Source organism: Carassius gibelio, chromosome B14 (assembly GCF_023724105.1).
Source record: "Carassius gibelio isolate Cgi1373 ecotype wild population from Czech Republic chromosome B14, carGib1.2-hapl.c, whole genome shotgun sequence".
Taxonomy (NCBI): Eukaryota; Metazoa; Chordata; class Actinopteri; order Cypriniformes; family Cyprinidae; genus Carassius; species Carassius gibelio.
The window spans coordinates 6,100,420-6,161,367 of NC_068409.1; the positions used below are offsets into that span (position 1 = coordinate 6,100,420).

Consider the following 60,948-nt stretch of genomic DNA (forward strand, 5'->3'; position numbering starts at 1 on the left):
TATACAGGCTGTTGAGTAAAAGATCTACGGCTGTTCTCTGTTATCTGTTCACTGAAGAGAGATCAGGTCATGTCATCCGTCTCTTTATCATGTCAGGGTCACAATCAGAGCAAGAAAGAGTGAGATCGAGTCATGGGGAAAAAACAATCTGCACATTCAATGACAGCTTGGAAAAAATACTTTAAGCTGTCAAAACTGAAAAAACAAGATGCGTAGAATTATGTTAATTACAACAAGCTCTTTATTCCAGTAACACAGTACCACTGTCGACAGCGAGATTAGATCAGATGTTCAAAACACAGTTTTGAGGCCAAGGACACATTACAGTGAGTACTGTATGAGTACATTTTTCCACTTCAAGAATATTTGTTGTGTTACAACCCGCTACAGAAGCATCATGCCTATTCAAACGGTGCATGAGTTTCCTCAGATTTGTGAGCCTAGTAGATTTTGAATGCAAATTCATGAGAAAAAAGGAATGGCAAGCTAAATGAACTATGAAAACCAGTCAAATCTTCACCCCGATACCAACCACTGCTGCATCTATCTGACTTTATCTGACATCTATCTGATTTTGTTGTTGTTGTAATAGTTATGTCTAGGATTTTGGTTGGATTTGGGTTCTAGATTAGGGTCATTGATATGTGTCATGTTTACTATCCTGAATGTATCTGTCCTTGTTTGTGTTATAATGGTTGAGATGATGGCTCTTCTCCACAAAATACTCAACTCAAGTCATGATTTGGAAAACGGTCTCCAATGTGACATGGTTGCTGTCGCTCTTCCACAGGCCTTATCATTACATCACTGTGACTGGATCATCAGGATCAAATGAGGCCTGTTACACTCAGCCACAGACATTCCTTCAGGACGTCAGTGAGCAACAGTCTCTGTGTTTGTTCCTCTCTGTGAAATCTATTAAATTTACTGTTATAGAAACGAAAACTGAGAAAAATAAACTAGATTTATTCATTGAAAATCTAGAAAATTTAATAATTACTAATGTTACTACTGTTAAGATGGTTGCCAGTGCATTGTTATCAGAGTCAGAAAGAATCTTTTTCAGTAAGGTTCAATATTTGTCCGCTTGGAATTTATTTCTTTTTAACCTTAGTAAGGTCTGTTTTTATGAAGACCTTATTAATTATTAAATACTTAAATTTAACCCATTACTTTTTAAATCCTGGTCTTAGGGACCCAAAATCAGGCACGTTTTGTATGTCTCTCTTATAGAGTCTCTCCTAACGAGCTGATGATCTGATTTACATGTGTTAAATACGGAAGACAACGCAAAATGGTTATAACAGAAGGTCCCCAGGGCCAGGACTGAAAACCACGGCTTTAGTCAATAAGGATCCTATTGACTGTTAGCTATAAAATGTAAAATAAACGTTAATAAAAGCCATATTTATACACTGCAAAGGTGGAACAGAAGTTGCACCTGACACTGCATTTATTTTTAATGATACTGAAAGGAGGCATACATGTATTTACAAAACAAATGTGTGGTTTAAAAAGCCTATAAATTATAGAAAATAAAAAAGGAGCTTATTACTGGCTAGGCCTGCAACATTGCCATTTTGTCAATTATTGCTCGTGATATTTTAATAATGATTTTTAATGTTGATAAATAGAATACATAAAAAGGTTTTTGTGTTTGGGGAAACTGAATGAATAATGGTTATTCAAACTGAGGGTGGATTATATACCCAACAGAAAGTGAGCAAAGAGTATCTCCCATTACTGAAGTGGACAATATCTTCAGTCTACCGCAATTTCTGCACTCCTCCTCTAGAATCACTGAATCTGTATATACTGCAAAGTCACTTGCTTACATTATTCTGCACTGAATTCAGAGTTCAGTGAGTCAGCGTGTGCATGGAACAAAACTGGCATATGCAGTGGTGGTGACTAATGTAAACTAAGGTAAGCTCATGAGAAGTGTGTGACTGCTTATAGTGTTCAATGCTGCAAACATTTGTAAAAAATGGCCCACTCAGATTGACAGATGGTCCAGATGTAAAGAATAGGCAATAAGATCCTGATGGATGGATGCTGATCTTCCATTTGTTTTTGTTCTATGGAGAATAAATGCAGAAACTGTCAATCTGAGTGATCAATCTAATCCAAGTGCGCTTGTAAAACAGTTCCTGATTGGTCTTATCGTCCCTACCTACTAACCCCACCCACTCTACGTCTTCAGATGTTTCTAAAAACATTGCATTATTATCTGGATTTCATTTAGCTTTAGCAAAGCAGCATGTAATGCCACTCTGAGGATTATCTCAAGATCTGCACATTATGTTATGTTGTGTTTGGGCTTGTTGGAATAAGGAACACATGCTCTGAATAAATATATGTACTTTACATATACGTACTTTAAAAATAAATTTGTATCATCTTAATTCAAGTGATGAAGGATTTTGATTGTCTTACTGCAATCAGTGTTGAGTCCTACTGTAAGGTTAACCCTGCCTGCCCTAAATGTGTGTCACAATCTCCTGCAATCTCCTGCCCATGAACTCTTCTAGAGGGCACTCCATCCTGGCCACTGTTTCACGGATTCCATTACCCATAAGACACCATTCCTTGGAACTGGTTGCATACACCCTTGTTTCCTGTCTGGAGGACTATTTAAGTGGCACACAAACACACTCTCAAGTCTTGTTCCACTGTTAGGTGAAAATTCTGAGCGATTATCCTTATTTTCATTGCCTTGCCTTGTTTTTGAGCTTGGGCTGTTTCCTTGTTTTGTGATTGTTTGCTGCATTTTCTGACCATTGCATGTGTTTTGGATTACTATTTTGCTGGTGTTGGATCATGCCTCTTTGACCACAAACTGTTTTAATAAAAGCTTGCATTATCTCCATTGTCAAACCTGAATGTAACAGTGTGAAAATGATTAACAGCTGAAAACATTGGCAAGTAATCAAGTCAAGGCAAGTCACCTTTTTTTATATAGCACTTTAAACAAAATACATTGCGTCAAAGCAACTGAACAACATTCATTTGGAAAACAGTGTGTCAATAATGCAAAATGATAGTTAAATGCAGTTCATCATTGAATTCAGTGATTTCATCTCTGTTCAGTTAAATAGTGTCTGTGCATTTATTTGCAATCAAGTCAACGATATCGCTGTAGATGAAGTGACCCCAACTAAGCAAGCCAGAGGCGACAGCGGCAAGGAACCGAAACTCCATCGGTGACGGAATGGAGAAAAAAACCTTGGGAGAAACCAGGCTCAGTTTGGGGGCCAGTTCTCCTCTGACCAGATGAAACCAGCAGTTCGATTCCAGGCTGCAGCAAAGTCAGATTGTGCAGAAGAATCATCTGTTTCATGTGGTCTTGTCCTGGTGGTCCTCTGAGACAAGGTCTTTACAGGGGATCTGTATCTGGGGCTCTAGTTGTCCTGGTCTCCGCTGTCTTTCAGGGCAGTAGAGGTCCTTTCTAGGTGCTGATCCACCATCTGGTCTGGATACGTACTCGATCCGGGTGACTGCAGTGACCCTCTGATCTGGATACAGACTGGATCTGGTGGCTATGGTGAGCTCGGAATAAGAGAGAAACAGAAAAATATTAGCGTAGATGCCATTCTTCTAATGATGTAGCAAGTACATAGGGTGTTATGGGAAGTGTTCCTAAAAATCCTTTAACGGATTTGGATATTAAAAGTATATCAGTATGTTATGTGTAAGCCAGGTTAAAAAGATGGGTCTTTAATCTAGATTTAAACTGCAAGAGTGTGTCTGCCTCCCGAACAATGTTAGGTAGGTTATTCGAGAGTTTAGGCGCTAAATAGGAAAAGGATCTGCCGCCCGCAGTTGATTTTGATATTCTAGGTATTATCAAATTGCCTGAGTTTTGAGAACGTAGCAGACGTGGAAGATTATAATGTAAAAGGAGCTCATTCAAATACTGAGGTGCTAAACCATTCAGGGCTTTATAAGTAATAAGCAATATTTTAAAATCTATACGATGTTTGATAGTGAGCCAGTGCAGTGTTGACAGGACCAGGCTAATATGGTCATACTTTCTGGTTCTAGTAAGAACTCTTGCTGCTGCATTTTGGACTAGATATAGTTTGTTTACTAAGCGTGCAGAACAACCACCCAATAAAGCATTACAATAAAATCTAACCTTGTGGTCATAAATGCATGGATTAACATTTCTGCATTTAACATTGAGAGCATAGGCCGTAATTTAGATATATTTTTGAGATGGAAAAATGCAGTTTTACAAATGCTAGAAATGTGGCTTTCTAAGGAAAGATTGCGATCAAGTAGCACACCTAGGTTCCTAACTGATGACGAAGAATTGACAGAGCAGCCATCAAGTCTTAGACAGTGTTCTATGTTAATACATGCAGAGTTTTTAGGTCCTATAATTAACACCTATGTTTTTTTCAGAATTTAGCAGTAAGAAATTTCTCGTCATCCAGTTTTTTATATCGACTATGAATTCCATTAGTTTATAAAATTGGTGTGTTTCACCGGGCCGCTAAGAAATATAGAGCTGAGTATCATCAGCATAACAGTGAAAGCTAACACCATGTTTCCTGATGATATCTTCCAAGGGTAACATATAAAGCGTGAAGAGTAGCGGCCCTAGTACTGAGCCTTGAGGTACTCTATACTGCACTTGTGATCGATATGATACATCTTCATTCACTGCTACGAACTGATGGCAGTCATATAAGTATGATTTAAACCATGCTAATGCACTTCCACTGATGCCAACAAAGTGTTCAAGTCTATGCAAAAGAATGTTGTGGTCAATTGTGTCAAACGCAGCACTAAGATCCAATAAAACTAATAGAGAGATACACCCACGATCAGATGATAAGAGCAGATCATTTGTAACTCTAAGGAGAGCAGTCTCAGTACTATGATACGGTCTAAATCCTGACTGGAAATCCTCACATATACCATTTTTCTCTAAGAAGGAATATAATTGTAAGGATACCACCTTTTCTAGTATCTTGGACAGAAAATGGAGATTCGAGATCGGTCTATAATTAACTAGTTCTTTGGGGTCAAGTTGTGTTTTTGTGATGAGAGGCTTAATAACAGCCAGTTTGAAGGTTTTGGGGACATATCCTAATGACAATGAGGAATTAATAATAGTCAGAAGAGGACCTATGACTTCTGGAAGCACCTCTTTTAGGAGCTTAGATGATATACGGTCTAACATATATGTTGTTGGTTTAGATGATTTAACAAGTTTATACAATTATTCCTCTCCTATAGTAATCAAAAAGTAATCAAACATAATCAGTTACTTCAATAAAGTAATTGAAATAGTTACACTACTTTTTACATTTGAAATAGTATAACTTGTAATCTGTAATCTCTTACATTTCCAAAGTAACCTTCCCAACACTATATGTTTGATGAAGCTAAAACCAAAATGCAGCACAAAAGCTGCATCTGTATTTTACATGTACTTGGTATTATTTGGTCTCCTAATAGAATTGTGCTTGTTGTAATCTGCTAGTTGAGATCTTTTAATGATATACAGTATGTCAAAAGATACTGTTATGTATGATCATTCAAAGATCACAGTTTCATCATATTTCTTATTTTCAATTGAGGTTTTATTTATTTATTTATTTATTTATGTATGTATGTATGTATGTATGTCTATTTCTCTTTCAGCCAAAAACCAACAATAAAAATTTTGGTCCCACTTTATATCAGGTGGCCTTAACTACTATGTACTTACATAAAAATAAGTACAATGTACTTATTGTGTTCATATTGTATTGTAAAACACTTTTGCTGCTATTGAGGTGGGATGGGGTAAGGTTAGGGAGGGGGTTGGAGGTATGGGTAAGTTTAAGGGTGGGTTAAGGTGTAAAGTATGGGTCAACAGTGTAATTATAAATGTAATTGCATAAATTAAATACAGATGTAATTACATGTAGTTTTTTTTAAATATAAGTACAATGTAAAAACGTACGTACACAATAAGTACATTGTACTAAATTATTAATTAAAATGTAAGTACATAGTAGTTAAGGCCACTTAATATAAAGTGGGTCCCAATTTTTAACTGTTGAGATTGGCTTCCATATTTTTATCACTCATTTTGTTTAATGGTGCACTTTATTTTGAGAGAACTGTATTTTAACGAGGTCGACTGATGTATCACTATTATTGTAAATGTAATGACGCAATGTAAAATTTACCTAATTTTAATTTTATTTTAAATGTAACAGACAGGTTTTTTTTTTCAGAGATTTTTGTTCATTTTGGTGGCATTTTTTGCACCAGCTCATGTAAGTTTCTGACCTCGATGCAAAGCAGTTGCTATGTTGCTCTGGAAGGTTCCTTAATGATAAGTACAACCACTTAATGATAATATTAAAATAATTATAATGATTATATTTATAACAAGCTGCATTTATGTTTGTTAAACATCCACTTTTGATTCCTCTTCTTTTATTCCTGCATTGCTTCTTAATAAATGACTATTCTTTCAGCAACTTCATTGATTCAGTCTGTTTAAGGTGACAAGAGGGTCAATGGCCTTTTGCTATTTTGTCTTTACCTTTTTTACATGTGCACAATAATGCAAAGTGACTAATTCAGTTGCAGCAGATGACTTTAGGAAAACATGCACTTGTAAAGTTCAACATTTGCATATTCCTTCAGGAATGATGTTGAATATGAAGGGCGGTGTTATTTCCTCAACTGTCCTAATCTTTGTTATATTCTCATTCACATCATCCTTGTCAAGGTCCATCTGAGTGCATGACTGTCATGACTGTACACTAGCTAAGGTCATCCCATGACGTCAGTGATGTGGAAATGCAGCCGAGCGCAGGCGAGTCACGCTGACGAGTCACAGCGCTGACAGACAACAAAAAGGAAAGAGTCTGTACACCTACAGTATAATAGCGTTTCCATCCGCCACACCCCTCGTCTCCAATCCAGCGCCTCACCTACTCATTACATGATGAATACTTCCTCATCCTTCAGCAGAGCTGCGTGTATTAGCCATTCCGCTGGTATTTATGGAAACGTGATCAAGGGTGATGAAACCATGATAAATAAGCAGATTGCTCTTTTGTCTGCTCACACACAGGAGATTATATTTAGTACTTATTTTCCAATTGGCCTTTCCATTTCCAAAGAAACGGTTAAATTTAGACCTGAAGACGCAACTGCTGTTTGAACAGGCTTTGGAAAACAAAAATAGCATCGGGAAATGCATTTTGATCTACATGTTGATGGCTCCATTATTGTAAAGTTTGCACACATGTACAGTGAAGTCTGAGACTACGGAAGAAAACGCCATCATTTTTCCACTCTTTTCAAATTCAATACAAACATGTTTATTACAAATTAATTGAACTGTCAAAAATCTTGATCAAATTACTCACACATATTAATATTTGCTGAGACTTGGGTGGCAGTATGTTGTTATATGTATCTCCATGTCACTGAACATAAACCAATCCCATTGTGCAATGGACTGTCAATCTGTGAGAGGCTGCACTGAGAAAATGTCAAATGGCCTTGGTGTTTATTTAAAGTGCATAATCAAAAATTATGGTTTCCAGTTTTTGTTCAGTTTGCCTAAAAGCAAGTAAAACTCTGGCCAAATAAAATATTTAAAAAATCAAATTTTGTTCCAATAGAATTTTCACTTAACACCTGATAGTTGATGTCACTTTTTTTTTTCCTTTGGTACATAACTGAAAATGATGCGCAATGCATCACAATTAACATTCAGGTTATAGACATAAAAACAGGGGTCATAATAGACATGCAACACAACATCAGCAATAACTTTTGGGGTTATTTTTCACCGTAAATCAGTGTACAGACAACTTGGATTGCAAGCTTTTGGTGAGCTACTGTTTTTGACAGCAATAAATCCATTCTCCCGTGAAAAGAATCCATTCTCTTGTGTGATCTCACATTATTTCCTATATCAATTCTTGTGTGTTTGGCTGTGAAACATAGTTTGTAGACCAGACGGAGTTGGTGGTGCGTCTTCCTCTTAAACCGTTGTGTCCGATCTGTCGAGCAGCGATCGATGACTTTGAACACCGTGCTGTGTGAAGCCAGCTTTACTCACTCGGATCTCTCTGTAAGCCTGGTTTGGTGTGTGTTTGCCCTGATGACTACTGAAGGCTAGTGTCATGCTTTCCCTTTTCTGTGTGTGTTACATAGAGAATAGTTTGTTGTGTTTTGCAAAAACTGTTTCATGAAACTGAAATCAGAGTCAAAGGCTGAGAATTAGCGTATGGTTTTGCAGATTTGGTCTGGGCTTCTGCTGTTTAAATGTGCCTGCTTTCAGAAATTTTGTGGCAAGTAAAGATTTAGTGTGAAAGCAGTTGAAAATAACTGTAATAGCCCGGCCATCAATCAAATTGAAACTGAATATTTGGTTTCCCATGAGGAGACGACATGATCGTTGTCACACAATCGCTTACATTTTAAATTTACATTACAATTTTAAATCATGTTTCTTTATTTCAAAAAAGTTAAACTTTGCTTTCATGCTTAAATGACTATAACCTTTTTCTAATCATGTTACAGACCCCATGTACTAACAGCTGGAAGCTCAGAGTGTCTTGGTAGGACTACTTTGAAGTAATGCACACAACCTGAACGAAAAAAAAAAGCATAAACAGCGGTTAGTTAAACAAAAATAAAGAAGAGGCCGACTGACAGAAGTTATAAATAATGATCTTCCGAGCAGGTTGCTTTTCGGCTTTTTCACTTGAGAGCGTTCTGTTTGCCCATGTATGGTCACAGGCCAACGAGAGAATTCACGTAATTCACGGCGTGCATGAACCCTCTGCCTCACGCAGCAATAATTTACTGCTTTTATTGTTGCACATATCACCTTCCTAGTGGCACAACCATTTGAAATTTCCATGATTGTTGAAGACACACTCCACCCTGGAGCAGATTTATTTCACACATCTGGATGAGGTGTCTGTAGTTTCTCCTCGCCCTGCCGTTATTTGATTTGCTGCTAAGAGTGAATATGAACAGAGACCAGGGAGAAGAAAAGTCATTCCTTACAGCGCTCCTGTCCGCCTTTGTCCCCGCTCGCACACGGTGGGAAAAGAAACAGCTTTTGGACAATGTTTGGGTGGTTTGATTAGAGAACGTGGTCACTTCGAGATCTGTCAGCCTGGCATGTGTCTGAGCCCCTGGGAAAAGGCTGAATTTAATGACAGCTTTAACAGTTATGAAGAATACTTTCCAGGCCCATTAACACATCTCATGCCTTATAATTAACCCTGCCAGGTCATTTTTAAAATAACAATAGCCCATTCAGAGGAAAATCACAGATGTGTGACGTGAGATTATGGATTATAAAATCATGTTGTGTGTGGCTCTGATTCGTGTTGATGGAAATGGTATGGTGTGTGTGTGTTTCCACAAGTTTCAAGCATTGCTGTTCCACAAGTAATTCATGAATTCATAAACTATATTGCAATATGAGTAATAAACATTGAGCTGGATTAAAACTTCCTTGTGTTTTGCTAACACTTTTTTGTTAGATAACTTTGATCAAAAATCTGGATGTCTTGAGCTCTACAGAAAGGGTGTATTCAAGCTGGATTTTAGATACAAAAACAAAAACAAAAACGTATCTTTGTCGTCTTGCATTATATATATCTAAACGTTCTTAAAGCAAGATACATTAATGATTTACTTGATAGGTAAAATTACAATGGATATTAAGTAGGTCTATTTTTTTTAGAAAAAAACTATTGAAATGTTGTTAAAACAAGAAAAAAATTATTGCCAGTGGGGTAAGAAAAATTATCTGTTGGTAAGTTATTTTTCATACTCCAATGACACATTTTTTTTTCTTGTTACAAGCAAAAAAAAAAAAAAAAAAAAAATATATATATATATATATATATATATATATATATATATATATATATATATATATATATATATAGATAGATAGATAGATAGATAGATAGATAGATATATATATATATATATATATATATATATATATATATATATATATATATATATATATATATATTAGGGGTGTAACGATACGCGTATTCGTATTGAACCGTTCGGTACGACGCTTTCGGTTCGGTACGCGGTACGCACTATGTACCGAACGGTTCATTGGACTAATTAATTATATTTGGAAAAAAGAATTGTGAAATATAATGATATGCATTCAACAAGGTAGCCCAATAACCCAAACGACGTAACAGGCAACGCCCCTGACACCCCCGAAGAAGAAAAAAGCACCAACTTATATGTTTATGTTATGCTGCTCAGTCAGGCGCTTGCTCACTCAGTACGCGCTGAAGGCTCGTTTAAAAAATGGCCAATGCGTTTAAAAGACCAGAAATAGAAAATCCTCCAATAACCAACAGGTCTCGTGTTTGGGTGCACTTTACCAATCGATCGGGGCATCCAAACAAGCACGGAAATCAAAATGGACTAGTACTATACTGTGTCGGAATTTCCTGAGCAGTACGATACAATTAACAGGCCTGCACGTTATTAGATAGAAGAACTGTTATAAATAGAACGTATGCAAGGGCAGTTTTGAAAACTCCACCTACTTTGCTCTTGGTATGGTGCAGCGCAAATCGCGTTGTATCTGAAGGGCAACGCTGAGCCCAGGGTCCAGCACCGCGCATACCGCGTCCTGTGTAAAAGACCCTTTGGCCATTTTCCAACGAGCCTTCAGCGCGTACTGAGTGAGCGAGCGCCTTACTCTGTAGTGGAAAACGCAGGTTTTAAGAACATGCTTAATGTAATTGAGCCCCGTTACAATATTCCTTCACGAGCCTATTTCAGCCAGAGAGTAATTCCTGCTTTGTTCCAAAAAACATAAGCCCTATAGAGAACCAATTGAGTAAAAACACACTCAATATAAAGAGTTATAGAGTTCCATATAAAAGGTTACATCTTTCTATGTGTTCATAACTACTACAACAATATGACATTTTCATTTTTTTTATTTTTTATAAGGAGCTGTTTTTGTTTATACAATATGCTGCTAAGAAAACACCATAGAATATGGGTAAAGAATAGCTCCATCATTGTTCAATGTAAAAAAAAAAAAAAAAAAAAAACATACTTTGTTAGTTTTAATAAATAAAACATTTTTTAAAAATCAAGGAAATTTATCTGCCAATTTTTCTTTTTGCTGTATCTAAAACGTACCGAACCGTACCGAACCGAACCGTGACACCAGTGAATCGTATCGAACCGAACCGTGAATTTTGTGAACCGTTACACCCCTAATATATATATATATATATATTTTTTTTTTCAGATAAAAACAACATCGCTTATTGCATGTACATTTGTCTGGGATCAGATGATATGTTGTCCTGTTTAGAGCTCTAGTAATCTGGGGATCTAGAGTTGGTGATTAGGGTTATCCAATCCAGTGTTGCTTTGAAAAACCCACACAAAGGTAAGATGATCCTGGACAGCGATTGTGTGGCAGTCCATTAATGTGATTAAACAGAGCCTTGTGTCAGGTGGAGCCTCATATCACTCGCTGAGGAGGTAACGTTGATATAATCACAGTGTGCACAGATCATATGTTACTGTTTTTTTCCATCGTGCATTTCTTTAGATCCATGGAGCTGTTTTCTTTCATCACTGTGAAGTTATGCTTTTGTTTTCATGCACCAGTCAGTTTTGTAATTACCTTTTTTTTATGTGCGACTCCATTTAACAGACTTAAGAGGCTCAACTGGAAGGAAAATAGACGTGAAATTCTTTGTCTGCCTGCACAGATCAGTGACTTTGGGCCTGTGATGAATGCAGAGTTTCCAAACTGTATTCCATCCAGACTTCAAAAAGTAGCATAGATGATGAATTTACAGTCCAGACACTTAAGCATGCAGGGAATGAAACGGGAATGCTATCAAACTCTATACTGCACTTCAGCGTGATTCAAAAAACACCAGTCGAGGACCTGAAACTTTACCGTGGAACCAAAATGAGAGAACCACTTAAGAAGACGGACCTGGGAAGTCTGGGAATGCAGTTAACGCCAGACGCAGACGGACGCAATGCACCCGCTCACCTGCTCATTCTCAGACCCTGATCATTACATTTCACAAGGAATCGTACATCTGTCGGTCATATTTCTCTCTAACCTCCAGTACACACATAAAAAAACACCCTTCTCACCTGAGAAATTAATGATTAAAAGTGAAGAACTTTAAAAAAAACCTGACAACGTACAAGTAAATGTATTTTTATTTAAGAATGTTTCAATATTTATAATCTAAAACAACAAAAACCTAAAATCAAAAGAATTGAAATTTATATAAATGAAACTGATGCATAATGTTGATTTAATAAATAAATAAATAATAAAGTAAGTATCATGATTTTCATGAAATTACAATTAAACTATAGAGTTTTTATTAATTCATTTATTATTATTATTATTTAATTTTAGAGAATGGATGAAATAAGGAACAATTTGTATTTATTTATGTATTTATTTGTTTGCTTGATAGTTGTGTAATACACTGGTTTCACATCAGAAAGCCAGGGGGTCGTGAGACGGTAATAAAGTGAGACCTCCAGCTGATGAACTGTTGTGGGGTGCAGCTCAAACCACGAGCTGTCCGTCTTCGGCCCTGTGGTATGAACAGAACCACAAACACCTTTCATTCTGAGCGCCAGAGATTTGCCCAGACCTGCAGACACAAAGTGTTTGTGTTTCACTTTCCTGTGTAAATGTTTTGATTGAGAACTGGTTACTATTATGATAGTCATGAGCTCTTTGTAGTGGTGCGGCTGCCGATGTGCTGACGGATGTAACAGAGAGAGCAGCGGCCTGAGAAAGAGAAGCTGTCATCAGCACTGACACTACAGCCCAGACGACAGGCTACTGCAGGAAACACAGACACACACACACACACACACAGAGCCACGCACACACACACACACACACACACACACACAGAGCCACGCACACACACACACACAGATCCACGCACACACACACACAGAGCCACGCACACACACACAGAGCCACGCACACACACACACACACGCACACACACACACACACTCACTCACTCACTCACTCACTCACACACACACACACACACACACACACACACACTCTATAAATAGGCAACAGGTGAATTTTACCTGTCTTCAACAAAAATGGAAGGCAACGTAAGAGAAAGAGGAAGAGGAGTGAGGATGAGAGGAGGAGCTCGTGGAGGATGAAGGGTAGAGAGAGGAAGAGGTAGATCTGGAGGAGGACATCAGCTGTGATTCGAGTAACCCCTTCATGTTGTAAAGCATGGGCTGACACTCACTGAGAGAGAGAGAGAGAGAGAGTTGAGCTCAACCTCAGCAGATATACTCTTGCCACAGTGATTCAGACACTTCAGCTAGAGCACAGGTTTCTTCTTGTATAGCTTACAACATGACCTCATCAGTATTTGCTAACATTCACTGTATTCTGTGTTTGAAGCGATGTCTTGTGTGCTGTCCTCTGAGATGTGCATAAACAATGTTTTTGACTGATCTACACAGGACTGAGGGTCGAGAACAAGGAGGAAGGGCCCCATATTCACAGAAGAACAAGAGAGAGCTATCATAAACATGACCAATAATAAATTCAGACAAACTTTCTGATTGACCACAAAGCTTTTAATAAAGTCCATCAGGTCTCTCTGTCTGCAGCTGAAACAGAATATGTGGAGGCGACTCATGTACACTTCAGTATAGTGCTTTGACAAAATGAGCCTTGCTTTTAATGCCTAGGCAATCGTAAAACACTAATACAATGTTCAAAAGTCTTGTAGTGACACCTACAGGACAAAGAAAAATATGTACAGTATAGCAAGAATTAAAAACCACTGCATTTTTATCTTCACAAATAAGTAAAAATATTCATATAACAACTCTGCACATTTGTGAGGGCAGTGAATATATTATAGTCTTATCAAATCAATAGTTCACATTAGCACAACAGATTAAAGTATATAGTAAAAAAAACTAAAGGTTTATAGATGGATAATATTTTCATCACCTAAATGACATGATCAGTTGTGAAAAACTGTAAATATCATTTTGCTTACATCATTTGTTCAGAACTTCCTGACACAAATCAGGAATTTTTTCTCACTTGGTCTTATTTCTGTCATGTCAGTTCAGCATATCTTACATTTTATAAGATGTAACATCCATGTAGGCTAATGTTTTTGTTTTTTTTGGGGATTGCTTAATCACGATTTTCAAAACAGGGCCCATGTTTTCAAAACACTACACACAATTAGCACAAGCACACACCAAATTAGCAAAAAACTACAGATCCTTGGCATAATGGATCTGACTGAGGAATCCATCCTTGTATTGCTGCTACCTCCATCTGGTCACAGGCCTCCTCCATGGCTTGGATGAGGGGTACCTCAGCCTGGAGACGGAGATCATATACCTTCCACCGCCTGTGACGGCTGGTGAAAGACAGTCCGGAAACAAATGCGAGTTCCAGCCGGAAGTGGAGTGTAGGTGAGGTGTTCGGGTCTTGACGGCGTGAGGCAGCAGGAGAGAGTGGCACAGGAACTGCGGGGAATAGAGCCGAAGGTAAGTGTCTGTGGCTGAGTGATCGTGCGGAGAGTGGATGAGGTTCTAGGGAAAACACAGACATCCAAATGCAAACTAACACTAAAGCCAGACGGGGGTAACACAACGACATGAAACAACGATCTCACAAACACAAGACGTGAGACAAGCCATTATAAAGGAGATGAGTAATGAGTGGCAGCTGTTGCTGATACAATTAACGGAGACGCCCACAACTAATCAGTGCAGACGCAGAACACACAGAATTCACCACAAAGTGTAAACAACCCGAGATCACGGTTTACCAACCGTGACACCGCCATGCCGAAAAAAACACTTCCAGAGGGTTGAGGAATGGAGTGTGGTGGAAGATATAGGACGGTGAAATGTGGATGTTGCTGAAACCAGTTCTGAACCAGAGCAGAGCGGTGGAAACACACATTGTCCCAGACAACAATGTATTGCATAGGATCGATTTGATTTGCTGCGGTTACGTTGTGCAATTGGTCCAAGAATGTAAGTATGAGTGCGGTGTTGTAAGAGCCCATATGGGCATGGCAGTGGAGGACCTCATTCTGTGTAATGGCTGCACAGAGTGTTAAATTGCCCCCACGTTGCCCTGGGACGTTGACTATAGCCCTGTGGCCAATGAGGTTTCTTCCCCTCCATTGTGTTCTCATCAGGTGGAACCCAGCCTCATCTACGTAAATGAACTCAAGCTGGATCTCCTCCACTGTTAAACTCTCTGAAGAACAGTGTCAGGCAAAAATTGTGTAGTTCAGTGTAGATCTAGTATACATATTACAGTACTGTAAAAGATATGAGACAGTATGCAAGATCACACTGCTAAAGTGAATACATACCTCTGCATAGTCATGACGCAGTCATTTCACCCTTTCGGAATTGCGCTCGAAAGGCACTCGATAAATTTGCTTCATTTGAATATGGTTGTTTTTTTAGGATGCGTGCCAGTGTTGATGTTGAGACCTGATGGATATCGTTGAAACTGACGTGGTTCTTGACATTGTTAGCTTGGAGCTGATTGAGTGTTATAGCACTGTTGGCCAAAACCATGTTTACTATCTCCCTCTCTTACTGTTTTGTGAACGTAGGAGGCCTTCTCCCTGTCATTCCTGACCCTCAATCCTATGTAGAAAAAAATAATAATAATAAAAAAATGTACAAAAAGGTATACAATAGTACAGTAACTTCACAGGAAAAGGTAACAAGTGCATAGAATACAGTACTGTAAACAGTTACTGAAACCGTGCAGATGTTTTTGAAATGATGACATTTTTACAATACCTATTTTCCAGTCGAAATGTTCTTATCACACTTGCCACTGTGTATCGGTTTAGATTTGGCTGTACTCGCAGTCCAGCCTCCCTCAGCGTCAGGCCGTGATAGACAACGTGGTCAACCAGTGTTGCGCGGATCTCATTCGTCAGATTCGGTCCTCTTTGAACACCGTCTCCGTCTCCCTCTCCCTCTTCCTCTACCTCTCCCTCTCCCTCTTCCTCTACCTCTCCCTCTCCCTCTCCCTCTACCTCTCCCTCTCCCTCTCCCTCTACCTCTTCCTCTTCCTCTCCCTCTCCCTCAACCTCTACCTCTCCCTCTCCCTCTACCTCTCCCTCTCCATCTCCATCTCCATCTCCATCTCCCTCTCCCTCTACCTCTCCCTCTCCCTCTCCCTCTCCCTCTCCCTCTCCCTCAACCTCTACCTCTCACTCTCCCTCTACCTCTCCCTCTACCTCTCCATCTCCCTCTCCCTCACCCTCTCCCTCTCCCTCTCCCTCTCCCTCTCCCTCTCCCTCTCCCTCAACCTCTACCTCTACCTCTCCCTCTACCTCTCCCTCTCCCTCTCCATCTCCCTCTCCCTCTCCCTCTCCCTCAACCTCTACCTCTCACTCTCCCTCTTCCTCTCCCTCTCCCTCAACCTCTACCTCTCACTCTCCCTCTACCTCTCCCTCTACCTCTCCCTCTCCCTCTCCCTCACCCTCTCCCTCTCCCTCTACCTCTCCCTCTTCATCTCCCTCTCCCTCTCCCTCAACCTCTACCTCTCCCTCTCCCTCTCCCTCTACCTCTACCTCTCCCTCTACCTCTCCCTCTCCCTCTCCCTCTCCCTCTCCCTCTCCCTCTCCCTCTACCTCTACCTCTCCCTCTTCATCTCCCTCTCCCTCTCCCTCAACCTCTCACTCTCCCTCTACCTCTCCCTCTCCCTCTCCCTCTCCCTCTCCCTCTCCCTCTCCCTCTCCCTCTACCTCTCCCTCTTCATCTCCCTCTCCCTCTCCCTCAACCTCTACCTCTCCCTCTCCCTCACCCTCTCCCTCTCCCTCTACCTCTACCTCTCCCTCTCCCTCTCCCTCTACCTCTACCTCCCCCTCTCCCTCTACCTCTCCCTCTCCCTCTCCCTCTCCCTCTACCTCTACCTCTACCTCTCCCTCATCTTACTCTTTCCATTGTGCTTGAAGACCGATGAACTCACCTGCTGCTTTTTATAGTGCTTATACACCTGATTGGTGAGTCTACATTTAAGCAAACAAGTGTTTCCACACCTGATGACTGTGTTGAACCAATTGGTTGGACAGTGCGGTAATTTGACAGTCAGTGCTTTGGTATTGCAAGAAAGTGACTTCATGATAGATTTTTGTGTGTAATGTATGTTAATTGTGTTTAGTGTTTAGTGCGTAGAGTTTTGCAACAAGTGTGAGTTTGACAATGTGCTTATAGTTGTGCACACACACACAAAAATCTAACAGGAATTAATAATTTGGCAAAGCTGTTTGCAAATGTTTGCTTTTGAGATGTGTTTGTGATATTTTGCGAGAGATGTACAGCATTTTGCATTTTGTGTATGCAATTCGTGGGATTTGCGTGTAAAGTAAAACAAAAGGCAAAGTTTTGATAATGTATGCAGTTGAAAAAAACTAACTGCATAATATTCATAATAACAAAACCTTTCTAAATGATGGTGGCATTAGTGATACTGCTCTTTAGTACTGTATTTCTACAGTTAACTGAGGCTGAAGAAAAACTAATTAACCTAATTAAGGTCAATCTCATACTTAATCAGTCTCATTTTTGGATTCAACTTGGACTAATCTACTCTTTTATGTAACTGAAAAAAATAATAATAATAATAAGATGATGACTAAATTGTAAGACTAGTCTAAAGTAATGCTTTCAAATGATTAATCACATCCAAAATAGTTTTTTGTTTATGTAATATATGTGTGTTCACTGTGTATATTTATTATGTATATATATAAACACACATACAATGTATATTTTGAAAATATTAATTTATATTATAACATATATATATATATATATATAATATGCAAATATAACATATTTTTCTTAAATATATACATGCATGTGTGTGTCTTTATTCATACATAATAAATATGCACAGTAAACACTTTATTTATTTATTTAATATGGACATAGCAATAACATTGGACAAACCAGATGCATTGTTTAAAGTGTTATAGCACATGTGCTAATTTTCAACACTTGTCCATAGGGGATTTTATTTTTATTTTAACACACATATATTACAATAAAAAAAATAAAAAATAAAAATAAAAAAACTATTGCAATTACAATGCAATTTATCATTTGACAGCACAAGTCTAAATCTGTTTTGTGACCAGTCCCTTATTTTGATGAGAATCAGCTTTGAAAATAATAAGAATTACAAAAATTTAAATAATACACAAAATAGTCATAATAAAAAAATGAGAATTTCTTGGTTGTCACTAAAATGTCACAAGGCAAACAAATGTTAATGGTTTTCTAATCGGCTTTAATTTCCTTTAAATCTAGTTCCATTGATCATACAGTGATAAAGAGAGGTATGAGATGGAAGAAAGGCCAGATGCTCAGAAGCAGATTCTGGCAGAAATCGCCAAGAAACTTCCCATCTGCACGTGCGATCAGTCAGGAGGTATCAGACACCTAGCAGTGTTTGCCAGTCAGACATGTGACCGGATGTAAACACGGCCAGCTGATCTTCTTTATTCCTGTCTTCCTCCATGATCTACTGCGTCTTCATTGCATCAACAGTGTTTCAGTACTTCCTCAAGTTCTGGGTGGTGCGTTTGACTTCTGATGGAGCTCATACTGTATTAACTATAAGAATGCACAAAATGCAGTGTTTCTGACCAATATCAGTAGTCCTGTAATATAATGTCAGAGCCGCACTTAAAACACACAAGTTCACCACAGTAACATTTGGGAGTTTAAATTAAAACACATACATACTAGGGATGTAATGATATCAAAATCTTACGATGCGATAGTATCACGATATGAAGTCCACGATACAATATTTATTGCTATATAAAAAAAAAAAAAAGACAAATGAATCGGGAATTAAAAAATAAAAAAATTACAAATTTAAATTTTAAAGTTAAATTATTCTAATGTACTTTGAGAGTTCAAAATTAAGAGCTCGGACCGGTGTTCTTAACTAAGAGAACTTCAGAAAAACTTGAGTCAGTGAATTGACTTGTATATGAACCTTAAAGGGGACTCAAACCTCTTTTTATTTGTGATATGCTGTCTCAGTCTAAATTACATTCACACTGGTGTTTCAGGAAGCCAAACAAATTAGAATACAATGTTAACAAAAACAATGACAGTAATAGCCACAAATTGTAATACATAAATATTTCATAGGTATATTATTTTTGCTTTGTGGGTTTACAGTGAATTTACACTGTAATAGCATAGAAGCATTGCTAGGCATGTTAAATTGTTATGAATGCACTGTAAACCACGGCTTATTGCTTTATTAATAAACCTGCTGCTGTCAAAGAAACATTGGTGCGCACTGCTCCTGGCTGAATAACTTTTGTAACATTAGTAATAATTAATTGATATTTAATTTACACTGTGAAGACTATGCAGTGTTATTTTACATTTATTTATTACATTTTGCACCTGAAAATGTCTTTTACATCTTCCTGGAAAACCTAAAAGCACTGTTTACTGAATTTGTTTCTTTGTTCTATTGCATTTATGTTTTTTGGTTCTGTAGAATCAGGCACACAGACTTTAAAGGGATAGTTCAGCTGAAATGATAATTCGGTTATAAATAATGACTATCCTTCAATGGCATGTACTCTGATAATTGCTTTTTTAACTATAGCCACAGTTTTGTGCAATAAATGTATTTATGAAAAAAATATAAATAATTAGGCTGCTGTGAAATCTCATGTTTCATAGCTGTTTGGCTATCACTGCTGGTTGGTGGCTAAAAACAGATCCATGCTAGGTAAGAAAGCCTTTCTTCTCATGCTGAATTGCTGGATTCTCCTTTTACCTTTTCATTGTTTTTCTTCAAGAAGCAGAAACTTCATGAAACTTTCTACTGCTACATTTTGAGCTTGACCTTTGGCTAGCAGAAGTGATTTAATATGACTCATATTTCTGGTGTGGACCGTTTCACCTCAAAGATACTCCTGTTTTCAGAGGCGTTTTCTGCACCAATGTTTCAGAACGGGCCTGACGGGAACGGCTTTAACGTTGGGCTCAACAGAAACCTCCAGCAGGTGTTTGGAGAGGATAAAAAGCTCTGGTTTATTCCAGTGTTCACAAGGTGAGCTCATGTCAGAACTGCTCACAGTCTGAAAGGATGAGAGAATGCATTAAACTGATCAAAATTTACACTCAAGACATAATGTTACAAAGGATTTATATTTCAAATAAATGCTGTTGTAAATGCATTTGTACTGTTTCCACTCTATTTCTTCATCGAATAATGCTGAAGAAATTTCTGGATCCACAAAAAAATATAAAGCAGCATAACATTTAACTGTATTTATTACGGTATTTTAGACTATTTTATTTATGATCAAATAAATGCAAGATTGATAAGCAGAAGAGACTTCTTTTAAAAAACGTTACAAATCAAACTTTTGTCTGCTAGTGTGAATATTTCCCATGTGTTGTGTTTGTCATAGTCAGGGTGATGGGCATTATTTCCCGCTGAGGACCCTGCGTGAATCTGAGAATCCTTTATTGGCCAACGAGGGGGAACGGATGGAGAACGGTGGGTCAGATGAAGAAAGCACAGGTGAGAACACATTCAAGTTGAAATGCATCTACTAAAGCTTAATATTAAGTGTGGCCGTCTTGTGTTTCCAGTTTATATTGTACAAATAAAATGGCTCTTAGACAGATTTTTAAACAAGTGTTAACTCCCTCCAATCCAATGTTATTTTCAGATGAAAATGGACCTTTAGTCATTATTAGGACGGAATCATAACCACCGGAAGGGGAGGAATACTCGGTGAGTATAGACTTTAGTGGTGAAGGCTATTACTATTAGTGTTAATAGTATTAGTTGATGACTATTACCTCATATGTAGGGCAAGTAATTTAGGCATTTTCATTCCTCAAAATGATCTGGTCCTTCACACTAGTGATCCTGGCAACACTACTCAATATACAAATCAAGATCTAGTATTTAGTCTATTCCCATTTGTTTCTTATTTATTTGACCAGTGGGATCCTGGCTCAGCGGTTTAAGAAAGCACCTTGAATGAGACGACTGCATTCCAGATTCTGGATCATTCCAGAAAAGCCTTTTTATAGAGAGCCAGATATATCAGGAACAGTGAGGATTTTCTTGTAATGCTGATTACTTTGAGCTCTTACTGAATGTTATCAAGTGTATCGCTCATCTTTTATGAAAAGGAGAGCCACATCAGGACAATCACTGATATTTCCAGATATCATAGACCTATATGACTGTTTATTATCATGCTTCGATGAGAAGAGATGGACAGCGCTATGATATAACAATATTTTAGTTGAAGGTATTTCTAGGATTATTTTTTTTTTTTTTTTTTTTACGTATTGGGATAAACTTTTGAAAACTTGTACATTTTCAGATCATACTTCACTCCAAAAATAAAGTGAGATTAAATTAAGCCTGTTCATTACCATATTAGTTTTTATATTTATATATGAAAACCTGCAAAAATGCAACACTAAAGTTTGTGTAAATTGTGAAGTATTTATACTTTTTAGTAGTATTTGCTATCCTACGGTGACTTTAATCTCTAATTAAAAGGAGAATTGTAAATATATGAATCAAATAATACAAAATCTGTATAGCACTAATTAAGCAAAACTACAAATTAAAATATCTGGATGCATTGTAGTGATGAGAACTGGGGAAATGTGATTAATTATGACACCACAAAATAAAACATGCTTCTTGTTTATCATGCACAATATATTTCCTATATGAATATAAATTCCCTTTTGATTTTGGGTTGAAATATGACATGGACAGGTTCAAACTGAGAGCTCATTCTTGTCTTGTTTGTTTGTGTGTGTTGTCACCATTAATTTAAGTCTCCATACTGAGTTGGTAAGAAGTCAATCCTATGCATTTCTCCTCTGTATATCACTGTCTTTGGCTGATATTTTTGAGCTCGTTTTAATCTTCGATGACTGGGAGTGTTTTCCTGTGGCCAATAACAAGCAGTTTGGATTTGCCTGCTTTCTTTTGCATTGTGATGCAATATAAAGACATTTTGATTCCTCTCTCCCTGTAAATATCTAGGAAGAGGCTGTTGAGGTCAGAATTGTTTAGGACTCGTAAAACCTAATACGAGATGTGTTTATTGTATTACTGTAAAACCCATTGACACATGAGGCTGTTTTCAGATGATGGAAATGATTGCCTTGTTTTCCTCAAGTAGATATGACATCACAGTATCGTATCATATCGTATCATAAGTGGGCGAATAATCCTTTTGAAATTGAAGTTAGTCAATTTGAAAGGTAAGTTTATGTGGCCCTCTTCACATACTGTAATTGTCTGCATAAATAATTGAAATGCCTTATCATATGGTTCTCACTTATGAGGATCATTATTAGCCAATGCTTATTTATTGATTTGCACTGCCCCTAATCTCAGGGTGATCATTACTTCCTTTGACTGTGTATGCGCTCAAACACATTCCTTAAACTCCATATCCACTACATTTTTCCAATGGTGCAAAGCATGTTTTCTTTGAAAGTTCTGATGAATAAATGTCAAAAATATTTCAATACTTTAGATTAAAAACGCCAAGCATTCATAGATCTATCTATCTATCTATCTATCTATCAATCCCCGCCTCCACCCCCTTCTCTTAAAAGGGCTTTATCTATCTACCTATCTATCTATCTATCTATCTATCTATCTATCTATCTATCTATCTATCTATCTATCCCCGCCTCCACCCCCTTCTCTTGGAAGGGCTCTATCTATCTATCTATCTATCTATCTATCTATCTATCTATCTATCTATCTATCTATCTATCTATCTATCTATCTATCTATCTATCTATCTATCTATCCCCGCCTCCACCCCCTTCTCTTAAAAGGGCTCTATCTATCTATCTATCTATCTATCTATCTATCTATCTATCTATCTATCTATCTATCTATCTATCTATCTATCCCCGCCTCCACCCCTTCTCTTGGAAGGGCTTTATCTATCTATCCCCGCCTCCACCCCTTCTCTTGGAAGGGCTTTATCTATCTATCTATCTATCTATCTATCTATCTATCTATCTATCTATCTATCTATCTATCTATCTATCTAACTATCTATCCCCGCCTCCACCCCATTCTCTTGCAATGGCTCTATCTATCTATCTATCTATCTATCTATCTATCTATCTATCTATCTATCTATCTATCTATCTATCTATCTATCTATCTATCTATCTATCCCCGCCTCCACCCCTTCTCTTGGAAGGGCTTTATCTATCTATCCCCGCCTCCACCCCTTCCCTTGGAAGGGCTTTATCTATCTATCTATCTATCTATCTATCTATCTATCTATCTATCTATCTATCTATCTATCTATCTATCTATCTATCTATCTATCTCCGCCTCCACCCCCTTCTCTTGGAAGAGCTTTATCTATCTATCTATCTATCTATCTATCTATCTATCTATCTATCTATCTATCTATCTATCTATCTATCTATCTATCCCCGCCTCCACCCCCTTCTCTTGGAAGGGCTCTATCTATCTATCTATCTATCTATCTATCTATCTATCTATCTATCTATCTATCTATCTATCTATCTATCTATCTATCTATCTATCTATCTATCCCCGCCTCCGCCCCCTTCTCTTGGAAGGGCTCTCTCTCTCTATCTATCTATCTATCTATCTATCTATCTATCTATCTATCTATCTATCTATCTATCTATCTATCTATCTATCTATCTATCTATCCCTGCCTCCACCCCCTTCTTTTGGAAGGGCTCTATCTATCTATCTATCTATCTATCTATCTATCTATCTATCTATCTATCTATCTATCTATCTATCTATCTATCTATCTATCTATCTATCTATCCCTGCCTCCACCCCCTTCTTTTGGAAGGGCTCTATCTATCTATCTATCTATCTATCTATCTATCTATCTATCTATCTATCTATCTATCTATCTATCTATCTATCTATCTATCTATCTATCTATCTATCCCCGCCTCCACCCCCTTCTCTTGGAAGGGCTTTATCTATCTATCTATCTATCTATCTATCTATCTATCTATCTATCTATCCCCGCCTCCACCCCTTCTCTTGGAAGGGCTTTATCTATCTATCCCCGCCTCCACCCCTTCTCTTGGAAGGGCTTTATCTATCTATCTATCTATCTATCTATCTATCTATCTATCTATCTAACTATCCCCGCCTCCACCCCATTCTCTTGCAATGGCTCTATCTATCTATCTATCTATCTATCTATCTATCTATCTATCTATCTATCTATCTATCTATCTATCTATCTATCTATCTATCTATCTATCTATCTATCTATCTATCTATCTATCTATCCCCGCCTCCACCCCTTCTCTTGGAAGGGCTTTATCTATCTATCCCCGCCTCCACCCCTTCCCTTGGAAGGGCTTTATCTATCTATCTATCTATCTATCTATCTATCTATCTATCTATCTATCTATCTATCTATCTATCTATCTATCTATCTATCTATCTATCTATCCCCGCCTCCACCCCCTTCTCTTGGAAGGGCTCTATCTATCTATCTATCTATCTATCTATCTATCTATCTATCTATCTATCTATCTATCTATCCCCGCCTCCACCCCCTTCTCTTGGAAGGGCTCTATCTATCTATCTATCTATCTATCTATCTATCTATCTATCTATCTATCTATCTATCTATCTATCTATCTATCTATCTATCCCCGCCTCCACCCCCTTCTCTTGGAAGGGATCTATCTATCTATCTATCTATCTATCTATCTATCTATCTATCTATCTATCCCCGCCTCCACCCCCTTCACTTGGAAGGGCTGTATCTATCTATCCCCGCCTCCACCCCCTTCTCTTGGAAGGGCTTTATCTATCTATCTATCTATCTATCTATCTATCTATCTATCTATCTATCTATCTATCTATGTATCTATCTATCTATCTATCTATCTATCTATCTATCTATCTATCTATCTATCTATCTATCTATCTATCTATCCCCGCCTCCACCCCCTTCTCTTGGAAGGGCTTTATCTATCTATCTATCCCCGCCTCCACCCCCTTCTCTTGGAAGGGCTCTATCTATCTATCTATCTATCTATCTATCTATCTATCTATCTATCTATCTATCTATCTATCTATCTATCTATCTATCTATCTATCTATCTATCCCCGCCTCCACCCCCTTCTCTTGGAAGGGATCTATCTATCTATCTATCTATCTATCTATCTATCTATCTATCTATCTATCTATCTATCTATCTATCTATCCCCGCCTCCACCCCCTTCTCTTGGAAGGGCTCTATCTATCTATCTATCTATCTATCTATCTATCTATCTATCTATCTATCTATCTATCTATCTATCTATCCCCGCCTCCACCCCCTTCTTTTGGAAGGCCTATTTCTTTCTATCTATCTATCTATCTATCTATCTATCTATCTATCTATCTATCTATCTATCTATCTATCTATCTATCTATCTATCTATCTATCTATCTATCTATCCCCACCTCCACCCCCTTCTCTTGGAAGGGCTCTATCTATCTATCTATCTATCTATCTATCTATCTATCTATCTATCTATCTATCTATCTATCTATCTATCTATCTATCTATCCCTGCCTCCACCCCCTTCTTTTGGAAGGCCTATTTCTATCTATCTATCTATCTATCTATCTATCTATCTATCTATCTATCTATCTATCTATCTATCTATCTATCTATCCCCGCCTCCACCCCCTTCTCTTGGAAGGGCTCTATCTATCTATCTATCTATCTATCTATCTATCTATCTATCTATCTATCTATTTATCTATCTATCTATCTATCTATCTATCTATCTATCCCCACCTCCACCCCCTTCTCTTGAAAGGGCTCTATCTATGTATCTGTCTATCAGGATAAGAATGGTCTGAAATTATTAATGCTAACAATGACAGACATTTAAATAAAGCATTATAACAATTAGGTATAAATATATCTATCTGACAATATAGTGGAAAAAAAATAACAGTCAACAATAATGTGGATATAATCATAAGATGGGCATAAAAATTAGCAATCAATTTACCTATCTATCTGACGAAAGAGATAGAACAAATAACAATCTGCAAGTAATTAAAACTAAAGAAAATGACAAAACACAAATAAATCATTACAGAAATCAGGTATCAATCTATCTATCTGACAGTGTAATACAACAAATAGCAGTCAGCAATTAAGAATAAAGAAAAATATATATATATATATATATGACAACATACAAATACAATGTAACAACATTCATCTATGTACTGAAGAAATAACTATCTGAAATTATCTATTATTTAAAAAATGACAAAATACAAATAAAAGTATACAATGATCAGCAATCAATCTGACAATATTACTCTTTTAACAGCTGTAACAATATAATATAACAATTAACAGTTGTCAGTCATGAATATAAAAATATTGCAAAATACAAATAAGACAATCAGTAATCAGTCTACATATTTGACATCATATATCAAATACTAGCAATCTGCAAGTATTAATAATAAACAACATGACAAAACCCAAATAAAGCATTACAACAATCAGCAATCCATTCATTTGACAATGGAATATAACAAATAACATGATTTATGTATGCATTGTATATAAAATTGCAAAATACACTTACAGTCAAGCACAACAACATGCCTGAACACAACTAATATTGCAAGTTCAGTTGCAAACTGGGGAGAAAGGGACAAACTGGAATTATAAATCTCGAGAAATAGACAAGTCTACATTGAGTAACAACTGACAACATAATAATCTGCAATACTCAGCCATCTACAGAATCTATAACATGCATATCCTGAAAGGCCTGGAAAAACAATACAATGCGACAGAAATTGCTTGCAGGTGAACAGATGCAGGTTGAGAATCTTACAAAGACTTTTCCCAATGCCATGCCTAGGACGAATACACAAAGTTTGACTTACCACAGACGGTTTGTCGCTGATGCTGAGACACATTAAATGCGCGATGCTGCTCACACTTTACATTTATATTCTTTGAACGTTCGAACGTTCCGCTTATTATGACGTCATAATAGCGAAGCCGCAGACACGCAGAAACGATCGTTTATAATGGAGATGAATGATCATGTAAACAATGCAATTGTTGAATAAAAAAAGAAAAGAAACCCATTTATAGGAGATCATTAACTAACCAGTCAGAGCTTTTTATGTCTCAGTGATTTTTTATTTAAAATCGAAAAATTATTATTAAAATATTTTCTTAATTGTTTAAAAATCGTGCTAGTTAGAAACCTTCATTTAAGTTTGTCTTTATTTACTAGTATTTAGTGTTCCGGTTGCTTTTTATTAGAAAATTAGAAAACATTCACCAATATTTGTACTTTTCTTCTTACTATTTTTTAAATGCCTTTGAGACTGTTTACCGTTGTGCCAGACCAAGTCTGATATCTAAAACTATTAAAGAAAAATAATTTTAACTAATAAAGGCCTATATATATATATATATATATATATATATATATATATATATATATATATATATATATATATATATATATATATATATATATATATATATATATATATATAGTTATGCCCAAAAATATGATCAAAGAAGGCTGTGAAAATTAATCTGCATTGTTAACCCTTATGATATTTTATTTAAAAAATTCACAAAAATCTTAACTTTCATTGGATGATAAGAATTTAAACTGGGGGGGAAATATCATTATGAAATAAATGTTTTACTCTAATAAACATTGGCCACAATTAAGGACACCCCTGGAAATTCTTATTGGTAAAAAAATTCACAATTTTGAGTACTCCAGGGTGATTATGAACATGAAATTATCCAGCCATTGCTTCCTGTTTTACAGAAATATAAAGAGGAGGGAAAACAAAGCCCAAATTCCATTAATCATCCATCACAATGAGAAAAACCAAAAAAAAATTATTTCTGATGTGCAGCAAAATATAATTGAGCTTCACAAATTAGTTAAGTGGCTTTACGAATAGAGCTAGAACAGTGAAAATTCCCATTTCCACCATCAGGACAATAATAAAAATTTTCCAATCATTGAATAGCTAAAGACTCTCCAAGGACCACAGCTGGAGAATTGCAGAAGAATAGTTGAGTCTCGGGGTCAGAAAACCTTAAACAAATTGTCAAACAGCACCGACATCAACACATGTTGTTTAGAAAGGTTTCAAGAAAAATTACCCTAGCTCATCCAAAAACAAACTCCAGCATATTCATTTATCAGACACGACTGGAGCTTCAAATGGGACTGGTCAGATGAAACTAAAAATTTGCTTTTTAGCAGCAAACTCTCAAGATGGGTTTGGTGCACACAGGGATAAAAAGTACCCCATGTGTACAAGGAAATATACTGCTGTATTTTTTATGTTGTGGGCCTATATTTCTGCTGGAGGTCCTGGATATCTTGTTTAGATACGTGGCATCATGGATTCTATCAAATACCAACAGATAAAAAATCAGTAAGTGACTGACTCAGTTAGAAATCTTATAATGACTCAGAAATCTTATAATGGACCATGTTTGGATCTTCCAAACGTTCAATAATTCAAACACAAACCTCAAAAACAATACAGAAATGGGTCACTGAGCACAAAACCAAGCTTCTGCTATAGCCATTCCAGTCCTCTGACCTGAACCCTATGGAACATGAGAGGAGTGAACTGAAGAAGCACCAACATTAAGGGTCTGGAGTGATTCTGGATGAAGGAATGGTCTCTGATCTCTTGGCAGGTGTTCTCTAACCTCATCAGACATTATAGGAGAACATTTAGACCTGATAAACTGGAAAATGGAGGTTTCAAAAAGTATTGAATAAAAGGGGGCCATTAATAGTGGCCAATGTGTATTAGAGAAAAACATTTATTTCATAATGATATTTCCCCCCCCCCCCCATTTTCAATTCTTATTATCCAATGAAAGATTAGATTTTTGTGAATTTTTTAAATAAAAGATCAAAAGATTAAAAAAAAAATTAACAATGCAGATTAATCTTCACAGGCTTCTTTGATCATATTTACCAAGGGTGTCCATATTTTTGGGCATGACTGTATATATATCTCATTATGATTTATATCAGTAATTTTGTCAATACCACACTTAACAATTTTGCCACTAATAAAATATAATAAAGTTAGTGTTGGCATTTACCAAAGAGACAAGAGTGTGAGTGAAGGACATACTGAGATGAAATGAGATGTGTGTGGAAAACAGAGGGAATAAAACTTGTAAATTTGCTAATGTTGATTATTTTCAAGTTTAAACCTTCGCAGTGTATAAATATGTACATACACAAATTAGTTCATTCAAACATTGTTCAGTATCTAGTTCCATAGCTATTTCTTTACGTTCACTCGATTTCTCTGTCCAGCGTCTCATGAATTTCTACTTTAGGCCCAACTTTTAAGTGTATTTTTGCTTAACTAATTTTCTGCTTCATTCAAGTTATGTTTTATTTTGTTCAACACGTAGGAATCTAATGTGACGTTTATGTTAATGAAACATCATCTTTAAAGACAAAACTAAAACACTGTATTTAGTGACATAAAATGATGTTAAAAATGATAAAAAATAACAAAACACCTATTGCATATCAGTCTTTTTTTCAGTGGCGTGAATTTTTTGTGTGTGATGTCACTGAGGCGCCATTTTTAAGGTATCGGCTGCATCTGAAAACTGCCAATGACTTTACAGTCAGTGCTTTTCCACGAAGGCATCTCATGTCACTGATTTCGGACAGGCTTCTGAGGCGGAGTAATGGTTTAATGATCTGCTGCAAAATATAGAGAGCTTTGGTGATAACTAAGTGGATATTTCATTACTGCAATCATTTCTCGCTAGAAATGACATAAAAAGTGGAAAATGTTGATCAAAAACATACATTTCCACACAAAATTACCACCGACCGCAAATTTCAAACGTCATCTTAATTTTTTGGTTTAACTGCCACAGAATGGAACGCACAGGATTGTGGGATATCAAAGGCAGCGAAGGATACAGCTTAGCAGACAGGAACTGAAGCTAACATTGAATTCGGACGTGTCTCCGAAGGTTTTGGGATGCAGCCATCGTTGCATGGAGCAGTGAACTGAAAGTGTACAGAGCCGTGCAGTAAAGACCAATTAAATCATCATACTGGAGAAACAGATGCAAACCAACTAGATACGGTACTGAGATAATCTTTTTGTAAGAACAGTAATTTATATAATTTTTCACTGCTGATTAACAATTAACACTGATCCACACTACCTGACACCAAAAGTTGAGTGCTGCTGGCCTTGCTCCCTCCAACTTCATTGGATATACGATTATCCTGCTTACAGTATAAAAACTTATATTATTGACTTATACACTTATATGTTCTGCTTTTGTCTACCATTGATTTGCACACATAATTAGCACAATTATAAGTAATTACACCACGTGAGTCTCTACCATTAAACCTTACCCCATCTGATAACAAGTACTAATAACAGACAATCAAAAACACAATTATGAAAATGGCATTATTCATACTTTATTATTAATGCAACACTGTTAGTTTTAAGTGCATAACAGAAGCATGATGATTCATCAACACATGATTCTTAAGTGGACATAGAGCATGTACTACAAAGAAAGCTCAGTAAATTATTAATAATAATAATAAAATGATTTGATGCTTCTGCCAAACATTTATCATGGCTCTTTCTCCATGGATTCTTAGAAGTATGATCTGGCAAATACTAGATTTAAGACATTTTGACACACTTTCACACTGAATGGTTTCTCTGTGGAAATCTCTACTCAGTCAATCACTGCTATTGTGCCCAAAGGACTCCACAAACTAGTGAGGCCTAATTTTGTGCCTGTCACAGTTGTCTAAAAGTGTTTGTGCAGGCAGATCCAATCTGAGGTGCGTAAGGTTAACATAAGTATTAAAAATGAAGTGAGAATTTTCCTTAAAAGCAGCATTAAGGCAAAAAAAACCTTTATGGCAGGGATTTTACGCCACAGCAGTCAGTCAATATAATAGGTCCTTTCAAATAATCATTTTATGGCGCTTTTCCACTGCATGTGCATAGTGCGGCAAGGTACGGGTCCCTTTTGGATGGTTTTCCACTGGGTACAGTACCACTCTCGTATTTGTATTGGCTAAAGGAGGCGCCTGCGTGGAAGTGACGTCACGTGTGACGTTCGCCAGCCCTTCGGGTCAGCATGGCGCCGCTCTTGGTCTCGCTGAAGTGCGGACTTCACTTTCAAAGGCGTAAATTGTCCCTGTTGCTTCAGCAGAGCAGCGCCGTTCACGCGTGGAGCTGTCACGCGCACCGAGCGGCGAATACACGGAGAGAGCGGAGCACGTGTCCGGTACATTCACCTCTGTCACACACTTCACGAGACAAGGACAGAGAGTCAGACACAACACAAAACACAAGAGTTCAGACAGTCTGTCTGGTGTGTTGTTTGTGTGGTTTTCTGCCATGCTAGCCGTTGTTTACTGAAGTCGGAAGTTGCTATCATGGTTCTGATTAATTTATGAAGTTGTCAATAATCTGCTGCGTAAATGTGACACTCGCTGTTGGTTTTCGCAGGAAACCTCAGTAGTAACTTTTTCTGCTAGCTACTAATTTTACTTTTACTCAAGTAAACACAAAGTGTTACTTGGATGTAAGAATTGAAATACCACATTTTAAATGTTCTGAATTATTAAAGAAAAAAATAATAACAATAAAAAAATACAACAACAAGGCGTAAAAAGTATGACATGATGCCTTGGAGTGTAGTGAAGTCAATTTTTTTTAAAAAACACTGATAAACCACAGATACTTTTTAAATGTTCTTGGGTAAAGTAAAAATACTTCACTACTGTCCGGCTGTGGTTCAAGATTATAATATATGCTGATATATTATGTTAGGGTTACACTCACTGCTAAGATTGGACAACATCTCTGCATATGAAATCAGCTTTACCCGTGGAACCCTTTACTGTTATTACTGTCAGAGCAGAGCTGCAGACATTAAATATGTGATGATCATTATAACATTATATTTAGACCTGCTCCCATCGCCTGAATTGCTGCATTGATTGGGCCATGTAAACCACATCAGCGATTATAACGGGGGTTTTGGTGAAAGTGAAGAACTCAAATCACTCATGCTTGAGAATTAAATAGTGGTAAACTAAATGTACTGTTATGAGGTGAGCAAGGTGGAATAGAGATACACTGTAAAACAAATATTACTGATTCCCATTTAACAGGCTTTTCACTAGTCGTGAAGGTCTGGAACCAAATAAATATCAGATGGAGCCAGCGGAGTCTTTTAGAAGAGGTTTTTATATATGATACAGTCTTGGAAACAGGTTAAAATATTCACGTAACTCTCAAGTAATCCAGTGGAGACTAATATACATTCCACATTATATTAAAATTGTCTAACCTTGTAATTCTTGACTTTCTTTCAGTGGTCAAGTCACAGCCGAGCGTCATCAACATGGTCCAGCAGCACAAAGATCTTACAAACAGTAAAAGTGTGTGGAAAATAAAACTCTTTTCTGATGACATTGATTCATGTTTGAGCACAGTAAGAGAAGTGTTAATGAGTCGATGTGTTTCAGCATTCACAGACTCCAGAGAGACAGTGCTGGCATGGCCACGCAGGCGGAGGACTCAGCGCAGACCCCAAAAATGTGGTAAGGGGTTTCTTTTCTTTTCTTTTTTTTTCATATGTATAAAGCTGAGATTCAGTCCATATCAAGGCATTTTCATTAAAACTCATACTTTGGCTTATTGTGCAATATTAATTTGGTGCTTGTTATTCCAAAATTGTGTATCTTACATTTATATTTATATTTAGTCATTTAGCAGAGGTTTTTATACAAATGAGGACAATGGAAGCAATCAAAACAACAAAAGAGCAATGATTTACAAGTGCTATAACAAGTCTCAGTTAGGTTAACACAGAACACATAGCACAGTTTCTTTTATTATATAATAAATACAACTAAACGGATATAATAGAGCAAGCTAGTGTTAGAGACATGTTTGGTTTTGTTAATTGTATAATAAATAAAAAGAAAACGTATAAAATACAAAAAAGATTAGAAAACAGTCAGTAAAAGTCGAAAAGGGGCAAGAATAGAGTTAGAATAGAGAGTGGTAGAGTTAGAGGGTCAAATAAAGATGGGAGAGAGACGTGTTTTTAGCCCATTCTTGTAGATTGTGAAGGACTCTCAATTTCTGACCCTTGTATGTTTACTGCTGTCACTTGCTGACTACATCTATTATAAATCAACCACAGTTTCCTTCGTCTAACTAGCACTTATCCTGAGATAGTTTCTATCAAACCTGCATCCTCACATGTGGTCTATTATAGAGAGGTGGTTACTCTGGTGTACGCTAGTATTTACCATCTTACGGCTCAGTAGTGTAGGGTGGATAGTGTTATATGCACTAGAGAAATTAAAGATCGTACTATTGATGGTGTTACCTGGAGAGACTTGTGTGCTTTGTGTAAGGGATAAATAATTGCATCATCTGCCCCAACAGCAGTTTTATAAGCTCAGCTGCACACACATCACCTGCTTAATATTGGTTGGTAAGCTCATCATCAGTGGATGGACGGCCAGCCATGAGCTTATGAGGGCTTCGTGGATCTCTGCTGCTCTCTGCTGCAGATATGGTGTCATACAGCACCACATAATAATTTACAACATTAATATTACAGGAAACGCCTGGGATGTTGGGATGTTTGATTTTAAATAACATTTTTGGGTTTAAGAGAATGACAGTTGTGAATGAAAAACTGTGTGTGTTTATCTGTGTATCTACACACACACACACACACACACACACACACACACACACACACATATATATATAAATACATTCACATATACACAGGTGCATCAAAAAAAATTAGAATATCGTAAAAAAAAATCTGTAACTTATTTAAAAAAAATTAATTACAGATTGATCACATATAAAGTAAAATATTTCTAAAGTTTTTTTTTTTTTTTTGGTTTTATTTTGATGATTAGAGCTTACAGCTCATGAAAGTAAAAAATGCAGTATTCTAAGCAGTGATAAAGACTATGTCGACTAGCATTGCAATATAGATGTACTTTATTATAATGAAAATGATAAATCATATATTGCTGTAGTCATGTGTTTATTAGTCATGTTGAATCAATGAAAGCAGTTTAATCTTGTTTATAGAGCGGTGGAACTATGACGTCACTTTGTAGCGAGTTAGCATTTTAGCATTTCTGGCTCCATCGTCCCAGAGTCAATGGGGTTTTTGAATGAGAGTTTGGTTAAATCCCCTAAAATAAGGTCTGTGGTTCACACAAGCTTTTTATTCTGGGAAACCCTTTTAAAAATGCATATTTTTTGTTTGTTTGTCAGCTGAAGGAAGTGAACTCCTCGAAGATTCTGGCGGCCATGTTGTCGTATGTTTGGCCCAAGGACAGACCGGACCTGCGCGCTCGAGTGGCCATCTCCCTGGGTCTCCTCGCTGGAGCCAAGGTGCGTTTCTATCATGCCATCCTGTTTTAATTCAGCTCTAGTTCTGTGACGAGTAACGTTTAGGCTGTTTGTATTCTGATATGTTGTGCTGAGGGGTGTAATGTCACGATGGTCTGCAGGTTTTCTTTGACTTTGTCTTTACAAAAAGTCTTTCAGAACGGCTTGAACCAGCTGATATGAAGTGCTTCCCTTTTTGGATGCAAGATACTGTATATCTCATTCAACAATTACCGATAAGGATGCAAGCATTAGGAAGAATTGCATCAAACAGCACATGCATCTGGCAGGAGGACAAGTGCATAATACAGGTCTATGAGTTCATTTGGAAGTGCGTAATATATGAGGCATGTTTCTGCTCTTTAGGACAACCTGGATCATGCACTTTTCCCACAGGAGTTCATGCTGTCCAGATACTTTCACAACATAAAATAATATTAGTGTAAACAGTTTTGTCCCATACTATACTGTAAAAAACAAAAAACGGTGCACAATGTACTGTAATGTTCTGTATTATTATTATTATTATTATTATTATTATTACTAGTATTTTGAGTGCCCTTGCAGTGTGAGTAAGCTTTATTTCTATAGCACTTTTCACAGACAAAAAAGTCACAAAGTGCTTCACAAAATGAAATTAAAATATACACTTAACAGATATACTCATGCACATACCATACAAATATACACAAATACACAAAAACATACAAAACCATATTGCTAATTAAATTCTTGTCTAAAAAGATGCGTCTTAAGGCATTTTTTAAAATGTCCTAAATATATCAATATACCTCACAAAATCAGTACTTTGATTCTTTGATTATATCACAGAAGTTAAAGCAAAGCTGCATTTATTCATAATACATGCAACTAAAAAACCTGTGTTGACATTTTTTGGTTCAATTTGTACCAAACATTTATTTTTATTAAATATTAATCTGAGTAGAAGCAATGTACTCTAAGGACCTTTTGGATTATTTATTTATTTTTTCCCTTAAGTCCACTTATAATTGAAAAGGCTTTTTTATTTCTTCTTTTTATAATGTAGTAATGTAAGAGCATTCTGCATCCTTTGATTGAGTATTTGAATGAATGAAATGATCTGTTTTGGAGCTGCTTCTCCTTTAAAACATTTCTGTCCCTCTTCTGATTATCTTACATCATTGTGGAGCGACTAATATAACACTAATCAGTTTGCATGCTACAGAATTGCATAAAATACCACAGTTTTTAATGTTTTATCTTTTGAAAACTATGTGCATCCCGATGTTCTGGAGAATGGCTAGTTTTGCTGCTTGTTTTCAGTAAATGCTCTTTTTATGTTTTTCAGTGAGAAGAAAGTGTTGAGTTCTGAAACTCAGTTTGTTTTTGTAGTGTTGTTGAACCCATACATGTCAGAAGATCAAGTGAAATTGGATGCCCCACGTCATGATAACTTTAACAAACCACTCTGTCACACATTAGCTCCAAGTTTTCTTCTTTTCTGTCTGCTCCAATTTACACCCAGAAAATAAAAAGTGTTTTTTTGACACTTTCTTCGTCTCCCATCAGCTTGTGTGATATTCTCAGTGCAAATGACTGGCTGATGACATTTCGCTTATTTACTGATATCCTTGAAATATCAAGGACACATCTTTCTGTGGTGAATTCACTATTTTTTTCTGACTGAAAGAGTGCCAACCCCTGTTTTGGGATTGCACAATTTCTTATATATTTATTTTCCCTCCAGTTCTTTCATATTTATGTATTCACGCAGAAGAGTATTTGATAACCACAAAAACTTCAACATCAGAAACTCTTTTAAATGTGTGTTTGATCTTACTGTGTGTGTGTGTGTCTGTGTGTGTTAAAGTAACCACATACCAAATCTAAGGAGTGTGCCATGTCTGCCTGTGTGTGTACCACGTGTCTGCAGACATAGATAAAGACTGAGGAGGGCTTCATAAACAGATTACTCTCTTATGCATGGAGGGAATCGTCCACTTTTATCGAACTAATAGAGAAAGCTAAACCCGGTTCAGAGCCACCCGCCTCCTGACTCCGTCCTCTTGGAAAAGGGCATTGCTATGGATGCGTGCTGTTTGAAAGAGAAATGATCTCTGAGGTGTTGGCAGCTCATTCTGATCTTCCACAAATGAAGCTTCAGTGCAGTAATTAGTCCTTTACACATCCCTGCTTTGCTTTGCTGTGACATTACTTCTTGTGAAAGCAAGACTGCACTACTTTCTTTTTTCTATGGAAAACACAAAATAATAATTAATGTGAAATGAGTTTTTTTGTACTTACTGCACAGAAGGAGGGACATGAGGTAGAGTAGATGAGAATTCATCCAGACAGATTGTTTTCTAATTGTGTTTTTCTCTGATTTTTAGTATATTTTAACATACTTTTGTACAGTTTAGTTTAATTTGAAAGGGCATGAATGACTATGCATTTATGAGTACCACGCACGATTAGATTGTGCTGGTGGTTTTATTCAGTTAACTCTTTTGTGGAGATTTTTAAGCAAAACACAATCTAACAAACATACAATTTTGCTTTGCTATCTTGCTGGTCTTTTTGAGGTGAAATACGACCAGGACACGTTCTTGAAACTCAAGATTCATCATCGAGGGCTGCAGAAATGTGCCGTTCACCTAAAATGAGTCAGATATGATGAAAGGAGTGAGCAAACGTGGGGCCAGATTCAAGGGAAATGTCGCGCCGCTGTTTATTGGCGCGACCCAGCAGCTGTCCGCGAGCTTTTAATTCTCTTTAATAACCATTTCAGTTCCATTAGAGGATGCATTAAGCGACTCATTTCGAGCCGTGTCTGCTGTTAAAGCCTCTGCCCATCAGTGCACTCAGGAACCAAGAAAAACACTTGGCGTGCTCACATCAACCTCTGCTTCTTTCTGTCCTCCAGATAACCAATGTATTGGTGCCCTTCATGTTTAAATATGCGGTGGACGGCCTGAACCAGATGTCGGGACACATGTTGAACCTGAGCGACGCGCCGAACACGGTGGCCACCATGGCATCAGCTGTTTTGATTGGCTGTGAGTCCTGCCCGCTCCTGTCTTGGCAGGTGTTTGGCTTTGTTTTGGGAAGCGTGCTGCATATTAAGCGCCAACTGACCTTTCCCAAAAAGTTTGTGTCAATATTGCTTTTTCAAGTCGGTGTGATGTGTTTGGTCATGCATGCATCTGCTCTGGGTGCAAACGCAGTTTGTAAGTTTATTTCATTTGCTCATCACTTTGACAGCGTTGACCTCAAACTCCTGACTGAACTATAACACCGTGTCAGCAGCAGAGAGAGAGATTGATCAGTGGTTTCTTAATCATTGCCATCCGTGCACCAAATTAAGAAGCATTATTTTACTCTCCTGAGGTAATAGTGTTAGCACAGTGCTCATCTTATCGTGTTGGTGTTTTGTGACCATTGTTCACTTTTTAATTGTTGTTTTAAAAAATAAATAAATAATTTTATCTTCCATTTTCAGTTAATTTTTAGTTTAATTAATTTTAATCTTTTACTATATGTCTTTATAGCTTTTATTTTTTTATTTTCAGTTTCAATTTTATGTAAACATCCATTTTGCACATGAAACGAGTCATAGCAGTTTGTGCTTGGTTTTTCATCGGGTCCTGTATATAGTTATGGTTTCAGGAAGTTTTCATAATACGTCATTTAATAATACATACCCGATTATTACTGGCACAGAACAGGAATGTGTCAGAAGACCGGAAGGATGTTGTGTTTTGTGTTACAATGGTGTGTGTTTCCACAAACCTGGCCATCATCAGGTGGTTTTCATCCGTGTGTTAGAAGAGAATGGTAGCATCATTTCAACACTCAATGGCCCGAGCATTTACAGTGTCAGACTAAAACATTAAGGCGAGGTATCTGTGAACGGTACAGATGTGATGTGAACATGACTTTCCCTGTCATGGAGTTTGACCAGTACAGACTCATTTATTCATATAATTCATTCTAGTCTTAGTCTGCTTTTGTTGAAGATGGCAGTTTGTGCCACCCAATGGAGCCCAAGTGCATGTTTGAATAAAGATAAATGAAGATAATGACTAGTGGTAACTAAGCACTTAGTGAATTCAGTCTTCCCATAACTGCATATTTTAACGAGAGCCATTAGGTCCTGTGCACACAGACCATTAAATGCTTCTCTGCTGCTGCTGCGTGTGTGATTTGTGTGCGCTGTAAGGCACAGATTATCTGTGTAGAATTTGCTTGATTGATATTGTATTTAAGCCACTTTTCATCCTTGAGGCTGTAAATGTAATGCATTAAGAGCAGTTTTGTTTCCCACTAGCAGATAAAGCCTAAATGGGAAGTTCATGTCAAATTCATTATTGACTTTTGGTATCTCAAGTCTTGCGTCATATTTTAAAAATTAACTATATGGCTATTCATTGTTACTAACAACATAAGTGTGTTAAGTATGACATTGCGCCAAGGTTTTGTGAAGGAACTGCACGGTTTAATGAAAATACAATAATTAAGTCATGGAATAGTAACACATATTTTATTTGTTGACCTGCAGGTCATGTGACCGTTAACCGATGTCCGAGAACTGTGAACATGAACATACTAGCTTAAAAGTGCAGGGATACTTCGTGTGGATATATTAGATGAAAGAGGTTTGGATATGTAACTAAGAAATAATGTGAATTTTAACGTCTTCATTAAAAAGACATCAGTAGCTGATGCAATGCTGAGAACACTTCCTAAAATTGAAATTATTTTCCTAAATCCAGATGAAACTGGAAGACTTTGTGAATGTACACAAGCAGTAGGCTGTTTTCTAAATCAAAGGTGTTTATCAGCCAACGCTGGCAAGCTGTTTCCAACAACTGACAAACTCCTAATGAACTTAGTTTGTTCTCCAGTTCTGGTTTAAGTAACTGTGTAGTTTTGTGCATTTTTTTATGCAATTTTGAAGCCCCCATGATTATTTCAAAACTGATATTTCTTGTATATAGTAGCCTTAACAAAGCTCTTGTGACCTGTTGTAATGTTAATGCTAGTGTTAATGTTGTAAAGCAGCTATACAGTGAGTCAGGTCTACTCGTGGGTCAACAAGAGTTTAAGCTGGCAGATTTAATGAGCTCTAGGTGCTCTTGAGTGAAGACGAAGAAGTCTGTGTACTCTGTTGTCATGCAGTCTAATGTGTTTCCAGCCTCTGACTGTGTCAACGTTCTCTGAAGCTTGTTAACATTCATACAGACGCACAGGCAAATAATGTGCAGTGTTTGGCTCTGCACTTTTGTCATTGCCAGGAGCATGAAAGTGCTGCTGTGACTGTCTCCAATAACTCCTAATTTATTGGAAGTTGTCAACGCCGCATGCAATGACTCCCTTTGTTTCTCCAGCAGCTATGTAAATGAGGTGTAAATGAAGTTTTCTGTGCTTTTAAGGTTGTGTTGTGTTGACGGTGAAGGTGTGTGTTTTCAGACGGTGTTTCCCGCGCCGGAGCCGCTCTCTTCAATGAGCTGAGGAACGCAGTGTTTGGGAAGGTGGCTCAGAGCTCCATCAGGAGGATCGCCAAGAACGTCTTTCTCCATCTTCACACCCTGGACCTGGGCTTCCACCTGAGCAGGCAGACGGGAGCGCTGTCCAAAGCCATCGACCGTGGCACTCGAGGAATCAGCTTCGTGCTCAGCGCTCTGGTCTTTAACCTGGGGCCTACACTCTTTGAAATGATCCTGGTCAGCAGCATTTTAGTAAGTCTGAAGACCTGGCGCACATCAACTTCACTGATCTGAAGTGCAGGAGTGGGCGAGAGGGGGATTATTAATGATGTTTTTCAAAAATGCAATACAACTCATTCATTCGAGTTTCTGTAAAGAACGAACAAGTGAAACTCCCACAGCGAATACAATGGCTTACATTTAATGAAAAGCACTTCTAGATCAGGACAGCATATCTTCTTTAACACTGTTACGTCTGAACACCACTTTTCACTAGCCGGGTTTCCATCCAAAGTTGCTAATTTAACTTACGTGCAAAATTTGATTTGAAAATTGCACAATTGCGAACAAGCAGCGTTGGAATGTTGCACTCCTGTTGCTGTTTGTTATTCTGCACGAAACTTCATGCCAGTAAATAAGAAATATTGCTGACTTGTGCATTTCCAGTGATCTCTTTATGTTCGTCCGTTATTTGACGTTGAAAAGGCAAACGTCTTTTTTTAGACGTGGAAAATCGATTTTACAATCGATTCAATGAACACTTATGTCTTAAAAATCGAAAATGATTTTTTTCACAAAAGTGACAGCCCTACTGGTTAATCAGGATTTACCATCCAATAGCACAAAGTCACATGACTTTTTCAATGCACTTGGAGGAATTTATTCGCAAAATGCATTTCCATCTCCCATTATTCGCATTAACCCTTTTTTGCACAAGTCAAAAACCTCAAGCGAGCGTAAAAACTTTTTTTGTGAAATAAAGCATTTTTATTCGAAATGCATTGTTTCCATCACTCGATTCTGATGCGATACTTTAAAATGCGCATAAAAGCAGGGTGATGGAAACCCAGCTATTGATGTAAAAGCATATCCCGCCGAGTGATTTCCTCTTTGATTCTGCGTCACGATCCGCTCTGAACAGGTGAAAGCTCGAAAGATGTAGCACGCTGATCAGTATGGCGTCAATCAGCCAGGTTTCTGTAAAAAAACAAAACAGCAGAGTTTTTAGAAAAGCTTCTTTGTCTGGGAGAGCAGGAGTTTGTCCGTTTTGATGTGTAGAGAGTGGAGATTTGCCAGATGGATGCCAGGCAGAGCTTCACAGCTTCAGAGGGGCTCGCTTCCCCCCGTCTGTGTGTCCTAAAGCATTTGATCACGCTGCTGCTCCGCCAACTACAACGTTCAGCAAACCTCCAAGTAATTGAAAACCGGTAGAATATTTTTTGGTATGTTCTGCCGAATGTTCAGCAGTCCATCCCTGGTAAAACTGATCATGTTTGAGGAACAAAAAACAGCGAAGTCAAAAACACTAAAGCAACTGGAGAGCCAAGCACTTTGGCTTCATCTTTTTACTCTGTTGTGGCTGAAAGAGAGCGCTGGACATCCACATTTGATTCCTTCTGCACAGTCCTGCAGCAGAACTTAGAGGGATGCATAGCAGTGAATATATAGAAAACAAGTCATTCTTTATTTCCCAGGCTAATGTGAGACTCCATTAGTAAAATGATGCTCTTGAGTATAGCACATCATTAACCCTTGTGCTAGTGCATGCTGCACTTTCGCAAGAATGAGCTGAAATCTCCTGAAGTCACATGATGTAACACGGTGTAAGGATTAGAGCGTCAAGGCTCTTATTTATACACTCATAATCAATAAAGTGTCCACTTGAGATGCAGGTGAGCCCATACAGAACCCAGATTTGACCGGACACACACATCCAAAGTTCAGCTCGCATGTTCAATATGTAATCAGAGACCCTTCCCTAAGTCACGTGTGCTCACATGAGATTGTAGTACTTGACTAGTATTAATTGTGGTTTCTTTATGTGCCTAATATTCACCTCCACAGGTTGATTAATCCGAATCCTTTAGTGGTGGCAGAAACATTAACTGCATATTTCTCCATTTGTCACACTCCATTAGCTGGTGAAATGGTGAAAATACAAGGTAAAATGATTATGAGGATAGATGATGCATCTCATCTCTGGAGACTCAGTCCACGTCATGTGTATGAAGACGTGTCGCTCTTTCAGTTCCTCACAGCTGTTTTGTTGTTTCTCTGCAGTATTATAAATGTGGCGGTCAGTTTGCTCTGGTCACTGTGGGGACGCTTTCGGTGTACACCGCTTTCACCATCGCTGTCACGCAGTGGAGGTACAGTATGTGTCTGTCAGAGAGCAGGCGTTGTCTGTTGCATTGATCACCGCTGTGCTAATCACATCTGTGTTTCTGATCAGGACACGCTTCAGGATCGAGATGAATAAGGCTGATAATGAGGCTGGAAACGCTGCTATCGATTCTCTCCTCAATTATGAAACCGTTAAGGTGGGTCACATGATAAACTGTACTTACATTGAAACATTTGCAACATGCTTGAGTTTTGAGCTTTGTTTTCTAGCAACAAATGCTAAATTATGGAAGCCCATTTGTGCCACTGAATAAAAAAGGTCATTGTGACTTTACATTAAAGACTTTTTTCAGAATTTAATGATTCAAAATCACAGTTGTGAATTACTAAGACAGAATTGCGAAGAGAAATAAAGTAAGAAATACAAAATATAATCTTGTAATTATGACATTATAACTCTCAGAAATCTCACAATTGCAAATAAATATTTTGTTTTTCTGACTTTATTTCTCAAAATATAGAGCTTCTATCACACAATTCTGACTTTATAGGTCACAATTTCAAGTCTGTCACATAATTCAGAGACATAAGTTAGAAGTGCAGGAAAAAAGTCAGAAACAGGCTTTCATACTGAAGAGATGGTTTAACCAAATATTACAATTTGACAAAAAATTTAACGTTTTCACACATCGTTTAAGCATGTTTGAGATTCAGTTTGCCATAAGTGATGTGCTCTATCTAATGCTAGGTTGACATTATCAATTATCTGTTCTAAAATAGGCTCAATCTATCAAACTCTGACTGGATGCAATCGTAGTTTGAACCTAAATAAATGACATAATTCAGTACATGAAAACATTTGATGCATTCACAAAAAAAGAAAGAAAATGATGCACTGTCAGCATTTGACAGTAGCTTCAAATACATTTTACCCAATGCAAATATGCACTTTTTTCTTTTCCCTCCAGCGTTGAGCTGGAGCACGTTTGTGTTGAGCACAGATAAGTCACCATTGAGGAAAAATCTGCAAACGCTACAGTTGTGTTCATATCATGCGCTCACTGAATGTGTTCTGCACTCTCTGGAAGACTGTTATCATAAACAACAGTGCAGGAACTATGTATAACAGACTGAGAAATGTGCAGTGTCAGAAATACTTCAGATGTTTATTTATGTGTCTTATTATCTAACAGGCTGTAGTGCAACCCTCAGTCCTTCAGCTCAATCTGTTGTGTGCTCTTGTTAAGAGCAGCTTTGTTTCCTGTCTCTGGTGTCAGTGCATGAGGATTTAGTATGACTTTAAGCCCGTGTTCATGCATAAAGAGATCCACCCCCTCCAGATCAGTTACACTAGCACAAATACCCCTGTATCTGTCTGTTTCTCTCTAAACACTCACTGACAGTGCAAAACAATCCTCCAAACATTTCACTTCCTCTGATAATTGGCACAGGAGTCTTTGCTGAGTTCGATGAGCCATGATGAAATGATCAGGAGAGCTGTCTGTTATGAGTTAATAAAGGTGCTGAGATTATCATACTAATCACAAGATGCACCGTCTTTCTCAGTGGCACCATGAAATATCAGCACAGCTTTATGGCATTTACCCTGCCTTTCAAAAGTTTGGGATCAGTAAGGTTTATTTATAAGAAGTCTCTTACGGTCATCAAGGCTGTATTTATTAGATTGGATATACAGAAAAAAATTAAATAATAAACTCGTCATCAGCGTCACATGATGTTTCAGAAATCTTTCTAATATGGTGATTTATTATCAATGTTGGAAACATTTGTGCTGCTTATTATTATTAGTAGTATTAGTATTTATTTTGGAACCTAAGATATTTTTTTATCAGAATTATTTGATGAACAAATAGTTAACAAGAGCAGCATTTATCCCAAAAAAAAAAAAAAAAAATTGTACAAAGTCTTTACTGTGACGTTTAGTAAATTTACCAGATCTTTGCTAAATAATTTGAAGAATTATAATTTATTTCCAAAAGAAAGAAAAATTGTAGTGTATAATGTTGCAAAAGATACCTATCAAGAATCAACGCTGTTCTTTTTACATTTTTAAAAATCAAAGAATCCTGAAAAAAAAGTATCAGTAAAAAAAAAAAAAGAAAAAGCACAAATGTTTCCAAAATTGATAATAAACTAGCATTTTATAATGATTTCTGAAGGATCATAATCTCACTGATCCCAAACCTTTGAATGCTAGTGTATACACAGATTTACAGCACAGTTACACGTGTGATGTTGCTTTTATACAACATTCAGGAAAGCAAAAAGGTAGTAATTCAGTAACTTACATTTTAGACAAGTTACTTAGCTATGTTTGTTTAATCTCTGCTTTTCTGTGCTACACACAGTGGTGGTGTTTTTTAAATGAATCATCTGAGTGAAAAAAAAATATGGCTAGTATTAACGTGTTGGAAAAATGTACGGTTCAATTTACAATCATATTTTTTGTCTTGGTGGCTCTGCTGCATAATTGTCACTGTCCTCCACATAACCAGCAGTGGCTGATGTTTATCGCCACGCCACCGTTTGTCACATTTCAGAGCTAATTAATTGTGGCGCTCTTGTGTTTCAGAGCCGTGCGGCTCTCTGTGCAGCTGTCTTCACTCCCATCATCCTCTCTGCTCAAGAGTCTCAGATGTTTGAGCCGCTCAGTATCATCTCTGAGCCTGTGGAGGCGTTAGGCTTTGGTTTACTCAGCTGCTGCTGTTTTGAGAGATGTGATTGTAGCTTCAATGACATCTGGATGTGTGATTGAGGCATCACCAGCATGTTCTCATGTGGCTCGTCTTCTTACACGCTTGATTTCACATCACAGAGACCTTTAACTTGTTATGAGCAGATAGACACTTGAAGTGTTTTTTGTTCAGTGGTAATATCACGCTATTTCATGTAGTTTATTGGCATATAAATGCCATTATAATAATTTATTATCATGCTTAAAGGATAGTTTCCTCCAAAATAGAGGTTTATTCACTTTAAAGTTGTTCCAACCCTGTATGAGTTGATGGTTGAGTAACAGTTGCTGGTGCACATTGGTTTCTGCAGCATGGAAAAAATACTATGGAAGGAGCAGAAACTTTTTGGTTACCAACGTTCTTCTAAATATCTTCTTTTGTGTTCAACAGAAGACAGAAACTCAAACATATTATCAGATGTGTCTTTCATATGTCTCTAAACTCATCATTGTCCATGACCTTCCTTTTAGTAGCCGTTCTGTTCTGTTTTTTCAAACAGGTTTTTTCATGTTTCTCTCTCTTTTTTTAGTACTTCAACAATGAGAAGTATGAGGCCGAGCGTTACGATAGTTTTCTGAAGGTGTACGAGTCGTCCTCTCTGAAGACCACCTCGACTCTGGCCATGCTCAACTTCGGGCAGAGCGCCATCTTCAGCGTTGGTCTCACCGCCATCATGGTGCTGGCAAGCAAAGGCATAATGGCAGGTGAAAATCAGTGATTTCTTGTAGCCTTTTTTAAATTTTCTTTCAGATTTCCAATTACAATATGCCTCAGCAACATGCAGTGCCAAGCTGATATAATTAGAGATGAGCGTGGCCAGGAAATCCAGTCCAGCCAATGAGAGCAGGTGTAAAAGTCTCAGTTGACTCAGGCAGTGATCTGTGAATGCCGTGTGTGAACAGAGGCTCAAAGTAAATGCATTCTCTTAGAGATGGACGATACATAATGTGGAGATTTTGATGATCAATTTTGAAAACAATGACATTATTACTTGATATGGATTATGGATTAATCTAACAGTCTATCACACAGTAGAAGTAAAAAGCGATGTCTTCATGTTTTGTGTCTCTGTGTGAATGAATGGCATAATTTTTGTCTTAGATTTGCATAATAAATTCAGACAAGATCAGTACTGACTCATTTTTCATCAATTTATTTTCATGAAATGGAATGGGTACAAAGGATTGTGGGTGATTGAAGGTCGCAGAGGATACACCCCATGCATCCTTCAAATTCAGCTGAATGAAGGCTGCCTCCCAAGGATCTTTTCTGATTGAGATGGCCTTCAGCGACGTTTCATGACGTGGCAGCTGAGATATGCAGCCTTCGCAGGATGCAGCTTTCCGTTTGAGAAGCACCCATTGTATCCATTGGCGTTCTTCTTCTTCTTTCGCTCATGAGTCTATGGTAGCCGATAGAACCGCTTGCGGGAAAGTTGTGAAATTTGGCACACTGATAGAGGACAATCTCAACATTAACCATAGCACGTTTCGAGTCTCTAACTCCAGCACCACCACTTCTTCAAAGTTTCACTCATGTTAATGCAGGCAAAAAAGGAAAATAATTTATTCCCTCTGAATCCCTGGCTCAAGCCCAGTTTAACGAACACCGAAGGACAAAAGGGTTTGAATTTCAGGGTTTAGTTTTTTCTAAATTTATTAGTTGTAAAAAAAAAAAAAACTAATTTTTTTCGAACTCTGCCTAGAGTTTTTGTCTGACGAATTTGACATAGCACACAAAATTGGGTTTGAGGCAGTATCTCCGTAACGGTTTGGCATATTGAGACCAAACTTGGGCCCAATCCCAATTCTACCCCTTAGCCCTTCCCCTTTCTCGATTCTCTTTTGGTTGGAGGGGTAGGGGTAAGGTGAAGGGCCAGATAGCCCTTCAAACGAAGATTTTTCGGGACCACACTTCAACCAAGGGGGATGAATTATCTCTGCAACATGGCTGCTACAGCGAACAAAAAGACACATAAATGTAAGCTTTTTTGGCATAAATAAATATTTGAACGAAAAGTAATCATTTGTTTTATGTTACATTCAATTGTGAGTTCATATTAACGGTCATGTTATGCAAAGAAATGTTTACTATTTGCTAACGTCATATCATTACAGACTGCATGATAGTGCCACAGCATATGTCTGATCAGGGCGATAACTGCCGTAGACATTGATCGCTAAACCATTTCCTCAAATATTGCCTATTCAAGAGAGAGAGAGAGAGAGAGAGAGAGAGAGAGAGAGAAATGGAAGTTGTGTGTATTCGCGTCTGTGCGTTTATCTTTTTAGAGTGAGTTTACATAAAAACAGTGATTGTATCCTCTCGTCGCTGGAAAATATAATGTAGCGATTCAGTATTTAAACTGTATTTAATAAGACACTCTGTTTCAAGGGACAAGGGGAAGGGGTAGGCGGAGGGGTAGGGGAAGGAGAAGGGGTATAAAATACAATTGGGATTGGGCCTTGGTGTGTTATAACAAGCATGAACTGAGACTACCGCAGTGTTTCGGTGCTGTGCCACCTAGTGGCCAGGAGATATGAAAAATTCATATTTTTGCTTATAACTTCTGAATGATTTGGCCAAAATTCACAACTGGTCTCTTTAGATTAGGTGCTGCATAATGAGTCACATGATATCCAATTTTCCCATGCCAGCCATTTTGGTCATCGGGCTATACGTATGTTGTCGTAATGCTGTGTTCACACCAAACGCGAATAGAGTGTCTGGCGCGAATGATTTCAATGTTAAGTCAATGCAAAGGCGCGTTTACGCGCGTCTGGAGGTCTCGCGGCGCGAATGGGGCGTTAAGCGCGGCGCGGAAGACGCGAATTCGCCTCATTCGCGCGTTAAGCGCGAAGGTGCTTTTTGTGCATTTAGCGTTTGACGCGAATTCGCGTCTGCCGCCCGAGTTGAAAAATTGTAACTTTGGCGTCAATTCGCGCCGCGTTAACCAATCAGGAGCCTGCTAGGAGTCACTCAATCAACAGTATGTTCCTGCAGCCTCCGTTTGTGCAGGAATACCCTTCTCCACTCATTCAACAAGGAGGAACGACTGATGTTGTCAGTGAGCAGTCAACCGGAGCTATATGACAAAAGTTCATATTTCTATAGAGACAGGAATAAAAAGGACATATATGTATATAAAAAACATATTAATAGATAAATTGAATAAAGGCCAATTGATAAGAAACGTTTCATTTTACCCCAAACGAATTATATTTTATCTTGAACCACTAAAGAGACATCAGAGTCAGCGGCAAATGTCAGAAGGTCTAGCCGAGCCGAGGCTGCTCTCGGCGGATACATGATGATGGAGCTCCCGCTGGTCGCATGGAGCTCATCTCAGAGATCGGCGAAACACATATTTTTAAATAGACGCTGTCATTATAAATAAACCGCATATCTGAGTTTAAAACAACTACATTCTCGCCTAATATACTTTTAAAACTACATTTCATGACACAGTAACAGTAATATTTTGAAAATTATCCGAATAAAAATGGCGGTTGAAAATGCTGCGTGAACTCAGCTGGCAGAAGCCCCCCCATGACGCGAATTCGCGTCTGTTGTGAAGTTAATTCCACGCGCGAATGAAGCGAATGATCTCAAAATGGACAAGCGGCAAACTAGACGCGAATTTGACGCTCTATTCGCGTTTGGTGTGAACACAGCATAAAATTCCTTGGATTACGCTGAAAACATCGATACCAATTTTGACATTATAGGCTGAACTTCCTGTCCACCATTTTGATTAATGTTGAAAACCTGCTTTTTTGAACTCCTCCTAGACCGTTGGTCCGATTTTCACCTAATTTGACTAATCTTCAGACCAAGCTGGCAAAAAGTTATGGATTACGTGTCGATATACGAAACTGTTTTCATTTAGCCCATCAACAAATATACTGGAGAGATGCCAAACTGCATCTGAGGCTGTATCTCTAAAAAGCTTTGACACATTTATACCAAACTTTGTATGTGCTTTTGTCACCTCACATTGAACAGACCACATTATTTTGCTAGGAGCGCCACCTATTGGTCAAGAGTGATAAGCCATTCATTAAATATCAATTATGAAATTTCCAAAAATGCTAATCATTTTTGATTGCATTAGCCTATTGGAATGAAACTGGTCTCAAAATACTCCTTGGGTCATGCAGACAACATAGATGCCAATTATGCTATTGTGGGCCGAACTTCCTATCCTCCATTTTGATTTATGTTGAAGACGTACTTTTTCGAACTCCTCCTTGATTGTTGGTCCGATTTTCACCAGAATCTAATCAGATGATCATCAGACAGTGCTGACAATAGCGCCGCAACAAATTTGATTATGTCTGAGACTGAATCTCTGCAAAGCTTTGTCATATTGACACCAAACTTTGTGTGTGCCATTGTTACCTCACACAGAACACATCGCATCGATTTTTGATAATCGCGCCAATTGTTGGTCTTAAATGATAAACAATTAAATAATATTACGAGAAGTTGTGTTTATGATTTTTCTGCCATTTTGCTTCAGATCATCCTAAACTTGCTTTAATTACTCATTGTTGCAGTTGGTCTGATGCTCCATGCTTAGCTTCTCATTTTGCCTTTGGAGTGCTTGGCCCCTTAATTGCTGCTTGCAGCTATATATTTTTATTTTAAATTAATTTAATTAAATACCATTTTTGGTGATGAATTTATGTTAAATCATAAAACACAGAATACATAAAAAAATGAATTTAGGGGGGAAAAATAAAATGCTGTGTGCTTTGGCTGCTTCTTCCTGCAGGCTCCATGACTGTGGGTGATCTAGTGATGGTGAACGGGCTGCTCTTCCAGCTCTCTATGCCCCTCAACTTCCTGGGCACCGTGTACAGAGAGACCCGACAGGCCCTCATAGACATGAACACGCTCTTCACTCTGCTCAGCGTCGACACCAAAATAAAGGTGCGCCAGGCCTTTCCTGCTGCAGAATTAAGCATACAAAGTTATTTTAATCTGAAAAGAAACCCTGTGAACGGCGTTGCATAATTTGCTCCAATCGTTCTGAAATGTCAGAGCTTTTAAAAAAATACGTGACGAGCTTACTTCCAGAGTTGAATATTACAAATTGAAGCATAAAAAGCCTGTCACTCGTCGTAGTATTTGTTTTAATTCTGAAAACATTTGAGTGTTTCCTGTCTTTCATAGCGTTAGAGCGGGGAGGTTGATGAATCTCATTCTTCATTTGGCTAATTTCGTATGCAGCCTGTAATTACCGTGAATAAAATCTGTCCGATTGTTCGCAGTGATCAGTAATGGTTTTCACTGCGTGACGGCACTGCCCATCAAGCCATTATTGTGAGACCCTAATTTGATTCCTCAAATGACACATCTGTGTGTAGAATCTGTTTAATAGTGCTGAGAGCCATTGTTTTGACGATGCCATTACAATGTATTGTCTTCGAACTATGTTTGACAAAAGCCATTTTTTCAGTTTCAAGACTCAAAATGTAAATTTCAGACTGCTAAATGTGTTTTTTTTCATATAACCTTTGTGTCCGAAGGAGAAAGAAATGGCCCCGCCGCTGCTCGTTACACCCCAGGAAGCCACCATCAGGTTCGAGGATGTGTATTTTGAGTACTTGGAGGGACAAAAGGTGCTTAACGGGGTTTCCTTTGAAGTGCCTGCGGGGAAAAAGGTGGCCATTGTTGGTGGCAGTGGATCTGGGTAAGTACTTCAGGAAAGATATACTTATGTTAGGTTTCTCTGAACTTGGCACAATAGGGTTCAAATTGGAGCTCCATTACTTTGAGAAATATACCAGTAAAGGCAAAAACTCTTTGGAGTGAGAACTATTAGATTGATGAGATATTATTGCCATTTAACACTGTGGTAGGACTAGAGTCTCATCTTTTGAGGCTTGTTTGCAGCCAAAGACAAGTAAATAATCTCATTCCATTGTTTTGGTCAAGCTCAAACATGTAATTTTGTTTGTTGTAAGGTTAAGAATTGTTTTACTTTAATTTGTAGGGGGAAAGTTTATCAGCAACTGCAAACCAACATTTTAAGGCCCTGTTGTACTTTTTAAAAAATATATTCAATGCTAAAAATGACTATTGTGTCAAATCAGACAAATAATAAAAAAAAAAAATCCCTGGCTCTAATTTTTTATTGTCAAAAAAAAAAAAATCTAACGAAAGATTAAAGGTACTGATGAAAGATGAAATATTAAATGTCATAAATGTATATCGAAGATATGGTCAACAGATTTTACTAATAGACTTAACCATCTCTGTGAAAATAACATGATGCTGCCATCTTTGAGAAGTCATTTTTACCCTTATGTAATTTGGCTCTGAATCCCAAGTGAAAATTGCCGTTTTGACCCGCCTCTGCAAAACAATATTTTACTCAGAAGATATACATCCATGACATTTAATTTTTTTTTTTTTCTTCCTTATTTATGTATTTTCTTTCACCGGACAGAGATACTCAGCTACTCATCCGCAGTGACGCTTGTTACATTAGCACAGTGGTATCTGACTATAACATGCCATATAGCCTATGACACGCTCACGTGTTTATTATTTTAGTAATGTGGGTGGAGTAAAAGTTGCATATGTGGTTAAAAAAACCAGATGCCATTACACTTGTCCAGTTTCATCTGGAATGTGACCCTGAGCACCTCCCGAAGTGGTTTAAGCAATTGTCTTTAAATGCAAGCCTTGAAAGCATTTCTGAGGGCATTTACACCTGGTCTTTTCGTGATCAAATAGCCGTCTGAAATGCATGAAGTGACCAGGTGTGAACAAGCTCTTTAATGCAACAGAAGTAGAATTTGACAGTGCTTAAAGATGATTTGTTTTATGTTTTTAGAAAGAGCACGATTGTCCGATTGCTCTTTCGTTTCTACGAGCCCCAGCAGGGCAGCATCTTCATCGCAGGCCAGAACATACGTGACGTTAGTCTGGAGAGCTTGAGGAAAGCTGTGGGCGTCGTGCCGCAGGTGAGCTCTGCGTCTAATTCTGAGAGCCAGCAGATCTAATTATCACCTCATTAGAGGACATTTTTATTTTCTCACTTTGTTTTATTAAATATCTTATTATAAATTACCTTTGAGGTGCCATGGGAACCATTATCAGAGTTAATTTAAGGCTATGAAAATGACTTGGATAAGAATCAAACGTAAATATAATTTCAGGACGCCGTGCTTTTCCACAATACCATATTTTACAATCTGCTGTATGGTAACATCAACGCCACTTCGGAGGACGTGTACCGTGTGGCCAAACTAGCAGGGATCCACGACGCCATCCTCCGAATGCCTCACGGATACGACACGCAGGTCGGAGAGCGAGGCCTGAAGCTCTCAGGTACAAACCTCAGACAGAGCAGCTCAGTGGTTTCTTCTTGAGTGATCTAGAGCTGGTTTTCCTGTGACAGGTGGAGAAAAGCAGCGTGTGGCCATCGCACGCGCCATCCTTAAAAACCCTCCCATTTTGCTGTATGACGAGGCCACGTCTTCATTAGACTCGATCACTGAAGAGGTGAGAGCCTTGCACTCGTGTGTCAGTGAAATAGTAGATTCCTCAATAATAGGAATGAAATGGGCATGGAAACATAATTGCACAGTGCTCTCTGTCTGTAGCCGGCTATACACATTAAAACACAAGCTGGGAGTTTTAGTTTTTTTTGGAGCTGCATCATATTCACAATAACAATCTGTTGAAATGTGGCTCTCAGATCATTAAGAACAGACTGGACTTTGTTGTTGCTGTTGAAATTAAACTACTGGCGTTCGTTTTTCATCTTGAAAGGATCTGAAGTTGCTACAGAGTGCCAAAACGACCTTAGTCAATGTATGTGTCAATGCAAAGTCATTTTTGCTGTTTTAGTTTCAATAAATGGGGGGAAAAAATCTGTTTTTATAGCACATCAAACACACAAAAGATCAAGCTATATTTGCTTCCTCAAACCGTGACACCTTTTGAAGCATAGCTCACCCAAAAATACAAATGTGCTGTTAATTTACTCACCCTCAGGTCCCTCCAAGATGTAGGTATTTTTTCCTCCAGTAATATAACAGTAAAGAAGAGAATTATAAAAAGCATATCAAGGAACACAGATTACCTGTGGCTTTAATACATTAATACCTGTGGCTCCTGATGATATTTTGTGGTCTTATGAAGTGAAATGATCAGTCTGAGCAAGAAACGAAACATTATTTTCATCATTTGTATCTGTAATCCAGAGCCTCAGGCAAACAGAGGAATCTGGTTATTTTCCTGGACCGGTTGTTTGGCTGCACTGGTTTGTTTACATAATCATGCAATGATGTTGTGTTTGTGCAATTGTATTTTTAAAGCAGTGAAATGTGGATATTTTAAATGTGTGAAGTTTTAAGTAAATAAACCGGTCTTCATCAGCTTATGTTTTTATGTAAACAATGAGAAACCATAAAAACTAGGGAATAATTTTATATAATGTTCAGTTTTCTGCACAGACAGATCGTTTCACTTCGTAAGACCTCCGTGTATCATCAGGAGCCACTGGTGTTTATTTAGTGTTGCTTGATATGCCTTGCATATACTTGAGATTTATGGATCACTGAGTCACCACAGTTTCAGCTAAAAATCTTCTTGACTGTTAGACTGAAGGAAAAAAAAGTGTCTGCTAGTTTGATTCCTGCATTCACATTTTAATGTGTTTTTTAAATTGTTTAAGTGCAGGAATGGAAATAACTTGTTATTCAGTTGCAACAGAATGCTTAGCAAAAACGATTTAGAATAAATGTTTGACATCTAAATGTTGTACGTGACGCCCCTTAATGAAACCGGTTTGGTCCTCTTTAATAAAGCCATGAATTACATTCTCCATCCAAGAGGCAAGAGTTTTAGCATAACTTTTAGATTGCATTGGATGAGAGATACTGGTCTGTAGTTGGAGCAATCTAACGGATTTTACCCTTTTTAAGAAGCAGTGATATCAAAGATGTTTTTTGGTTTCTGTGAAATGTACCATGCTCAATTGCGAAATTAAATGAGTCAAGCATGAGAGTCCCAAACTAACAGATCTTTAAAGATTGAATTTCTGCTCAAAGCTGCTGGTTTTCCCCTGTTGCTTCGAGAACACATTTGATATTTACACTACGCTTTTTCATTTCAGGAGGCTTTATGCCTTATTAAAGTCGAGGAAGTGTTAGCTCGGTTGGCTTTCGACGATGTTTTAATGTATCTTATTGTCAGAAGGTCTTCATATAAATCCTGTCAATCATATCAGAGCTTGTTATTGCAGGGAAATGTTTCTGTCATGAGGCAGACGACTTCTTAACGAAACATCACCAAAGCTTTTCAGCCTTGCAGAGTCATTCAGAGGAGGAAGGATAAAAGAGAAACAACACTTTTCAAATGCATGCCTCATTTTCTTTCCAGAATATTCTGACTTCCATGAAGGAGATGGTGAGGGACAGAACATCTGTCTTTATTGCACACCGGCTGTCCACTATTGTGGATGCAGATGAGATTATTGTACTAAACCAGGTAAGCTGGCCTGAAGCCTGTGAATGTGTGTGACACAAGTCAAATCATGTTTATTAGCAAGCCAATGCATCATTTTCATCTTCTCTTAAGAATTAAGATCACCTCAAACACCAAATACCACAACTATAAAAACTCACGTCAGCATTTTCCAATGCATTCAATTCTGAAGCTGTAGTGTTACTCCCAGGGCAAAGGTCAAGCTATTTTGAACTTTGACCCCAGTGGTTTCTGACCTTTTGAGAGCCAGCCAATGACTACTGATGAATTTATAATGATCACTTCAATGGCGGGTTACATTACAAGGAGCTAGAGCTCTGGAAAAATTACATTTATATATTGCAAAATTAAAAAATACATGATTTTGAATTACTTCATTTTCAAAGAGTTTGTGGAGTGATTGTGTTGAGCAGTGCTTTTGCATAGACATTTATATATACATATTTTAGGACTATAAGATTTGGGGAAGAAACCCAATATTTGGTGTTCATACGTGGGTTTACATTTTACAACCAACTCAAATCTCAACATCAAGCTTTTATTTTGATAGGATGCTGATTAATAAAAATATGCACTTCATGATGTCACTTTTATTTTGTGCAACCCTGCAGTAAGTCCTTATTATTTACTTAACAGTGTGCATTTTAAAATGATAATAAAGGAGTATAAATATTCACTTGTGGTTTGTTTGTGTGTGTGCAGTCCTCAGTGAGGAGAACACGATGTATGTTCCTCTGATATGTCAATACGTGGGCAGTGGTGGAAGTCAGAATGCATTGATTCCTCCATATATTAGGGCTATAGAGTTTTACTTGAGTACTAGTTTTATGGTTGACATGACGTTGCAGCTGAGACAATGCGAGCGAGAAACAAAAGCTGGCATATCTCCGTTGATTGAGAGATTCATACCGTTTGTGTTGTCATGAACGTTGCAAAGCAGCATTCATGTGCCACTCACTTATTGTGTCTGTCAGCCTGTGGGCGACTCTGACTTTGGGTGGTTTGCGAGAATCCGGGTACACTTTATATGTCAGGTTATTATAGAATGACAGTGACGTGTGTTCTTGGCCTAATGTGAGTCATGTGAACGAGACCTATAGGGAAACATCAGCCTTCTTCCCTCATAGTGTTCGGCCCTGAGTCAGAGTGTGGTCATGGTAAGTGTGATCCGTTTAGTTTGAGATGTGTGTGTGGTGTTTATAAGATGGGGAAAAGCATTCATTTGAAGGTCTCTTGTGTTTCTGTGATTGCAAAGATGAAGAAAGCTCTCTCGCTGCTGTCCTTGTGTATTGTTCTGCTCTTGAGATCCAGTCTGTTGGTAAAAAGGAGCTTGCGAAACGATGCCTGTATCCTCCAAAGGTGCCCTTGAAATGGGTGTGGAGTTTGTCTCTTTTGGATCAACATCAATGCATTCATGGGAAAAGGACCACCACACACAGTTTGTTGCTCCAGGTCTCATAACAGTTTTACTGTACGCTAGTGACTGCTCAGATGTAATCAGATTCCTAAAACCAAGTAAAAAGCTGCACCTGAACAGAAGTCTTACCAGGTCAAAATTGCATTGTTTCAGCAGTATCAGCGTTGAGAATTTCAGTGCCTGTATTATAAGAGAAATAAAAATTCACACATTTTGAGCACATCGAATTATTATCCTGCCATGACAACTTTTGGTATAGATTGTAAAAAAAAAAAAAAATCGTCCTGGTTATAGGTAAATGACAATGATATGAATCTTATTGGCTGGGAATATTGAATTAAATTAAAAATTAAATTTATGCATTTAGCAGACGCTTTTATCCAAAGAGACTTACGGTACATTAAGGCTATCAATTTTTACCTATCATTAAATGATATAATTAAATTAAATTATTATTGAATTAAATGAACCAATTATAACGTGCGTAGAGTTTCATGGCTAAACTATTAATTTAAAGATTATATTGTTGTTTTGTTTTTGTTTTTTTTTGGACAAAATGCACAGAAGTTGATAATTAATTTAATGAACAAAACCTTAAAGACATAGTAACCCGTGATGAACAGTACATTAATTAAAAAATATTTAAAATAGAAAATCTGAATCCGTGCAATCAGGTAAAAATTAACAGTTGTTACAATTGTGTGCATTTGAAAACACCATCTAATTACAGCTTTAACACTAGCAGACAAGATTCACTAGCCAACTCGGCAAAGACACATTCAACGCAGATTTAAAAACATGGTCAACATTTGCTTTAAACTGAAAAATAAAATGTTGTGTTTAATGTATTTGTGTTGATGTTGAAATGGATTTTAAAACATATGGTATCGAAAAAAGTATCGTTAGGGACCGGTATCGAAACTGAGGTATCGAAATTGGCACCGGATCGAAAGATTTTGAACAAAACCCATCCCTACTAGCCAACTCGGCAAAGACACATTCAATGCAGATTTAAAATCATGGTCACAACATTTGCATTAAACTGTCTTTATGCCACTGTTACTGCCTGAAGGCTGTTTTCCCCTCTGTGTTAACTGCTGTATTTCTTCAGTCTGTAGTAGACACATGCTTCAGAGGCGAGCGAGTGAGAGCAGAGGGCAGCGTGTGGGGCTGGGCCCTTACATCTTGAGCTCATTAACAGTGGAAATACCTTTTGCCCAGCGCTCAGCGACACCTTTGTTTGTCTCCCATGTGTGGAGACCTTTTCAATCTGGATGCGTGTGGGGGGTGGAGCACGTGATGCAGCTGCAGCCGGGAAAAACACCAACCAACATCATACTCTCAGATCCAAGAAACCGAAGCAAATGTTGTGGTGTATTAAAAATGGGTCGTAATTACAGCGATCCGAGCTGTCAGTGACACAGCTGCTAAAAATACTAGCAGGGTTTGAGTCTTGCTTTGGCAAAAGTGGCGTCGTAATTGATGCAAGTATCTAGCAAACAGCCGGGAGACATGGTTGACTTGTCATTTCATACTTGGCTTTGTTGCTGGCAGTCTTTTAAGAGGCAGTGCTGCATGCACGCCCACACCGCCGCATCCCCGCTCCGAGTCTCAGCTCTCTTTAGACCTTTCTCAAACATTGTCTCTCTGTCAGTGCCCCGGCATGGCCCTGAATCTCTTGTTTTGCCCAGTTCTTCCTATTTGGATGCAGCTGCACAGTCGTTCTGACTGCAGGAGGCTTTATGCGACTGAATATCAAGGCATCAATCAAAGAAACCAGGTTTAATGCTGAATAACAGCCTCTGGACTCCTGAAACACTCCCAAGGCAGAGTGTGCATTTTTCATTTATAGTGTGGCACAGATTATTTTATTGCATTGCATTCAATACAAGCTTCAAACTTGAGGAAAAAGAGAAAAACTTTCGGAAAAAGAGAAAAAAACAGATCAGGTTTGATTTTGTGCTTTTCTTCTCCGTAGCAAGCATTTTAAAGAGATAGTTCACCCAAAAATGAAAATTCTGTCATTAATTACTCTGTAAGATCTTCGATCATCTTCATAGTTTATGTGGTTCAACCGTAATTTTATGAAGCTCGTTACTCAAATCTGATTTATTACTCATTACTAATTACTCCTTTCAAAAGTAATGTTATTGTTTTCTGGCTACAGTAATTAGTAAACACTACTAGTTGCATTACTTTTCCTTCATGCACCTCAGAAAATTTAATTGCCTATCTAGGAATTTCACTAGAGATGTATAACCAGACTACTAAAAGGATGATGCTCTACTAAAAGGAACAGGCTGATATTTAAATGGTTAATTCACCCAAAAATAAATTACTCACCCTCGTGTCGTTCCAATCCTGTAAGGCCTTTTTTTTTTATCTTCAGAACGCAAATTAGGATTTTTTTGTGGAATCCTGGAGCTTTCATAGACAGCAAGGATATTACCACCATCAAGGCTTAAGAAACCAGGACATCCATTAAATATTCAATCTGACATCAGCGGCTCAACTGTAAGTTTGCAAAACCACGACAATAGTTTTTGTGCCTCAAGAAAACAAAAATAACACAATTTATTCAGCAGTATCTCTCCCTGTAATGAGAGTTGTTTATGTTCAGCATGCGTGCAGTTTGTCCTGAACATGAACAACGATGATTACGTTCTGGGATATTCTCTTAAATGGTAGAAGACGCTAACTCTGAGAGAATAATTGCTGAATAAATGATTGTTGTTTTCTTTTGCACATAAAACATATAAGCCTGTTTACATCATTGAATAATAAACAAGGTCAGTGCAACTTCTCACAGTTCTGACTTTGTTCTCAGAATTGCGGGATATAAACTCGCAATTGCGAGGAAAAAATGTCAGATGCGGGTTTTTATCTAGCAGTTGTTACTTTATATCTCGTAATTCTGAGACACAAAAATTGTGAATTGCGAGATAAAATAAAGTCGCAATAACTCCTTTTTTTATGTTTAGTTTTTTTTCATGGCAGAAACGGGCTTCCGCACAAAAAGTATTCTCTTAGCTTCGCAAAATTACGGTTGAACCCCTAATGTAACATGAACAATTTTAGCGACGTCTGAGCCTTGACCCTGGTAGTATCCTTGCGGTCTATGAAGGGTCAGAAATGCTCTCGGATTTCATAAAAAAAAAATCTTAAACTGTGTTCCGAAGATGAACGGATGTCTTGCAGGTTTGGAACGAGTCATTACTGACAGAAGGTACAGTTCTGTGTGATCTGTCCCTTTAAGCGGCGTCAGATCCACTTGTTGCTGATGTAGCTGTGAGGTGATTGACAGCGTGGTCTCTCTCGCAGGGGAAGGTGGTGGAGCGCGGCAGTCATCAGGCTCTGCTGGAGACACCGGGCAGTCTGTACGCAGACCTGTGGAGCACACAGAACAGCAGAAACACCAGCGCCACGGGCGGGCCCGAGCCTGTCCCCGAGCGCCGGTCGCAGAGAGACGAGGAGCGCAAGAAGCTGCAGGACGAGATCCTCAACAGTGTGAAGGGCTGCGGGAACTGCTCCTGCTGAGCCCTGCTCCTCCTCTTCTGGACGGGGGTCACATGTTTCCTCCTCCGTGATTCTTCTGGAACCTCTAAGGCCTTTATTTTCACATGCTGATTTAAACCCGTTTTAATAGATCTGTCCATCTGGAAATCTTGAGTCGTTTTTAATATTCACATGTACATATTACTAATGCAATATTTTTGAGAAGTACATTGTATAGAGTGTCTTTTGAATTGTGTTGGATATGTCTGGACCATTTTGGACATTTTTTTTCTGTGAACACTGGCACCTTTGGCGTCTCATCAACATTAATTTATATCTAATCTGAATGAGGTGTCTTTGAACAACTTGTATTAAATAAAACTCCCTTCTTTGTGTGTCCGAGAGCGTGCTTCTTTAAGCCGATCATATTGTGATGTTCAGGTCTTCCCGTGTTCCAGATGCTGAATCTATAGAGGCGTATCTGAATAATGTTCATCAGTGAGAGAGAGATGAACGAGGGTCAATGACACGACTCTGGAAGAATAATACACTAAAATGCATTTCATATATAAAATAACTTGAATGCATCTCTGCTATAATGAATCTTTTACGAAAAATATTTTGCTGTATTTATATATTTTATTGTATTTTTTTGTAAAAGAAGAGTCAAGGTGGTGTTAATTGTATAAAAGAAAAACGTGTTTCTGTCATTATGTATTTAATTGATTTGGTTTACAAATAAAAACATATTAAAGAAATAAATTTAGCCAGTAATGGAAAATTGTCATTTGGGATTTTATATTTGAAAATGAATGATGTTTAAATGCACACGTATTCAAAGTGCATGAAAAACGTTTCATTTGGTTTGCCTGACAACTTTTATTTTCTTGACATCTTCACGATTAGAAATAATTGTGTTTTTAAGCCGGAGTATCTTCGTGGCAGTTTATTAGTCCTGATGAATCTCTATCATCTCGGTTAATGATTGATTGTGCTAATATGAGCTGAATAATATGACAGCAGATGTTGTGCGTTTAATCAAAGTGACCTGCTGGAATCCATATGTTTACTGAGCAAAGATGCACTCGCTCCATGAACGAGACAGAAAAACACAGCACTTCGTATAGAGAGAGAGCTTTGTGACTTGATAAACAGCAGATATAAATAGCATTCTTAAGTGCATGCAAACATTGGCAAGGGTTCTTGGAAATGATCACGTACAATATATTGTAATTACAGGCCGTGTTTTGTAGTCTGTGTCATCTGATTTGAGTTAATTATTGAAAATGTAGCTCTTTCTAAAACGTACAACGTCACATGAGCTGAAC

General features: G+C 37.8%; 2 protein-coding genes across 3 annotated transcripts; both read left to right on the forward strand.

The window, feature by feature from the left end:
• Positions 1-18,429: 18,429 nt before the first annotated feature.
• LOC127971264 (palmitoyltransferase ZDHHC15B-like) lies at positions 18,430-20,839 on the forward strand. The gene is made up of 6 exons (XM_052574159.1): positions 18,430-18,514; positions 18,634-18,692; positions 19,798-19,846; positions 20,044-20,170; positions 20,535-20,647; positions 20,799-20,839. The coding sequence occupies exons 1-6, from the start codon at positions 18,430-18,432 to the stop codon at positions 20,837-20,839; spliced, it is 474 nt and encodes a 157-aa protein (XP_052430119.1).
• A 10,450-nt stretch (positions 20,840-31,289) lies between these two features.
• abcb7 (ATP-binding cassette, sub-family B (MDR/TAP), member 7) lies at positions 31,290-60,015 on the forward strand. 2 transcript variants are annotated; one of them, XM_052573707.1, is made up of 16 exons: positions 31,290-31,479; positions 32,576-32,641; positions 32,729-32,803; positions 34,518-34,637; positions 37,540-37,672; positions 40,086-40,354; positions 42,383-42,471; positions 42,555-42,642; positions 45,731-45,905; positions 49,979-50,136; positions 50,736-50,899; positions 52,049-52,178; positions 52,374-52,545; positions 52,616-52,719; positions 54,604-54,711; positions 59,447-60,015. In XM_052573707.1, exons 1-16 carry the CDS (start codon positions 31,330-31,332, stop codon positions 59,660-59,662), a joined length of 2,217 nt encoding a protein of 738 aa, XP_052429667.1. In that variant the 5' UTR covers positions 31,290-31,329; the 3' UTR covers positions 59,663-60,015. The 2 variants fall into 2 exon arrangements, with proteins under 2 accessions (XP_052429667.1, XP_052429668.1); XM_052573708.1 differs by lacking the exon at positions 37,540-37,672 and having other exon boundaries at positions 31,331-31,479.
• Positions 60,016-60,948: the final 933 nt, after the last annotated feature.

Coding starts and splice junctions, on each gene's coding strand:
- LOC127971264 (XM_052574159.1), top strand. CDS start 18,430: ATGGAAGAAAGGCCAGATGCTCAGAAGCAGATTCTGGCAGAAATCGCC. Junction 18,693..19,797: donor CTTCTGATGGAGCTCATACT/GTATTAACTATA, acceptor CATGTTTCATAG/CTGTTTGGCTATCACTGCTG. Junction 20,648..20,798: donor GTCAGATGAAGAAAGCACAG/GTGAGAACACAT, acceptor TGTTATTTTCAG/ATGAAAATGGACCTTTAGTC.
- abcb7 (XM_052573707.1), top strand. CDS start 31,330: ATGGCGCCGCTCTTGGTCTCGCTGAAGTGCGGACTTCACTTTCAAAGG. Junction 34,638..37,539: donor GTCTCCTCGCTGGAGCCAAG/GTGCGTTTCTAT, acceptor TCTGTCCTCCAG/ATAACCAATGTATTGGTGCC. Junction 50,900..52,048: donor GTTGGTGGCAGTGGATCTGG/GTAAGTACTTCA, acceptor TTATGTTTTTAG/AAAGAGCACGATTGTCCGAT.